Below are 72,089 nucleotides of genomic sequence, written 5' to 3'. Positions count from 1 at the left end.
AGGTTGTTAAAGTTGTTAGGATCTAAAGAAGGTTTTTTCAGTATAGGAATGACTAGAGCAGAATAAGAAGAGAACAATACCGGTGGTGAGAGAAGAGTGAATGATAGCACAGATGAGTGGGAGTAAGGAACAGAGGCAGGATTTCACAAGCCCTGTGGGCATGGGGTCAAGATGACATGTGGCAGGCTTTGATTTACATATGAACTCGGAAATATCGGATAAATTGGGAAGATGAAAAGTGGAAAACGGCTCAAAAAGGAGAAAAGGTTCTGGAGAGGGCGTAGACACAACATTTGATCTGAGTTGCTGGTGGATGTTATTCATTTTTGTAGTCCAGAACAGCATCAAGGAGTTGCAGGTTTCAGAGGAATAGAAGTGTGGTGGTAAAGCATTGGGGGGTTGAATTAGTTTGTTGGGAACTGAAAACAGAGTCCTTGCATTACCCTAATAAGACCTGATAATACCAGAGTAGAAACTTTGTTTGGCCTTGCTGATGGAGTCTTTTAAGTACATGGTATTTATAGATTTCTGCGTCAACAGTTAAAGCAGATTTCTTATATTTACGCTCTAGCTGCCGAGCTTTGGCCTTCAAAACTCGGAGGTCAGAGGTAAACTAGGCAGCAGAGCAAGCAAAGGAAACAGAGTGGGTTTTTACAGGAGCCAGAGAATCAAGGACAATGCGTAGACAATTATTATAATATAACAACAAATCATCAGGAGTAGATTAGAAGTCCGGAATCTGAACATTGTCCAAACTGGTAGTGAGAATGTCCATATCAATGTTCTTGATGTTGCGGAACGAGATGAGACGGGTTGGCTTGGTAGTAGCGCAACAGAGAGTGAGGTTAAATGAAAGGAGGAAGTGGTCAGTTATGGGGATTTCAGCAGCAGAAAGATTCGAGGGAGTAAGACCAGAACAGCAGACCAAGTCCAGGGTGTGTCCTTTAGAGTGAGTGGCAAAGTCAGTAAATTGTTTAAATTCAGAGCCTTCGAGACAAGAGGAAAGGTCTCTGGTGAGCAGACGGTCATTATTATCCATATGAATGTTGAAATTTCCCACCAAGATCACATTTGGGGAGAGAGATAAAAGATGGGTTAGTAGATTAGCAAAGTCACTGAGGAAGACAGGGTTAGGTTTGGGGGGGGGCAGTATACAGTAGCTATGATGGTGGGAATGGGTCCAGTCAGCTCACATGCAAGGCACTCAAGGGAACTAAAGGTATCAACATTAACTGGCAGGACTTTCAAGTGCTGGCGAAAGAAGATCGTGAGACCACCCCCACGACCTATGCAGCGAGGTTTAGAAAGGTAAACAAACCCCAGAGGAGTAGATTCATTTAGCTGAGAAAAGTGATCAGGTTGTTGCCAGGCTTCAGTTTAGCAGAAAAAGTCAAATTTACGGTCAGATAGGAGCTCTTGGATGAGAGGCCCCTTTATTTGTCAGTGAGCGAATGTTTAGAAGATCGAAACTGAGTGGAGTATTTTCTTTTTTGCTAATCGCGGTCGGCGCCCTGGGCAGGTGGGCTAGAGATCGGTGGTTGACAACCCGATCAGGGTTCCTGCGAGGGCGGCAAGTAACAGACCAAAACGATTTAGTTCCATTGGAGTTATGGAAAATCCTGCAGGACCCGCGATAGATGTATCTCCGGCGAGGCTGGAAAGTGATGTCTGGGTGGTAGTGGAGCTCCGCTGGCGACGGGAGCGACAGCTGCCCACGAAGGTGCAGGAGCTCAGCGGCTGTATAGCGGAGCAGTCCAGCCATAGGATGGTAGACGAGCGTCAGGAGAATCCAAAATAGTGCCGACCAGCTCAGGAACATCTTGGGCCACATCTTCGATTATGTGGAGGAAAAGGAGACGAGCCAGCCGGAGCGACGAACAGGTAGGCTAGTGCAGCTCACTGAGAAGAAGACGTAAGAGCACATTCAGCTGAAACAGCAGATGTTGAGGACAAGCGTTGCAAATCAATCCCTGGCAGAGATCGATCTGGTCCTGAGTGTGAATGTCCCTGTTCATTCAAATCTGAATCCAAATAATCTAAATAATCAAAAATGTACCAGTGAGTAGCTCAGCCAGGCGCACCAGCGTTCACTCAAGCCGGAACCCAATTGATATTGATATGATATGAAGGGAAAATGTTGAAATTAAGTGAATGTCGCTATTTAGAAAATTTCCTGATGTGATATTATAGTATATATTATATCAGAAATCTGTTGACTATTTTTATTACAGATTATATCAGTAAGGAAGCTGACTAAATGTTGACGGATAATTTATGGCAAAGGGGTGCAATTAAATAAGTGTGTACTTCTTCCCTCTCCCTTTCGACATGTAAATGAATCAGAACAGAAGCAATATTGAAATGTATTAACTTTATTTTGTATAGTATTTTTTTCTCTAATTTTCTTTGCTAAATGTACCTGTATATTGTTTACATGATTGAAATAAATTAACAAACAGACCCAAATACAGGAGAAGGACGGCTGAGAGTGGAAAAAAAATCACAAAAATAAATACTGCCAGATTTTCAACTTCGGTCTACAAGAAAATAAGAAGATCATGGGATTAGCCTCGATTGCACTTTGGACCTATTGACGGGATGCGCTCCGTCCCTTGATGCATGTACACTTTCAATTTCTGGTTGGGCTGCTTGGGTGCAAAGTAAGTTTCATCATCAGATGATGAGCGTTATGTAAACGTCTGTATGGAAACTGGATGCCTGGACTTCTCTGCTTACTTAGACCAAACCAAACCCTGAATTATGTTTCAAAATATGTGATGTTTTATGAAGGATCACATAGGAAACAACATTTTTTTTAGTTGTTTTTGAAACTAAAAAACGATTCAAAAAGTTTAAAATAGTTTAGAAAGGATTTTCATAAATATTCATGGCTGTGTGGTAAAGCTGACTTTATCTCACTTGTAACTGTTCAGATTGGACACTGTGACTGGCCGGTTCTGTGCTCCAGACCACATGTTTGATACCCCTGGACCCATGCAACGAAGTGTAAAAAAAACGTGTCCACACTTTGGCCTGTGAAGAGTGAAAGCAGATATACGGCGTGATATCGAGCCAAATGCTTCAAAGTGTTCCTTGATGATGTGATAAAGAACCACAAACAGGAAGCTCATGAAGCGAGCAGTGTCAGTGCTTGTACGACACTCACCACGAGACCTCTGAGCAGGATGGCTGCAGTCGCACAGCTCTGCTTCTCCCTGCTGTTCACTCTCATCAGCAACATTCATGCAGAAGAATTTATTGCCATAAGAAAAGAAGGAGGCTCTTTACAGTTCAAGCTCCCAGATCAAAACAGCTCCTGCATCACCTCCAGACGTGTTGGTGAAGATACTCTGGTCCTGTGGAACATCTCTGACCCCTGGAACAGAACCTTCACAGTACATGAAGACCTGACAGGACGACTCTCATTTCCTGAGACATTTCATGGTTCTCCTTCATTTACTCTCAACAACCTGACCCACTCAGACTCTGGACTGTACCAAGATGTGTGCTGGACTCAGGGCAGCGTGACATATGAGAGAAACATCAGCCTGACTGTGTGCAAGACAGTATTGGGGGAAGAATATATCACAAGTCTTGAAGACACTGAAGACGTACAATGTAAAGGAGCAGGTGAGAATCTGACGGTGCGTTGGATCAGACATTACGGGGAGTGGCAACTATCCTTGATGAATATCAACCTCAGCATTTTGAAGGTGAATAAAGTCCAAGAAAGTTTCCTGCAGGTGACAAACACATCACTTCTTCATGTCAACACACGACCAACGTCTTACATCTGCCTGGTGATGAACCAACAGCAGTGTGTGAGCACTTACTCTGTACATTTGACCAAACAAACAAAGCTACGTTATGCTTCAGAGGGAGACACAGCTGTGCTGGAGTGTCCCTTCATGGACCCCATTCATGACCAGCCCCCGGTTTGGATGAAGGAAGCAGCTTCCTACAGTTTTAATCAAGAAATTGGTCGAAACTTCTCGCTGGTACTTCCATCACTAATGTTAAATGATTCAGGTATCTACAGCTGTGTAGGTGAAAAAGTAATACATCAGTACTGGCTTTTCGTGTGCCCTAAATTTGGTCCACCTGCAGTAAAGGTTTTCTCAGAGGGAGATGAAGTCACTATGAGATGCTCTGATGATTTGGAAAAAAGTACTTGGGGCTTTTGGCTCATGAAGTCGATCCAAACAGAAGGCAAAATTGTGTACAGTGCTGAGTTCTGCAGTGACAATAGAATCACTTGTTCCCGTGACAGCCTGATAATCTCTAATGTCTCACTGGAAGATGCAGGAGAGTATGTGTGTGCAGGTTTTAAGTCACGGTATGAGTGTGTGTCAAGAGAAACATTTGTTCTGATCTACAGAGAGCCTTTTGGGGTTTACTCGACCTTCTACAGAGTCAGGTGGATACTGCTCAGCGGTCTGCAGGTGATGCTTTGTGTTGTTGTGGTCTGTGTGATACAGAAAACCAGGAGAGGAGAGCAGCTTTCAGCTCAGACACACACTTAATATGCTGATGATGATGATAATAATAATACATAGAAGTGATTAAATCAAAACAAAAACAAAGAAAAATATTATTGTAGATATGAATCTGTGACCTGACTGGACGGTTCAGTCTCTTATGTGATTATATATTTTAAACATTTTGCCTTTTTCTATCTTTTTACTTAATTCTTCTATATTTCTGCTCATATTTTATTTCAGTTATAGTGATTTTGTGCTTTTTTGTTTTATGTAATTTGATGTTTATCCATATCTCATTCATGTATCTCTCAGAGTATCATTTTGAATATTCTTCTGTTTCTATCAGTGATCAGTTCGATCTATAATAAATGTTAGAAACCAGTTGTAAATGTATTCGTTCTTCACGCTGATGTGAATCATTATCATCTCTCTTGGAAAATGTATTTTGTTATTGTGTTTAAGAGCAGATTCATTACAGCACCATGTTTATCTGCACTATATTGTTTTCATTGTTGTGAATAAACATGATTGTCTGATACAGCAAACACTTCATAATATGGACTTTACTGCTTTGATTGTGATTTTATATTCTCCATTTTTGTTAGGAATCATTTCTGAAATAAAAATATCTAAATCTAATTTAACAGGCTGAATGTTGATGCTCTTCTGTCAATGACTGCACGATGATTTTAAATTTTAATAAACACACAATCCTCATATTTCAGTGCAGGATGTAGAGCAGAGTATATCAGTCAACTGGATCAGAGCTCATCAGCATTTTGACCTTAATATGCAGCCAACACACTTTAACACATGTCTGATGTTGAGTGAAACACATCAGGGAAAAATGGAAGACGAGAGAAGCTGCACATGGTTATCATCATTTATTTATTTATTTATTTGCCTGTCCCATTTGGATCTTTAGCTATCAGAATTGTTGTTTGAAGGCCGAGAAAGATGCCATGTTGGTCCATTTGATTGACCTTTATTATAATTGTGTATTTATTTTATTTTATTATCAGTTGTTACAGACGGGACAGACATGACTGGGGGAAAAGACAGGGAGAAGGAAAGAATGAAAGAAAGAGGGAGAGAAAGAAAAACAGAGGGGAGAAGAGATGATGAGAAAGGGGGGAAGGAACAAAAAGAAAAACAAACAAAACACCTGGATCACCTGTATGGAGAAAAAAAACAGAAGAGAAAGCAAACAAAGAACAACATAATAAATACATGTTATCATCATTTATTATTATTTTTTAGTATTCGGTTTTTGGTGGTAGAGTTAAAAAAATTTTTTTAAATATTTTATTTTAATTAATTAAAATTTTAAAAGTCACAATTTTAACAGCATGATGACAACAAAAACAATAACTGCTATTACGACTATTAGAAGTAATATTATTACTATTATTGCGTAGCACGTAGTATTCAATAATGTAATTTTATTTACTGAACATTAAAACTAAAATTTACTATTTTACAAATAAATATTAATATGATGAAAAATGTTACGTGACAATGTGTGGTCCCGCTGCTCTGCACAGCCTTCAAACAGATTCCTTTTATTCACAGCAGCGGTCCCCAACCCCCGGGCCACGGACCGGCACCGGTCGTTTGGTACCAGGCCGCGAGAGTTGAGGTTTGGGTGTGAAACTGATGCTCTTCAGGGGTTTTAGCGTTATTTTTTAAAATCTTTTTAATCATTAACTCTGTTTCCCTGGGTCTTTTCCCATGTGTTTTGAATAACTCTTCTTGTTTTGGCAGCAGTACTGGTTTTATTTTGTTGTATTTATCCTCAACACCTTAAAGGCCGGTCCTTGAGAATATTGTCGGTCATAAACCGGTCCGTGGCACAAAAAAGGTTGGGGACGCTGGTTTACAGGACTGACGGGACTCCAGGAAACACAAACAACGTCAGTGTTTAAGTGGAGACTCATCAACAGACCCGGGCTATCTTTCCATCATCTGGATTCAAGTTGGATTGGACTAATATGATGAAAGCAAGCCCAAGCCTGAAATCGACTCCTGATCTTTGATCCGTCCTCACCTGGTCGTGAACGTGATGGTCAGCCAGGTATCCAGTTTACCTTTGAGTGTCAGATTTAGGCAGATTTGATTGCTTCCGTTTCATAATGACAGATTTAAGTGAACTCCTCTGTCTCCATTCCCAGACTTCTACTTTTGAATAAACTTTCCTTTAACTTGCTCCGAGTGCTCTTTTGTCTGCATGGTGTAACTGCAGCCTGGCATGCTGAATAACCAGTGAGTGGACCTTCCAGAAATATGTGATTTTGGCTGTTGAAGTAGGTCAGTCACCTTTGAAGGGCTGAATATTTATGGAGTCATCAGTTGACGTTCGTTTGTGGAAGTCTGTTTTCACTCTGATAATAAAAAGGATTTATTTATTTCATTGACCAATAATAAAAAGACTGTTATTATATTTTTAACATTATATGATTATATTCACAGTGATGCTTTGAGGAAGACTGCACTGTTTGTCCCAGAATAATCAAGCTGCAATGAAATACATTCACTAATTTACTATTTGCAACTAACACACTATTAGTACATCTCAGAGACACCTTCTTTCTCACATGAAGAGTAAGATTACATCTCTTACTGTGTCCGACCAAACAACTGCTGTGGAAAGTCAGTTATTAGCAGTTTTTTAACTACACCCGTAAATGAACGTTTGACTGAATGCTGATAAGTGAATACTGAGAAGTTAGGAGGAAATGTTTGCAAATTTTCCTGCAGAGAATCTGATTAAAATGTTTTTTGTGAGCAAGAATCAGTTTGATCAGTGACCTTTTTTCAGCCAGAAACCTTTAAGGTCACACATCCGCTGTAATATTATAATTTGCTGTTCTTTTTTTAATACACCTTTGTAGAGAAGAAAAACATCTGGATGTCCTGATGCAAGATGCTTTTCTTTCCAAGTTCTTTACAGTGGCTTGCAAAAGTGTTCGGCCCCCTTAAACTCTTCCACATTTTGTCACATTACAGCCGCAAACATGAATCAATTTTATTGGAATTCCACGTGAAAGACCAACACAAAGTGGTAAACATGTGAGAAGTGGAACAAAAATCATACATGATTCCAAACATTTTTTACAAATAAATAACTGTAAAGTGCGGTGTAAGTAATATTAGATTAGTATATTATTAGATAATTAATAATTAATATTACTAATAATTATTATTAATAATATTAGAGTAAGTAATATTATAGAGTAATAACCCGCAGTTCAAAAAAGCTCCCCTCCGACAGCCAAACTCATCTGTTCTCTGATTGGATTGTTACATTTGTGATTGACATGACATTGACCAATCAGATGAAAGGAAGAAAAATAGGGTCAAAATTCGTACTTGTAACTTGCAGAGATTCACACGGGGTTTTTTTTTTTGGCTAAGTCCACATACAAATCTTTTTTACACACACACACAAATTCTTTTTACACATACAAAAGTACAAGTACAAAATATTTGTAACCACATTTTGAGCCCACAAAGCTGTACGTGAGCTCCACTGCAGTGGCTCGTGCACCGCTGCGTTCACGGCGTTTGCTGTAAATTATACAGCAGTGACATATGTATGTAAAATGTTTACTGAAGTTAGTGAAACAGTGTTTGTAAGGACTATAAGGTCCATAATTACTGAGGCAGTTGGGCTGTTTTGCAATCTTGGCTCAGTACACACACACACACACACACACACACACACACACACACACACACACACACACACCATTTTTATCTGTATCTAACATTTCCGAGCAGCATGTCTTCATTATCTGTGTGTCTGCACTCTGCAAACACTCTGATTTCTGTGGTTTCAGATCCATTTCTCTCTCAAGGGAAATAAAGGGATTACACGGCCGTCTTTTCCTGTTTCATATGTTAGGCTATGGCTGTTTCCCAATTCAGGGTCTGCAGCCTTAAAGGCCGCATTTTAAGGCCGATTACGTCACAGCGACGCGACGAAGGCTGTCCCACTTCGAAGGCTGCTCGAAATCCGGCCCTCAAATGCGTCCTTCATTTTCCTGAATTTTAAGGATGTGGCGGTGTAGACTTCGTGGCCCAACATATCCCAGAATGCATAGCGCGGCAGTGGGTGTGGATAATTTTGGCGGAAAAAAACGGGGGATGAGGGGCGCCCGAAGAGTAAACTTTAAGGCTTTGTGAACTAGGGGGGTTAAGAAAGATATAGATTCACTAAAAATGTCGCTTTTAGTTATTATAATGTTAAATTATTATATTTTTAATTTATTTACGTTATTTTACTTTATTCAGAATTAACCTAGCAGTTAACTTTCTTTTCTAGATTTTGGGGGGTTAAAATTAAGCACACCAGTGATTAAACAGCTCATGTACTCTTTATTAAGCAGCACCTTAATAACAACAAAGTGGTCATGTCTCCATGTTACACTCTCACATAGCATTAAAACATCACATTTTCAAACACATTTATTTAAAGTTGAAAAATATACACAGGAATGTGTAACAAGATTTGGTAGAACAACGTAACAGTGCTTCTGAGCGAACTTGCATAACTTTGATGATTTTATTGCAATGAACCTACTCCTCACCTTCCTCATCTCCCTCCCCATCAACAGAGTCAACTCCAACCTCTTCATAATCCTTCTCTAGAGCTGCCATGTCCTCTCTAGCCTCAGAAAACTCACCCTCCTCCATTCCCTCACCCACATACCAGTGAACAAATGCACGCTTGGCGTACATCAAGTCAAACTTGTGGTCAAGTCGTGCCCAGGCCTCAGCAATGGCGGTGGTGTTGCTCAGCATACACACAGCCCTCTGGACCTTGGCCAGGTCTCCACCAGGAACCACAGTGGGTGGCTGGTAGTTGATGCCGACCTTGAAACCGGTGGGGCACCAGTCCAAGAACTGGATGGTGCGCTTGGTTTTGATGGTAGCAATGGCAGCGTTGACATCTTTGGGCACCACTTCGCCACGGTACAAAAGGCAGCAGGCCGGTACTTGCCGTGGCGAGGGTCACATTTCACCATCTGATTGGCTGGCTCGAAGCAAGCGTTTGTGATTTCTGATACAGTTAACTGCTCGTGATAAGCTTTCTCTGCAGAGATGACGGGGGCATAGGTGGCCAGGGGGAAATGGATACGAGGGTAGGGCACCAAGTTGGTCTGGAACTCTGTCAGATCAACATTGAGGGCGCCATCGAAGCGGAGCGAAGCAGTGATGGAGGACACAATCTGGCTGATCAACCTGTTCAGGTTGGTGTAGGAAGGACGCTCGATATCGAGGTTCCTACGGCAGATGTCATAGATTGCCTCGTTATCTACCATGAAGGCACAGTCAGAGTGCTCTAGGGTGGTGTGGGTGGTCAGGATGGAGTTGTATGGCTCAACCACAGCAGTGGACACTTGGGGAGCTGGGTAGATGGAAAACTCCACCTCCTGTGCAAATCTCCCATCCAGACGTTTATGCCTAAAGGGTTGTATGGTATAAAGAGATTGTTGATTGAGCATTAAACACCAAGTGTCGTTCTTCTTTCAGCCCAAAGATCAAAGAATTGGGGTATTTAACAGGATCCAACCATCGCCCTGATCAGACATATTCTAACAGGATTGCACACAGGATGCTGCAGAAGCAAAATCAGTTTCCAAAACGTCAATCTGGATATCAGCCTGTTTTCTTTTCCTCATTACATCATGAGCTTTAGAGTATCTGCTGAGCTACTGGGCACAACTTAATATAAGCTGTTTATATTTATTTCTGATCTACAACAAGCAGCACAACTGTTAGAACTGTCACAGCTGACATTAACTTAGATGGAAACCTACTTCCACGACAGAGTTTACCTCCTATGGTGTCAATATAAGCTCAGACGCATGTTGAATAACAAATATCCACTTTCCCTGCTGCCACCTGCATGAACATTACAGCCAACAGGTGGATTTTCCCGTTTCACAGCTAGCCAAACAACGAGGAAACACTGACTGTTTAGGAGACACAGAGTGAAAGTGGACAGTACATCTTTGGTTTCTTAACATGAAACTCTTTGCTGTAACCAGGGGGAGCACCAAAGTGACCCCCCTTAGACTTGTTAGTTTTAATCTTGTTTTCCACTGAGGTTCACTGGTTTTCTAATATAATGTAAGTCTATGAGCTGCAGCCAACCCACCAACCTGATGACGTCACGTTCTGTTGTAAAAACTTCAAGGACTTCTCTCTTAAATCTAACTTCACAGACAATGTTACATCTATGCAAGTTTGTGACAGCAGGGCTTCATGGTGCAAATTAATCTTTATACACGTGGTGTTTAATGTCCACTTTAACTCCAAGTGGAAATTTTTTTAATGACTTTATTTTAGGGCAAATTCAAAACACGTTTGGCAGTTTATTTAAATAATATTAAAATGCCCCATAAGTAGGATGGCAAAGGGTCCAATTTGTCCCAGTGGATGGAAATGCAAGGTGTGAAACTGCAGCGTGGATCATTGTTTTCTATTTTTACATAACTGGGAATGCCCAGCAGGCAGACCCAGGACACGCTGGAGAGATTATATCTCTCGGCTGGCCTGGGAACGCTTTGGTGTTCCCCCGGATAAGCTGGAGGAGGTGGCTGGGGAGAGGGAGGTCTGGGCCTTTCTGCTTAGGCTGCTGCCCCCGCGACCCGGCCTCGGATAAAGCGGATGAAGATGGATGGATGGATGGTGTTGATATTGAAAGAGTCAGTGAAAATAAATTTCTGGGGGTAATAATAGATGAAAAACTGGAGTGCTCACGTAAGATATATTCATTCCAAAGTATCACGAAGCATTGCAATACTAAACAAGGCAAAGCAGGTATCACACGGGACATCACTTCATATTCTCTACTGTTCACTGGTTTCACCATACTTAAGCTTTTGTGCAGAGGTCTGGGGCAACAACTATTAAACCACATTACTTTCACTTTTTACTCTTCAACAAAAAAGCAGTTCGAATCATCCACAATGCAGGTTATAGGAAACATACAAACTCACTATTTTTGCAGTCTGAAATATTGAAATTTGCTGATCTAGTGAAATTCCAAACAGCACAAATTATATTCAAAGCAAAAAATAAGGAACTGCCAGATTATATTCAGAGTATGTTTTTTTTAAAGGAGTAAGTTATAATTTAAGGGTTTTTGTAACTCAAAACAGGGAAGGTACGTGCAACAGGAAAAAGCGTTTGTGTTTCAGTGCATGGAGTGAAGCTGTGGAACAGTTTGAATATGGAATTGAAGCAATATCCAAACATAAAACAGTTCAACAAGAGTTATAAAGATATGATCTTCTTGAGCTATGAAGAAAAGGGAAAATGTTGAAATTAAGTGAATGTCGCTATTTAGAAAATTTCCTGATGTGATATTATAGTATATATTATATCAGAAATCTGTTCACTATTTTTATTACAGATTATATGGTAAATGGCCTGTATTTATATAGCGCTTTACTAGTCCCTAAGGACCCCAAAGCGCTTTACATATCCAGTCATCCACCCATTCACACACTCGTGATGGCAGCTACATTGTAGCCACAGCCACCCTGGGGCGCACTGACAGAGGCGAGGCTGCCGGACACTGGTGCCACCGGGCCCTCTGACCACCACCAGTAGGCAACGGGTGAAGTGTCTCGCCCAAGGACACAACGACCGAGACTGTCCAAGCCGGGGCTCGAACCGGCAACCTTCTGATTACAAGGCGAACTCCCAACTCTTGAGCCACGATCGTCCTTCCTTATCAGTAAGGAAGCTGACTAAATATTGACGGATAACTTATGGCAAAGGGGTGCGATTAAATAAGTGTGTACTTCTTCCCTCTCCCTTTCGACATGTAACTGAATCAGAACAGAAGCAATATTGAAATGTATTAACTTTATTTTGTATAGTATTTTTTTCTCTAATTTTCTTTGCTAAATGCACCTATATATTGTTTACATGATTGAAATAAATTAACAAACAGGCCCAAATACAGGAGAAGGACGGCTGAGAGTGGAAAAAAAATCACAAAAATAAATACTGCCAGATTTTCAACTTCGGTCTACAAGAAAATAAGAAGATCATGGGATTAGCCTCGATTGCACTTTGGACCTATTGACGGGATGCGCTCCGTCCCTTGATGCATGTACACTTTCAATTTCTGGTTGGGCTGCTTGGGTGCAAAGTAAGTTTCATCATCAGATGATGAGCGTTATGTAAACATCTGCATGGAAACTGGATGGCTGGACTTCTCTGCTTACTTAGACCAAACCAAACCCTGAATTATGTTGGAAAATATGTGATGTTTTATGAAGGATCACATAGGAAACAACATTTTTTTAGTTGTTTTTGAAATTAAAAAACTATTCAAAAAGTTTTAAATAGTTTAGAAAGGATTTTCATAAATATTCATGGCTGTGTGGTAAAGCTGACTTTATCTCACTTGTAACTGTTCAGATTGGACACTGTGACTGGCCGGTTCTGTGCTCCAGACCACATGTTTGATACCCCTGGACCCATGCAACGAAGTATAAAAAAAACCGTGTCCACACTTTGACCTGTGAAGAGTGAAAGCAGATATACGGCGTGATATCGAGCCAAATGCTTCAAAGTGTTCCTTGATGATGTGATAAAGAAGTGACGTTCCTCCTCCAACCACAAACAGGAAGCTCATGAAGCGAGCAGAGTCAGTGCTTGTACGACACTCACCAGGAGACCTCTGAGCAGGATGGCTGCAGTCGCACAGCTCTGCTTCTCCCTGCTGTTCACTCTCATCAGCAACATTCATGCAGAAGAATTTATCGCCATAATTGAAGAAGGCGGCTTTTTACAGTTCAAGCTCCCAGATCAAAACAGCTCCTGCATCACCTCCAGACGTGTTGGTGAAGATACTCTGGTCCTGTGGAACATCTCTGACCCCTGGAACAGAACCTTCACAGTACATGAAGACCTGACAGGACGACTCTCATTTCCTGAGACACTTCATGGTTCTCCTTCATTTACTCTCAACAACCTGACCCACTCAGACTCTGGACTGTACCAAGATGTGTGCTGGACTCAGGGCAGCGTGACATATGAGAGAAACATCAGCCTGACTGTGTGTAAGACAGTAAAGGGGGAAGAATCTATCATAGCTTCTGATGCTACTGTAGACGTACAATGTAAAGGAGCAGGTGAGAATCTGACGGTGCGTTGGATCAGACATTACGGGGAGTGGCAACAACAAGCCGGGCTGAGTAGTTTCGAAGACAGAATTTTGAAGGTGAATAAAGTCCAAGAAAGTTTCCTGCAGGTGACAAACACATCACTTCTTCATGTCAACACACAACCAACGTCTTACATCTGCCTGGTGATGAACCAACAGCAGTGTGTGAGCACTTACTCTGTACGTTTGACCAAACATACAAAGCTACGTTATGCTTCAGAGGGAGACACAGCTGTGCTGGAGTGTCCCTTCATGGACCCCATTCATGACCAGCCCCCAGTTTGGATGAAGGAAGTACGTTACGATACTGATCAAGAAATTGGTCGAAACTTCTCACTGGTACTTCCATCACTAATGTTAAATGATTCAGGTATCTACTACTGTGAAGGTGAAAAAGTAATGCATATGTACTGGCTTTTGGTGTGCCCTAAATTTGGTCCACCTGCAGTAAAGGTTTTCTCAGAGGGAGATGAAGTCACTATGAGATGCTCTGATGATTGGGAAAATAGTACTTCGGGCTTTATGTTCATTAAGTTGATCCAAACAGAAGGCAAAATTGTGTACGACGATGACTTCTGCAGTGACAATAGAATCACTTGTTCCGATGGCAGCCTGATAATCTCTAATGTCTCACTGGAAGATGCAGGAGAGTATGTGTGTACACATTCAAAGTTACTGAATGAGTGTGCAGGTTCTGAGTCACAGGATGAGTGTGTGTCAGCAGAAAAATTTGTTCTGATCTACAGAGAGCCCTTTGGGGTTTACTCGACCTTCTACAGAGTCAGGTGGATACTGCTCAGCGGTCTGCAGGTGATGCTTTGTGTTGTTGTGGTCTGTGTGATACAGAAAACCAGGAGAGGAGAGCAGCTTTCAGCTCAGACACACACTTAATATGCTTATAATAATAATAATAATAATAATAATAATACATAGAAGTGATGAAATCAAAATAAAAACAAAGAAAAATATTATTGTAGATATGAATCTGTGACCTGACTGGACGGTTCAGTCTCTTATGTGATTATATATTTTAAACATTTTGCCTTTTTTATCTTTTGACTTAATTCTTCTATATTTCTGCTCACATTTTATTTCAGTTATAGTGATTTTGTGCTTTTTTGTTTTATGTGATTTGATGTTTATCCATATCTCATTCATGTATCTCTCAGAGTATCATTTTGAATATTCTTCTGTTTCTATCAGTGATCAGTTCGATCTATAATAAATGTTAGAAACCAGTAAATGTATTCGTTCTTCACTCTGATGTGAATCATTATCATCTCTCTTGGAAAATGTATTTTGTTATTGTGTTTAAGAGCAGATTCATTACAGCACCATGTTTATCTGCACTATATTGTTTTCATTGTTGTGAATAAACATGATTGTCTGATACAGCAAACACTTCATAATATGGACTTGACTGCTTTGATTGTGTTTTTATATTCTCCATTTTTGTTAGGAATCATTTCTGAAATAAAAATATCTAAATCTAATTTAACAGGCTGAACGTTGATGCTCTTCTGTCAATGACTCCATGATGAGTTTTAATTTTAATAAACACACAATCCTCATATTTCAGTGCAGGATGTAGAGCAGAGTATATCAGTCAACTGGATTAGAGCTCATCAGCATTTTGAACTTAATATGCAGCCAACACACTTTAACACGTGTCTGATGTTGAGTGAAACATATCAGGGAAAAATGGAAGACAAGAGAAGCTGCACATGGTTATCATCATTTATTTTTTTATTTTTTTGCCTGTCCCATTTGGATCTTTAGCCATCAGAATTGTTGTTTGAAGGCCAAGAAAGATGCCATGTTGGTCCATTTGATTGATGTTAAGTCTAATTGTTGAATGTTGCCATTGTGTTTCTTAAATTTGTATAGTCTTAGTTTAAGCAGTAGGATCAAAGCCATTCCTTTGATTCTGACCACCTCTCCAGCCACTCTGTGCTGGGGGAGGTTTTATTGTAGATACATCCTATCTGAAAGATCTGTTTCTTTTGATGTAAGCTTCCTGGGTTTATGACCCTTTGGTCAGCAGGAGGTCACACATTCTCACATAACACACACACACACACACACACACACACATTCTCACATAACACACACACACACACACTTACATACAGTACCTTGTCTATGTAACCAAAGGGGGGTTGCAAGGGGAGGTGCTTTGTAAACTATTGTTTGAAGATTGTCAATAAAAGGCAGCGAGAGGAGGCCACCATTTGGTGCTGGACACAGACGAGGCCTCCCTTGTGCAAGTAATGGATCGATCGACTGTCTTGTTTTCTTCATGATGAATAAGTCTCTAGAATTAGCGGGGTTTGTGGAAACACAGACCCAACATTTATTTGGTCCTTCGGAGCCGGAGCCTAACACATTGCATCCACCGAGGAGAGGGAGAGGACGCCACCGCAACGTCTGGGATGATTGACGTAAAGCCCTGGTGTTTTTGGCTTGCCACCAGGCCGGGAAGTTTGCGCCTGACCTCCCCTCGGGATGGATGACGATTGACGGGATCCAGAGATTCCCATGAACGTAAACAAACAGTGAGTACAGAAGGCCTTAGAGAGCGGCTACGTGACCCTGCGTTGACCGCAGGTACGGGAGCGCGCTAGCCGCGTGAGAGAGACGCAGGCTCCTCCGCCGTTTGGGGCGTGGAGATAACCTAGGTTCAGAGTCCGGAATCTCCGCCATTTGGGGCGTTGGAGAGTGTCCGAAGGTTGAATTCTCCGCCATATGCCCCATATGGCGGAGAATTCAACCTTGAGAGTTTTCAACAGAGAGCGCTAGCTGTGCGTGCAGACGCAAGCGATAGGCCTATGTTGTGTGTGTGTGCGGGCCAGACGTGGTCTGCGTGAGTGTGGCTGATTGTTGTCTTGTAATGGAGAATAAAATGTGTAAGTCTGCCTTAGAAGAAGATGTAAAATTTATGCAGAAATTTTTACCAGGCAGCACGCAGTATGTAGGTTGTTGGTGTAAGAAATGTGGATTTGAAGGGACATTAGTGGAAGTTCAGTGTAAAATGCTGGTAGAAAGAATAGCTGTAAGTGTAGCAGGTAAAACAGGTAAAGCGAAGCAGAGGAAGGAATTGCAGTTAGCAGTTGCTAAGTTGTGGCTGGAGCAGGCTCAGAAGAGGAGAGAAGAGCAGAATGTTAGCAGAAAGTAGAGCCAGAGAAGAGCGTGAGAGAGCAGAGGCAGAGGTGGAGGAGAGACTATAGGCTGAGTCAGCATTGAGTCCAAGACAGACTAGGCAGGGTAGGAAACAGAAAGTAAAGTTAGTGAACACAAACGTTACAACTACATATCCATCCCTGACACAACACAAAAAAAAAAACATATGGTTTTTCTGTAACAGAGTGTGAAGGGCTCTGCTGGGCACACTGGGCTGTCCGCTGGTTAGCAATGTTAATCCAGGTTTTCTCATGCACCTTCACAAGGAAAGGGAGGCGTTGGCAGCATCTGACCAATCAAAAAAAGGGAAATTCACAGATAATATGACTTGTCTTGATGCCTAATAGTGATGGGATTTCCGGCTCTTTTTAGAGATCCGGCTCTTTCGGTTCGGCTCACTAAAAAGAGCTGGCTCTTTCGGCTCCGAACCGGCTCTTCAGGTTGTTTTGTTGCTTTAATTAATTTATTATTAACAATAATATAAAATTATGCACAAAAGGAATTACTAACGTAAAAACAAGTGGTTTTATTTATATATGTTTATATATAAATATATGCGGTGGCCCCTAGAGACAAAACACGTACAAACTCCAAAACACATTTCTAGCATGAACTGAACTTCCAAAGCAGAGCTACTAGATCACTTAAATTACACAATTGAAAGCATGTGTGTATTGTTTGTATATTTATACACAGGCACTCATATATATATTCAAATAATTTAAAAAAAAGTTCATTTACCTGTTATTACCACACACCAAATCCGGTCGTTGGTACTTGCTGGCTTGTGTAGCCACAAGATAACAAAGGCTCAACACTGCGCCCAGCATCCTGGAGCACTTCTGTTGTCTTTTGTACGTGTTTTGAGTTTTTATGTGCTTCTGAGTTTTTATATGCTTCTGAGTTTTTACGTGCTTCGGAGTTTGTACGTGTTTTTACGTGTTTTTGGAGTTTTTACGTGTTTTGGAGTTTGTACGTGTTTTTACGTGTTTTGGAGTTTGTACATGCTTCAGAGTTCATACGTGATTTGAAGTTTGTATGTGCTTTGTCTCTAGGGGCCACCGTAAATATACTTTTATTTATTCACTCCACATAAAATGTAATAAATAAATCATATAATACAAAAATCAACTATTCACATTTCAAGTTTTAACTATTTAAATTTTCAGCTTTTTCCTTTCACAAATTTAAAGTGAAAAGAACACAAAACACTGCAAACCACAACACAATTAAATATAAATTATAATATGAAAACTAAAAGAACATGCATATTCTCTGTCATATGGACCTGCATGAATAAACTTTCTCAATCCTTTATCATCTGCAACCGAAAATAGTTGTGGATGATTACTATACCTTTCTAATGTTGTTGTCCCTGCCTCTCTTTCTCTCTCTCTGGCTCTGTTCCTGTGCTACTGAGTGTAACTACCGCCCCTCCCCCCTCTGCCCAGCGTAAAGCACAAGGCTCGCGTGCAGAGTGAAGCGGGAAAAAAGTGCGAGAGAGAGGCTGAGAGAAAGAAAAAAAAAAAAAAACCCACGTGACGGCTCGCGATAAAGAGCCGGCTCGCGTCGTTCACGTCAAAGAGCCGGCTCTAAGAGCCATTTCGTTCGCGAACGACCCATCACTAATGCCTAAAATGTTTTTATGCTTGATTCAATTTAGCTGTTAAGTGTCTTTTACTCTGCTGGTGCCGGTTAGGTTCCAGATTAGAGATCAGCAGGTATGAAATCACAACGTACTGACCAATCAATCGTCCAGAAAATAGTGTCACTATTCCTGGAAGATCCCTTTGACTTCTGTTGGGGGAGGAGAGGGTCTAAAGTTTCATTTTTGTCTAATGTCTTTGTGTTTCACTAATGAGCATCAGTAAGAAAAAAACGTGTTCTTAGATGCAACTTTTCTCCTTTGATGTTTTTTTTCTGTTGTCAGCAAACAACCACACGATCTGCGTTAATGTCATGGTCCTGGGCCATGTTGGCCCAGTGTTCTTAGTTTTCTTGTATGTTTGTATTTTGTTCCCTGTTTAGGTTCTGTTTCCTGAGTTGCCCTGTTGTGTTGTTCCCTGAGTGCTTTTCCTTTGTGACTCTCACCCCCTGTGCTCCCCTCTGTGTATTTATGAGCCCTCGTCTCCCTTTGTGGTTGTTCCATGTTTCCCCAGTCCGTTATGTCTGTGTTTTCCCCGTGCTCTCGCTCCTCCTGTCTGAACCTCTGTACTTCCTGTTTTACTTTGCCCGTCTCCCGCCAGTGTGGTGTTCACGCCTGCCGTGTCTTGTTATGATTATCAGTGTCACCTGTGTTCCCCGTGTGCTCCCACTTCCCTCGTTAACCCTCTGTGTATTTATGTCTGCGTCTTCCTCGGTTCTGTCGCGTTCTCCCTCATTGCTGTGTGGATTCCCTGTGTCTCCCTACGAGTGTTAGTTTATTGATTCCCAGTTTAGTTAAGTTCTGTATTTCCTATGTTCTGCCTGTCAGCAATAAAGCTGCTTTTGAGTTCATCCCCGTGTTTGTGAATCTTGCGATTGGGTCCTCCTCCCGCCTGCCACACAGCCGAATCATGACAGTTAATTCACTAACGGAGATTTGCCGCGTGGCGTTAACGTCATTTTAATGAGATTAACACTGACAGCACTAGTTTTAATATTTAATATATTTAAGGATTTAATTTTGAAATCTTTTTTTCATTTATGTATTTATTTTATTGTTATTTCACTTTCTTTGTCTGTTTATGTTTTTTTTAACTTTTATCTCAGTTTTTGTGATGGAAAGCACTTTATTCAACCATGTTGGTTTTAACGTACTCTATAAATAAAGTTGGATTGGATTGGACTAATATGATGAAAGCAAGCCCAAGCCTGAAATCGACTCCTGATCTTTGATCCGTCCTCACCTGGTCGTGAACGTGATGGTCAGCCAGGTATCCAGTTTACCTTTGAGTGTCAGATTTAGGCAGATTTGATTGCTTCCGTTTCATGATGACAGATTTAAGTGAACTCCTCTGTCTCCATTCCCAGACTGCTACTTTTGAATAAACTTTCCTTTAACTTGCTCCGAGTGCTCTTTTGTCTGCATGGTGTAACTGCAGCCTGGCATGCTGAATAACCAGTGAGTGGACCTTCCAGAAATATGTGATTTTGGCTGTTGAAGTAGGTCAGTCACCTTTGAAGGGCTGAATAATTATGGAGTCATCAGTTGACGTTCGTTTGTGGAAGTCTGTTTTCACTCTGATAATAAAGAGGATTTATTTATTTCATTGACCAATAATAAAAAGACTGTTATTATATTTTTAACATTATATGATTACATTCACAGTGATGCTTTGAGGAAGACTGCACTGTTTGTCCCAGAATAATCAAACTGCCATGAAATACATTCACTAATTTACTATTTGGAACTAACACACTATTAGTACATTTCAGAGACACCTTCTTTCTCAAGAAGTCATATGAAGAGTAACAGATTACATCTCTCACTGTGTCCGACCAAACAACTGCTGTGGAAAGTCAGTTATTAGCAGTTTTTTTTAGCTACACCCGTAAACGAACGTTTGACTGAATGCTGATAAGTGAATACTGAGAAGTTATGAGGAAATGTTTTCAAATTTTCCTGCAGAGAATCTGATTAAAATGTTTTTTGCACTCAGCCAGCAAGAATCAGTTTGATCAGTGACCTTTTTTCAGCCAGAAACCTTTAAGGTCACACATCTGCTGTAATATTATAATTTGCTGTGCTTTTTTTAAATACACCTTTATGGAGAAGAAAAACATCTGGATGCCTGGTGCTTTTCTTTCCAAGTTCTTTACAGTGGCTTGCAAAAGTGTTCGGCCCCCTTAAACTTTTCCACATTTTGTCACATTACAGCCGCAAACATGAATCAATTTTATTGGAATTCCACGTGAAAGACCAACACAAAGTGGTGAACATGTGAGAAGTGGAACAAAAATCATACGATTCCAAACATTTTTTACAAATAAATAACTGTAAAGTGCGGTGTAAGTAATATTAGATTAGTATATTATTAGATAATTAATAATTAATATTACTAATAATTATTATTAGTAATATTAGAGTAAGTAATATTATAGAGTAATAACCCGCAGTTCAAAAAAGCTCCCCTCCGACAGCCAAACCCATCTGTTCTCTGATTGGATTGTTACATTTGTGATTGACATGACATTGACCAATCAGATGAAAGGAAGAAAAATAGGGTCAAAATTCGTACTTGTAACTTGCAGAGATTCACACGGGTTTTTTTTGGCTAAGTCCACATACAAATCTTTTTTACACACACACAAATTCTTTTTACACATACAAAAGTACAAGTACAAAATATTTATAACCACATTTTGAGCCCACAAAGCTGTACGTGAGCTCCACTGCAGTGGCTCGTGCACCGCTGCGTTCACGGCGTTTGCTGTAAATTATACAGCATTGACATATGTATGTAAAATGTTTAATGAAGTTAGTGAAACAGTGTTTGTAAGGACTATAAGGTCCATAATTACTGAGGCAGTTGGGCTGTTTTGCAATCTTGGCTCAGTACACACACACACACACACACACACACACACACACACACACACACACACACACAGATACACACACACTCCATTTTTATCTGTATCTAACATTTCCGAGCAGCATGTCTTCATTATCTGTGTGTCTGCACTCTGCAAACACTCTGATTTCTGTGGTTTCAGATCCATTTCTCTCTCAAGGGAAATAAAGGGATTACACGGCCGTCTTTTCCTGTTTCATATGTTAGGCTATGGCTGTTTCCCAATTCAGGGTCTGCAGCCTTAAAGGCCGCATTTTAAGGCCGATTACGTCACAGCGACGCGACGAAGGCTGTCCCACTTCGAAGGCTGCTCGAAATCCGGCCCTCAAATGCGTCCTTCATTTCCCTGAATTTTAAGGATGTGGCGGTGTAGACTTCGTGGCCCAATATATCCCAGAATGCATAGCGCGGCAGTGGGTGTGGATAATTTTGGCGGAAAAAAACGGGGGATGAGGGGCGCCCGAAGAGTAAAGGCTTTGTGAACTAGGGGGGTTAAGAAAGATATAGATTCACTAAAAATGTCGCTTTTAGTTATTATAATGTTAAATTATTATATTTTAATTTATTTACGTTATTTTACTTTATTCAGAATTAACCTGGCGGTTAACTTTCTTTTCTAGATTTTGGGGGGTGAAAATTAAGCAGTGATTAAACAGCTCATGTACTCTTTATTAAGCAGCACCTTAATAAAAGAAAGTGCTGATACTGAAAGAACAGAACTACAAAACAAAGTGGTCATGTCTCCATGTTACACTCTCACATAGCATTAAAACACATTTTCAAACACATTTATTTAAAGTTGAAAAATATACACAGGAATGTGTAACAAGATTTGGTAGAACAACGTAACAGTGCTTCTGAGCGAACTTGCATAACTTTGATGATTTTATTGCAATGAACCTACTCCTCACCTTCCTCATCTCCTCATTTAAAAGGAAAAAAAAAAAAAAAAAAAGACAGCACAAATTACCACAATGAAACACATGGGCTTAATTTTAGAAAGAGCCATACAGAGCAAAGCAGCAGCAGCTCCCTCTCTAAATGATGTGCCATAAGGTGGGCTGATATAGTGGCAACTAAAATCTCCATCCATTCACCTCTATTTATCCAATTCAGGGTTGAAGGGGTGCTGGAGCCTATTCGAGCTACCATAGGGTGACAGGCAGGATATACCTTGGACAGGTCGCTAGTATGTCACAGGGCTGCCACTAAAATTCATTTTGAGCAATCACTTGTATCGACAGAAGTTTCAAATGAAACCTTAGCAACCCTAATATCAAGCAGAATGTAACATTATTGTATATTGGACTAAATCAGCCATAAGGTTAGAGAGGCTTTTTTGTGGAAGCAAGTGTGTTTCAGGCAGATGAAAAACAGCCCCAAATGAAAAGCTCTTGAACTCATAAACAATTCACAAAAAAACATAGAAAACATACCAAGTGTTTAAACTGAGAAAATGTACCTTTTAAAGACAAATATTAGCCCATTTTAAATTTGATGGCAGCAACTGATCTAAAAAAAAGACTCTTCTACTATGAAGCCACACTGCTGTAATAGAGCCAGTATGTTATTTATCAGTCTTATGCAACAAATTCTCTGAAAAAATGTCATCAACATTTAGAGCATTGCTCTAAAATCTGTATATAACTATCAGCATTGATGGTGCCTTTCCAGATGTGCAAGTTGCCAATTTCATGGTCAGTAATGCACACCCATACCATCAGAAGTGTAACCTTTAGAAGGCCCATCTCTTCTTTAGTCCAGAGAATTGATCTGACCATAGAAAAGTTTTTCAATTTGTGCATTTTAAATGCATTTTGCCCAGAGAAGATGGTGGTGTTCCTGGACCATGTTCTTCTTTTTCTTTAACTTGGATTTGTCGTTGGCACAGTAAATTATGATTATGATTCACATACAGCAATTTCTGCAAGTGTTCCCATGCAGTGATTTCCATGACACAGGCATACTTTTTTGTAATGCAGTGCTATATTAAGGCCTGAAAATCACAGGACTGCAATGTTGATTTTGGGCTTTGTCCCTTGCGCACAGAGATTCCTCCACATTCTCATAATGCATTGATGATGTTATGTATTGTAGATTATGAGATATTCAAGCCTTTACAATTTTACATTGAGGGATGTTATTCTGATTTTTTTTCACAATTTAAAGACGCAGTTTTTATAGGTTGATGAAACTCTTCCTTTCTAAGATGCTCTTTTTATACCACATTACTGACCTGTCTTTCATGCAACTGAAAAATGTACAAGGAGACAACTTCTCACAAAAACAAAGCAGCTAGTCTGACTAAAAAGACGAAAAAACACGATTTTTCTTCTGTTTTTCTTATCTGTTTGTTAAAAGGTGGTTTGTTTCATGTCCTGACAGTATTTAGTTCAACAAGCGGTGACTTCCGGAAGCTTTTTTTTAAAAAAAAAAAAAGGAAAAAAACGGGGGATGAGGGGCGCCCGAAGAGTAAAGGCTTTGTGAACTAGGGGGGTTAAGAAAGATATAGATTCACTAAAAATGTCGCTTTTAGTTATTATAATGTTAAATTATTATATTTTAATTTATTTACGTTATTTTACTTTATTCAGAATTAACCTGGCGGTTAACTTTCTTTTCTAGATTTTGGGGGGTGAAAATTAAGCACACCAGTGATTAAACAGCTCATGTACTCTTTATTAAGCAGCACCTTAATAAAAGAAAGTGCTGATATTGAAAGAACAGAACTACAAAACAAAGTGGTCATGTCTCCATGTTACACTCTCACATAGCATTAAAACACATTTTCAAACACATTTATTTAAAGTTGAAAAATATACACAGGAATGTGTAACAAGATTTGGTAGAACAACGTAACAGTGCTTCTGAGCGAACTTGCATAACTTTGATGATTTTATTGCAATGAACCTACTCCTCACCTTCCTCATCTCCCTCCCCATCAACAGAGTCAACTCCAACCTCTTCATAATCCTTCTCTAGAGCTGCCATGTCCTCTCTAGCCTCAGAAAACTCACCCTCCTCCATTCCCTCACCCACATACCAGTGAACAAATGCACGCTTGGCGTACATCAAGTCAAACTTGTGGTCAAGTCATGCCCAGGCCTCAGCAATAGCGGTGGTGTTGCTCAGCATACACACAGCCCTCTGGACCTTGGCCAGGTCTCCACCAGGAACCACAGTGGGTGGCTGGTAGTTGATGCCAACCTTGAAACCGGTGGGGCACCAGTCCACGAACTGGATGGTGCGCTTGGTTTTGATGGTAGCAATGGCAGCGTTGACATCTTTGGGCACCACTTCGCCACGGTACAAAAGGCAGCAGGCCGGTACTTGCCGTGGCGAGGGTCACATTTCACCATCTGATTGGCTGGCTCGAAGTAAGCGTTTGTGATTTCTGATACAGTTAGCTGCTCGTGATAAGCTTTCTCTGCAGAGATGACGGGGGCGTAGGTGGCCAGGGGGAAATGGATACGAGGGTAGGGCACCAAGTTGGTCTGGAACTCTGTCAGATCAACATTGAGGGCGCCATCGAAGCAAAGCAGTGATGGAGGACACAATCTGGCTGATCAACCTGTTCAGGTTGGTGTAGGTAGGACGCGCGATATCGAGGTTCCTACGGCAGATGTCATCTCGTTATCTACCATGAAGGCACAGTCAGAGTGCTCTAGGGTGGAGTGGGTGGTCAGGATGGAGTTGTATGGCTCAACCACAGCGGTGGACACTTGGGGAGCTGGGTAGATGGAAAACTCCACCTCCTGTGCAAATCTCCCATCCAGACGTTTATGCCTAAAGGGTTGTATGGTCTAAAGAGATTGTTGATTGAGCATTAAACACCAAGTGTTGTTCTTCTTTCAGCCCAAAGATCAAAGAATTGGGGTATTTAACAGGATCCAACCATCGCCCTGATCAGACATATTCTAACAGGATTGCACACAGGATGCTGCAGAAGCAAAATCAGTTTCCAAAACGTCAATCTGGATATCAGCCTGTTTTCTTTTCCTCATTACATCGTGAGCTTTAGAGTATCTGCTGAGCTACTGGGCACAACTTAATATAAGCTGTTTATATTTATTTCTGATCTACAACAAGCAGCACAACTGTTAGAACTGTCACAGCTGGCATTAACTTAGATGGAAACCTACTTCCACGACAGAGTTTACCTCCTATGATGTCAATATAAGCTCAGACGCATGTTGAATAACAAATATCCACTTTCCCTGCTGCCACCTGCATGAACATTACAGCCAACAGGTGGATTTTCCCGTTTCACAGCTAGCCAAACAACGAGGAAACACTGACTGTTTAGGAGACACAGAGTGAAAGTGGACAGTACATCTTTGGTTTCTTAACATGAAACTCTTTGCTGTAACCAGGGGGAGCACCAAAGTGACCCCCTTAGACTTGTTAGTTTTAATCTTGTTTTCCACTGAGGTTCACTGGTTTTCTAATATAATGTAAGTCTATGAGCTGCAGCCAACCCACCAACCTGATGACGTCACGTTCTGTTGTAAAAACGTCAAGGACTTCTCTCTTAAATCTAACTTCACAGACAATGTTACATCTATGCAAATTTGTGAGAGCAGGGCTTCATGGTGCAAATTAATGGCCTGTATTTATATAGCGCTTTACTAGTCCCTAAGGACCCCAAAGCGCTTTACATATCCAGTCATCCACCCATTCACACACTGGTGATGGCATTGTAGCCACAGCCACCCTGGGGCGCACAGCCAGTAATCCTCCCCCTTTACTAAATTATAAGTTTGGTGTATTTTGCTTTACTAAGTATTACTTCTTAGGGCTAAATGCCCGCAATGTGCTGATGAAGGGATGCAGGGATCAAGAGTATGGAGGGTCAGGAGTGACAAAATTAATTAATTAATACACCATTAATAATTAATTAAATGTGGCAATAATTAATAGATACCCATTAATTTCATTTATGTATTCAATTTTTAATTCCATCCATCCATTCGCTTCCACTTATCCTTTTCAGGGTCGCGGGGGGCAGGGTCGCGGGGGGGGGGGGGGGGCAGCTGGGATAGGCTCCAGCCTATCCCAGCTGTCATAGGGCGAGAGGCGGGGTACACCCTGGACAGGTCGCCAGTCTGTCGCAGGGCCAACACACAGGGACAGACGACCATTCACACTCACATTCACACCTAGTGGCAATTTGGATTATCCAATTAACCTATCCCCACAAGCTCAATTTTTAATTAATTATACAAAACATTTAATTCATTATTTAATTATGTTTTTTTTTTTTGTTCATTTTGGCACTCCTGACCCTGCAGCTGTGTTCTTGATTTATTTTTATCCATCAGCTTCACCCATCAAACTCAGAGGGCGGGGTTAACGCTGTTTGAGTCAAAACCATTGCTTCAGGCTGGTGGCCATTCCTTCAGCGGGTGTGATAAGTTTGTAGCATAAACCTATTCACTGGAACGTTAAGGACAATTCAACTACACAGAAAAAAGCATTAAACACCAAGTAGGCAAAGTTCTTCACGTTACTCATGCATGAGGGAGAGAACCACGACAAGCGCCGTTCCTTCGCTTGACCCCAGTCGCTCTCGTCCACTCCCCCGTAACACTGCTCTTTTATTGAGGTTACATGAATTTACATAGGTTCATTAACATATGACGTCTACATACACACAAAGAGTACCTTGCCTGTGTGTGTGTGTGTGTGTGTGTGTGTGTGTGTGTGTGTGTGTGTGTTGTCAGAGTGTGACCCCATAAACGACTTCCCTAACCCTGCTGGTCTGGAAGTCCAACAGTTCATCTAAACAAAAGGCACTTAGCCTAAAACAGATATAGACACGTTTATCCGACCATAAAACAATAAGAGAAGGTACGACCTCTCCCATGCTCCCAGAATGTAGGTGTGAAAGCCAGAGCACTCTGGAATGCACACAAAGCCTTTGCAGACTATTAAGGATCACACATCCTATCACTACACAATCGATTATACACCTCTAAGCATATATGGTTAAATATTTCTAAGCATAAATGACAATAAATAATACAAATTTAACAGGGCGTTTCTCAGCAACAATTATGAACATGTAGAAAATAATAATAATGGATACTTTATTGATCCCCATGGGGAAATTACTTGTTTTTCTCTGCATTTGACCCATTCACTCAGTGAAGCAGTGGGCAGCCCACTAAGCAGGCGCCCGGGGAGCAGTGTGTAGGGACGGTACCTTGCTCAGGGGTACCTCAGGGTAATCGTTAAGTGGATTCGAACCGCCGACCTTCCGATCATGGGGTGACCACTTTACCTACTGAGCTATCCCTGCCCCCTAACTGAACTGTGCTTTGAAGTACTCTGTTTGTGTGTCACCAAATATACTTTTAATATTTTTTTAGCCGAGGATGTAGCGTTTTTTAAGATAGAGCCTCTTTGCAGAAGTGCTGATTTTGTGGATTTCCTGGATGTCTGCCCAGCCCAGCTCTCATGACCCCAGCTGACGGTACACCGGCTTCATTTCCTAGGGTTATATCTACTTGTTTCAGTCGCCATTTCTGAATTATAACGAATATTAAAAAGGAGGAGAGAGCAAATAAATCAGATTAAACACCTGATCTTTGTGCTTTCTGTTCAATAATCAGCGTGACCTGTGTATACACGTGTAAACTTTATTAAAAGAGATAATATTGGTGTTTCTGTCATGTAGCAACTCTTAGGTTTAACTTCATCAGACTTGTTCGACACTGTGAAACCCATCAGTATTAGTTTTCTTCTAACATCCAGAAGTCTGCACGATGTGTTTTGTCTTTCATAGTTTCTAAGAAGCCTTTGAGAGTTAAAAGGAACATGAACATCATTTAAAAAAAAGAGAGAGAAAAAGAAAACACCCCACACAAATCAGATGTTACTCTGATTTTATTTTTATTTTAGTAAACTCAGAAAATTCTACAGTTGAATAAATATTAAACAGTGGATATTTCTGGACAGACTGGAGTCTTCATGATCAGCATGCTGGTTCAGATGCTGCTCCTCTCGGTGGAAAATGTGCTTTCTTGTTCCTCCTCTGTCAAGAGATTTATTCTAAGAGACACTTCTTCAGCTGAGAGTCAGAGAGTGGAGACACACACGCTGCAGTTTTTACTTGCAAGCAGAGGCGGAGCCAGACATTTGAAACACCCGGGGCTTAGCCCAAAAGGGTAGTATGCATGTGGGATTTTTTTTTTTTTTTTTTTGGGGGGGGGGGGTTAGAAATGAGTGAAAGATTAATAGGCTCTGTTTTGAGTTTTGTTCAAAAAAGAATGTCTTCTTATAGGGAAAAATATATATCACATGTGCAGGACACCTTAAACTAGTTTTTTAATTAAGCAGCAAGGCAGAACAAGGTCAGGGCTGTATCAAGACACGAGGACTAAACCCCAATTCAACCAGACCCAGAACTGATCCAGAATTAAAACAGGACTACAACAGTTCAAAATCAGGAGTACTTGGGATTTAACCAAGACAGAACCACAATCAGAACTAGATGATAGTAGCACTAAAAATCATCATAGACCTGCACTACACTTGTTTAATTCTACCAAAGTACACTATTTAGATTGAGAAAAGTTTATATAATTATTTAGCCTTGTTGTGCAAACAAGCCTGCAAAACTTAATAAATATAGAATTTGAAAAATAACAAACCTAAAAAGAAACACTAGGTACGAGATACATGAGTACCTATGATACGGTGATACTTTTGGCAAACGACCATTTGACTAACATGTGTGTCTCACCTGCTCTTGTTCCATCTCTGTTCTGTCCTCATTCTCCATCTCCCTCTCTGTTCCTCTCTCTCCCTCTGTGTGCTGACAATCATCAAATATACAGGTGAAACCAGATATTTACAAACTCTTCAGGTCAAAACACAAACACTTTTTTAATTGCAACATCAAATCAGACTAAATGTTTATTTTTTTAGATTGATAAATATAAAAAACATATTTGTTAACTTTAAGAGTAAAGAGAGAAACTATCTGTATTTCTTAATTGTAAATGGCACCAAATTGTATTCAAAATTGAGCCACACTTATGGAGCTCCACAGTTCTTTTTCTGGTGTTTTGGTTGATATCGCTTGGTTTTCCCATTTCAAAGAAACAGGCTCTGTGTTTTGCCTTATATGCATCCACAGCTGTGCCACCACTTTACTCACATGGACTCTACTAACCTATCAGAAGCTTCTTCAGCTCAGAATGGAATCGTCTGGAGTTTTCTTATTAATTAACAATAAACTTAGTGTATATGTACTCCTACATTTGATGAAAGTGATAAAAATAGATCTCTCTCTCTCTTTATTCTGACATTTAACTAATTCAAAAGATATTTCAATATTTATCTAAAACAAAAGTTTACTCTAAATTGATGTTGTACAGTAAAAATATTTTATGTTTTCTCCCTAAAGTGTATGTAAATATCTGGTTACAAATGTGAATATCCTGCTGTGTACTGAAACCCCTCTTGTTTTGCATAGAAATATACTGAACAACATACAAAGCATAATATATAAAATAACATTTACCTGAGTTTTTTCTTTGAAAGAACCCTCTAATGTCCATTCTTATATTTCAGTACATAACTGAAACCGATTTAGTCGGGGAGGGTAAGAACTGAAAATATGAAATAAACACACGTAAGCTAAGACTCTCTTAAAAAAATAGCATTTGTTCGGCTTTTCATTTCGCCATTTGTTGATTCACTTGAAGAGCGAGTAACGTAATATTGGTCAAGTGATCAGTTTGATATCAATCTTTCATGATGCACCGTCATATTTACATTATTTGTACAGTAGGAATGATTTGCTTTGGTACCTGGTCAAACTTAAGCTCTCCTTAGTATGGCTGGCTCCGTTTCTCCAACAGCGCACTCACTGCTGGCAGCAGCTGCCCCACCCCCTCTCTCAGTCGCTTAGTGACTGAGCTCGGATCATACCAATATCAGGGGGGATTCACGCACAGTCGTAAATTCCCACAGTGTGCACTATGTGCTTCGAATATTGTGTGTACTTTTTGTTTTATACAGTTGTCAGCCAGGCATCTAACTATGAAAAAATTACACTCCAAAAGACCCCGGGCTTCTGACAAAACAACCCGGGCTTAAGCCCAGTAAGCCACCCCCACGCTCCGCCCCTGCTTGCAAGGGCGATCACAGAACGCTCACACCAGAGTGGGGGCCCTGCGATGTGCGCTCTGCCACTGCCCTGGTTTTTATTTATATACAAAAGTAATACAATAGTGAATAGACAGAGGAATGTTGGTGCGTATGTATGTGCGTATGTTAGGTGTATTTTGTGTGTGTGTGTGATTCTGAAGGACGCGGCCCCTCTTCTTGTGAGGGAGCGCTGATAAAAGTGTCCAGCTCTCCTCTTCCTGGTAGGAGATAAACTGCTTGTTCAGCTATTATCGCTGTGGGAAAGAATTTATAAAACAGAAACAAATCTTATAGTGGACAACAGTCTAAGTCATACAAAGGTCATCATGCAGTGTTCTATCACATGTAAACTTATATCATTAAAAGCTTATACTGACTACTAAGTACAATTTTCCATTGACATCCTCGTATAAAAAAGATTTTTAATGTTAGTTTTAATTCAAAATTCACGATTAAAAAGAAAAAAACGTAACACATACGAACACCAGATAAAGAAAACCGAATGTTTCAGTCTAACATGTGTGCCAGTGAGACAATAAACTTCAGTAAAACTACGCAGTCATGAAACTTAACTTTAATCTGTGCCAAACCGATTTGCTCAGCTGTAAATAAAACAGCGAAGTAAGCGAAACCTGACAGACAGAACCTGAGTGAATTGAGTCCAATGTTTAACCACTGAGAGCTAAAACTCAGTGGTTTTAAAGCTGTGTGCCAGTGATTGGATAATCAGCCACTGATAAAGTGCTCTGTAGTTTTCTAACTGCCTTTTAAATCCTGTTTGTCATCTTTAACCCAGGTCAGTCACTTTATGTTAATCTTCCCAGTTATTGTCAAAATCAGCTAAGCTAGAACACCGGGGCTGTGAGCTCAGTACACTCTGTCAGCTGACTGTTAGCAGAGCTAGCGACATCACCGAAAACATCGCCTGTGCTGAATTTTCACAACCTGAACAAACGTGAAGATTACATTACTACAATTGTGGCTAAAAAATTATTAAAAATGTAGTTGGTGACAGAAAAACGCGGTATTTTAAAACTTTACTTACATTTTAGGGCGCCAGCACGATTGCTCCAATGACTGTAGAAAACATTGTGTTTTGAAATGCATTCTGGGATACCTGGCTGCCCCAAGTCCACACACCAGTTCATAGCAATTGATTATTTAGGCCCTGTCTTCACTTACTTTGCAGGGTAACCAATCAGATGTTAGACAAGCTGCAGTGGCAGCATTAACCCCGCCCCCTGAGCTTGATGGATAAGGCTGACAGATAAAATGAATTCATGAACACAGATGTATGACAAATTCATCATTAAATAATTAATCAAACGTGTCAATAATTAATTAAAAATTGAAATAAATAATTTAGTAAATGTTGTAAATGAAACGAATGGGCATTTAATTAATTATTTAATGGTGTATTTAATTAATTCATTTTGTCACTCCTCACCCTCCACAGCAGAGAGGCCTGCTGCTGCATTTTGTCTTTTAGGTACGTGTAAATGTTAGAGATTTTGTGTTATGTTTATAATGAGTTCGTCACCTAAGGCGGCACGTTAAATAGTGTTTTCAGCTATCCTGGGAAAAGTTACTTTTTTATGAATATGTGTTTTGTAATTGACCCATCTTAGTGAAGATTTAAATATTTTGAGTAATTATCAGTAGTTTATTTTTACTATACTTTGCTTCATACTTTCAGTTTTACCCCACTATTACGTATGATTTTGAAGTGGCTGTTGAGGGAAACTGTTTGTCATTTTTATGTTTTTCATTTATTGTGGGCCAGAGTTGCATGGACTCCACACTGGGATGAACAGATCGTTCAGCATCGCCTCAGTCGAAACACGCGATGGGTGCTTTGACTTACGAAAATTTTCGACTTACGAAAGACCCTCGGGAATGAATTAATTTCCTAAGTCGGGGGTTCCACTATAGTTTTTAATGTTATTTTTGCACAAACTGGCTGGAAAATCCTCAGTACTATAAATTTAGGTCTTTGACATTTAATGAGAAAAGGGATTTCATTCAAACACTTGATTGTTTTTAGGAAACAGCAACTAATACACAAAGCCTGTGAATGCTCCGCCAGGGCTGGGTATCGTCACTGATTTCTAGAATCGATTCGATTCTAATTCACAAGGTCCTGATTCGATTCGATCCACGATTTGATTTGGATTGGGGAAATTGTGCCTCAGACAGTCAGAAATTATTATAATTCTGATCATTTATCAATACATATCCATATTTTTACATCTATAAAAAGAAAGCTGACACTTGTGACACTTCATCAGAGATGTAAGCATCACAGCAGATGCCTTTGCGTCAAAGTAACTGAACATAAAACACAGACAAAGATGAAGGAGATTTGCCTGGCCTGGCTTTTTAAAGCAGATAACCTAAAAACTATTCTGCAGTAGAAGAAGACGGTTAAATAAAAATTAAAAAAACAGCGGCCAACAGTGCTGTACACAAAGCTAGACTGGTGTGGAATAAGCAAGCGAATAATGCAGAAAAGAGAGATGTTTAGATGGGAAACTGTTCTTGAAGTACACTGAGAGAGAGAGAGCTCAGCAGGAAGTGGGATTTTATTGTGGTGGTTCAGTAAAAGGACTAGATGTTACAATCCCTGATAATGCACTGCTTCGAATAGAGAAAGTCTTGAGGGATGGCTGTTATGAGGAAAGGCAGCCCATAAACTTTACCAGCAGGACACATCGTTGTATGCCTGAACTTAACAGGGTTTTTTGGTCTTTTACCCAGGCTAATCTGCCATTTTTTAACCTTCCTTGGTTATGTGTAGGGATTAGAGATCTGATCTAGATTATCATATTCAATTTTGGGACACATCGTCAGTAGTGGACCTTGGAATCATCAGGTGTTTCGGCCTTTATCACTAGACACCCTCATCCAAGGAGGCTCTGCCAGGGTTGATCAGGCCCTGGAGTGTGTCACTGGTTTATGTTAAATTGTTTTTTCTCTTCTTTCTTCTGTTTAGTTTTCTACAATTTATTTTCTTCTATCAATTCCCTGCTACTGACAAGTAATACTTACCTCTTTAACATTTATGGAGGCTCACTTCTTTAAAGGGATAGAAAAGGTGATGGAGAGAAGTAAAACAAAAGAGACAAGATAGGAGAGAGCAGAGAGGAGAGCCGGAAGGGGGGCGCCCAATCTGGCTTCCCATACCTCTCCGCCAGATCAGGCTGTACGCTCTACCTCCCCACTGCCTCCCAGGAAAGAGAAGAAGAGCCCTCTACTTAGGCATGCCCTCCACGGGATGATCCATCCTGGGCATGTGTGCCGCGGTTAGCTGACTGCCTTAGCTGCCAAAGTGATGTCAGCCCTTTTTAACCATAGCCAGTGACTGGTCCTTTCAGCAGTGTTAGCTAATTCTCTTATAGCCTGCCATTGCGCTGTCCTCTGATCCCAATCTCTCTAAGCAGTTTTGCTGTTGTACTGGCAACAAAGCCCCTGCACCCCACTTCCACTTGGCGCACCTTGATCTTCCAGCCTCTGTCCTCTGCCTCAGCTGCCAAGTTGGCATACCGCAGCTTCTTACGCTCAATTGCTTCCTCCCATGGTACCGTCAGCTCAATGACGTACGCAAGTTTTCGGGAGTTGGACCAAAGGATGAGGTCTGGTCTCAGAGTAGTTGTTACGATGTTTGAGGGAAACATTAGCCTCTGATCCAAGTCCACTTGCATCTACCAATCCCTGGCAACCTTCAGCGGGCCCAGGTCCGGGGTTGAGGGGCTTGTCCTCGGCTTGTCTCCCTCCCGGACAAATGTTGATGAAGGCCGACGATCCTCTTGGTTTGTGAAAGGTTGAGTGTTGATGGATTTTCTCTTGCACTCAACTTTCTTGGCTAGACACCTGAGGACCTGGTTGTGTCTCCATGTGTCTCTGCCCTGAGTAAGGCTAGTCCTACAACCAACCAAGATGTGCTTGAGTATTGCTGGGACTGTACACAGGGGGCAGGATGGGTCCTTTCCAAACCACAGCTGCAGATTTATTGGGGAAGGTAGCACATCGTATGTCGCTCAGATGATGAAACTTAGTCTATTAGACTCCATTCCTCAGATTTCACTCCATGAGAGTTCCTCTTTTCAACACTCTCCCAATTCATCCAGTGACCCTGCTTGGCCAGCGCTACGGCTCTGGCATGTCTGGCTGTTTCCTCCTGTTGACGCACCTCCACCATCACCATTTTCCGACGTTTGGTTACGGATGCCTGTTGCCACAGAGGTGTTACTGTTCCAAGACCAAATCCTCCTCTGCCCTGTTGGATGTGACCCACCACGTCACGATGGCGAAGAGCAGATTTGGCCTGTAGCACAGATGTGGCTGGAGTCCACTTCCTCCCCTTTCCAAGGTGGGAGCAGTGCCTCTCACTATGGGGTCCCGGGAGTCCATGAGTGACATCTCAAGCCTCACTTTTGCACATTTAAACTCCTCTACCAGACTAGCAATGGGCAATGACAGTATCCCGTCGCTGTAGAGTCTAGCGCTGGGAATTTTGGAAGGCCGAGCCACTTCTTAACGTAGGGAATTCATGACGGTGTTTATGTGACGCGAATTGTGAAATGTAGTTGGGATCTTCTTTTGCTGCTGGTTCAGTTAATTTTGGTTGGAGAGTGATAAGACCTGCAGCTTCAGAATCTAGCGCAAAAAAAGACGTAAACACAAAGTGTAGACCCGTCATCAGAATCTGTGAGCTGTCAGCTTTCCATCCCGACGGCATGTCCATGTACGCGCCGTTGGGTGAGAAAGCCGACATCTGTTTCATCACTTCTTTCTCCCAACAGTTGCCATAAGAAGTCTGTGTTAGCTGCTTGTGTTTTGTCCTGTGTTTTAAGAATTTCTGCAGGTTGTTCCTCTACTGAAGTGCAGTGGGCTGCTGATTGGACCATGGATCACGTACCTGGGTTGAAAAAGCCCCTCCGACAGCTGCCGAGAAAGAGAGAGAAGCGAGTGCTTCTATAACATCGTCTATGACATTAATATCATATCTATAAAATGCAAACAAGATACTTACTCAAGGGTATAAACTACACCTTGGACATGCATTCAAAAACACAATCACGACTGTTATAACTGCTGCTGTTACACATTTACATGTGACAGTTATATACTACTGATTTAAGAAGTGTGGATGCTCCGCAGCCTGTTTTTTATGGTAAAGTTGTTTTCTCTTTGACTTTATAATCTGATACTTTAGAAAATGACCCTCTCACACACACACACACACACACACACACACGTGGCTTTTATCTGTTTCGTACACTTTCCCACATGCAGTTCTTCATTATCTCTGAAAACATGTTTACTTCAGTGGTTTGACGTCCGTTTCCTCCCACATATCCTCCACATTGTCCATCAATCCTTTCTCTGCAACAAATGACCTTAATTTTTTCCACTTGTGTAGATTTGGTATAAATCCCTACAGATACAGGAACAGGATGTATTCAGTATGTGCCACATCTGATCCTGGGCCTCATAGTGAGAACAACAGGAAACACCTGGAGTGAAAGGCAGTTGAGATCCTAAGTGTTATAGAAGAGTGCCAAAAAAGGAATTCTATCTAGCCGCCACGAACTGTAACTGACGCATGTTATGTTATCTGCTTACTCATGAAGGGGCGTGCGCCCTGAAAAATAAAACAGTAGATTTCATGTGTTTTTCTTTGAGAGCGACACAGAGACTGGTATTTTGTACTTCTCCCATACATGTATGATAATAAATAATTGTTGATTGACTGAACCTGCTCTGAGTATTGGTTGTTTGTTCTCAGCCCAACATCACAGAATTCGGGACAGCCTAAAACATATTAACTATGTATTTCTTCTAAATGCTGCCAAGATAATATAATTGTCACATGTGTAATGCCATAGTTCCGCAGCGACCTAGCGCCCCGCCATCTTTCTGTCTTTTTTGTGAAAAAAACGATTCAAAAAGTTTTAAATAGTTTAGAAAGGACTTTTACATTTTCATAAATATTCATGGCTGTGTGGTAAAGCTGACATTATCTCACTTGTAATGGTTCAGATTGGACACTGTGACTGGCCGGTTCTGTGCTCCAGACCACATGTTTGATACCCCTGGACCCATGCAACGAAGTATAAAAAAACGTGTCCACACTTTGGCCTGTGAAGAGTGAAAGCAGATATACGGCGTGATATCGAGCCAAATGCTTCAAAGTGTTCCTTGATGATGTGATAAAGAAGTGGCGTTCCTCCTCCAACCACAAACAGGAAGCTCATGAAGCGAGCAGTGTCAGTGCTTGTACGACACTCACCAGGAGACCTCTGAGCAGGATGGCTGCAGTCGCACAGCTCTGCTTCTCCCTGCTGTTCGCTCTCATCAGCAACATTCATGCAGAAGAATTTATCGCCATAAGAAAAGAAGGAGGCTCTTTACAGTTCAAGCTCCCAGATCAAAACAGCTTCTGCATCACCTCCAGACGTGTTGGTGAAGATACTCTGGTCCTGTGGAACATCTCTGACCCCCGGAACAGAAAATTCACAGTACATGAAGACCTGACAGGACGACTCTCATTTCCTGAGACATTTCATGGTTCTCCTTCATTTACTCTCAACAACCTGGCCCACTCAGACTCTGGACTGTACCAAGATGTGTGCTGGACTCAGGGCAGCGTGACATATGAGAGAAACATCAGCCTGACTGTGTGCAAGACAGTAAGGTGGGAAGAATCTATCATAAGTCCTGATGCCACTGAAGACGTACAATGTAAAGGAGCAGGTGAGAATCTGACGGTGCGTTGGATCAGACATTACGGGGAGTGGCAACAAGCCGGGCTGAGTAGTTTCGAAGACAGAACAATTTTGAAGGTGAATAAAGTCCAAGAAAGTTTCCTGCAGGTGACAAACGCATCACTTCTTCATGTCAACACACGACCAACGTCTTACATCTGCCTGGTGATGAACCAACAGCAGTGTGTGAGCACTTACTCTGTACGTTTGACCAAACAAACAAAGCTACGTTATGCTTCAGAGGGAGACACAGCTGTGCTGGAGTGTCCCTTCATGGACCCCATTCATGACCAGCCCCCAGTTTGGATGAAGGAAATTTCCTACGATACTGATCAAGAAATTGGTCGAAACTTCTCGCTGGTACTTCCATCACTAATGTTAAATGATTCAGGTATCTACTACTGTGAAGGTGAAAAAGTAATACATCAGTACTGGCTTTTCGTGTGCCCTAAATTTGGTCCACCTGCAGTAAAGGTTTTCTCAGAGGGAGATGAAGTCACTATGAGATGCTCTGATGATTGGAAAACTAGTACTTCGGGCTTTATGTTCATGAAGTCGATCCAAACAGAAGGCAAAATTGTGTACGATGATGAGTTCTGCAGTGACAATAGAATCACTTGTTCCCGTGACAGCCTGATAATCTCTAATGTCTCACTGGAAGATGCAGGAGAGTATGTGTGTGCAGGTTTTAAGTCACAGGATGAGTGTGTGTCAGCAGAAGCATTTGTTCTGATCCACAGAGAGCCCTTTGGGGTTTAATCGACCTTCTACAGAGTCAGGTGGATACTGCTCAGCGGTCTGCAGGTGATGCTTTGTGTTGTTGTGGTCTGTGTGATACAGAAAACCAGGAGAGGAGAGCAGCTTTCAGCTCAGACACACACTTAATTCTTCTATATTTCTGCTCATATTTTATTTCATAATGGATTGGATTTATATAGCGCTTTACAATGCCACAATTCATTCACTCTCGCATTCACACACTGGTGGAATGCGCCATCGGCCCCCTCTGGCTAACAGCAGTAGGCGGTAGGGTAAAGTGTCTTGCCCAGACAAGATACGCTTCCCAACCCCCTGAGCCACGGTGGCCCCAGTTATAATGATTATGTGCTTTTTTGTTTTATGTGATTTGATGTTTATCCATATCTCATTCATGTATCTCTCAGAGTATCATTTTGAATATTCTTCTGTTTCTATCAGTGATCAGTTCGATCTATAAGAAATGTTAGAAACCAGTTGTAAATGTATTCGTTCTTCACTCTGATGTGAATCATTATCATCTCTCTTGGAAAATGTATTTTGTTATTGTGTTTAAGAGCAGATTCATTACAGCACCATGTTTATCTGCACTATATTGTTTTCATTGTTGTGAATCATTTATATTTGCATTTCAATTGTTGTGATGCAGCAGACTGGAAACATGATTGTCTGATACAGCAAACACTTCATAATATGGACTTGACTGCTTTGATTGTGTTTTTATATTCTCCATTTTTATTAGGAATCATTTCTGAAATAAAAATATCTAAACAACAGGCTGAATGTTGATGTTCTTTTGTCAATGACTCCATGATGATTTTTAATTTTAATAAACACACAATCCTCATATTACAGTGCAGGATGTAGAACAGAGTATATCAGTAAACTGGATCAGAGCTCATCAGCATTTTGACCTTAACATGCAGCCAAAAACAGAATGCCGGCCAACACCTTATTGATTTAAATAATTTAAGGGATGGTTTATGGTGTCTGCTTTATTTCTTCACTAATTTAGATTTCACTGCAGAATATGAAGTAGGTTAATTGAAATAATCTACTGCAACAAAATAGTGAAGAATACTTTAATGAACCAGTACTCATGATCATACTTCATGATTCTGCACAATATAAAAGTATTATTGACATTAAATATAATTTGATAGTAACTCTTTTGTACTGTAAATATGATTATTGCTTCTGTTTGAGTAAATTTTAAAATGTTTGTGTGTGATGTCACAGGGCCGCGAGTGGGAGAAAAAACATGGAAGAAAGCGGAAGAAGGAGAAGAAACGCAGTGAATCAGCCCTCCTTTCCCTACATCGTTATACTGATTTGAGTCCGTACTAGTGATGGGATTCCCGGCTCTTTTTAGAGAACCGGGTCTTTCGGCTCAGCTCACTAAAAAGAGCCGGCTCTTCAGGTTGTTTTGTTGCTTTAATTTATTGTTAACAATAATATAACATTATGCACAAAAGGAATTACTAATGTAAAAAAAATGGTTTTATTTATATATGTTTATATATAAATATGCGGTGGCCCCTAGAGACAAAACACTTAGTACAAACTCCAAAACACATTTCTAGCATTAACTGAACTTCCAAAACAGAGCTACTAGATCACTTAAATTACACAATTGAAAGCATTTGTGTATTTTCTGTGTATTTATACACAAGCACTCATATATGTTCAAATAATTTAAAAAAAAAGTTCATTTACCTGTTACTACCACACACCAAATCCGGTCGTTGGTACTTGCTGGCTTGTGTAGCCACAAGATAACAAAAGCTCAACACTGCGCCCAGCATCCTGGAGCACTTCTGTTGTCTTTTGTATGTGGTTTGAGTTTTTGTGTGTTTCTGAGTTTTTATGTGTTTTGGAGTTTGCACATGCTTTGTCTGTAGGGGCCACCGTAAATATACTTTTATTTATTCACTCTACATAAAATGTAAGAAATAAATCATATAATACAAAAACCAACTATTCACATTTCAACTCTTAACTATTTAAATTTTCAGCCTTTTCCTTTTACATTTCGTTCGCGACCGACACATCACTAGTCCGTACTGTGAGCAGACAACCAGCAGGAGGAGGACTGCGGAGCTCAGTCACTTCCGCACCATGTGAGCCACCGGGACTGGAGCTCATTTGCTCCCGCTTGAACTCCACATCCTCCGGTATAGAGAAACAGCACCCCGGCACAGCAAAGACTTCCGCACCCCATCATCAGGGCGCTCTAGTGGGAGAAAGGAGGCCCGCAGCTCAGTGCACGCAGCGGCCACGCACAGGGATTGTCCCCGGCTGGGAGCACGGACCGGCCGGCAGCATGTCTGCGGACGTGGCGGTGTCTTTGGCGGTGCTCGCGGGGATCGTCGTGCTGAGCGACGTGACCCGCAGGTTGCTGGCTCGGGCCCTAGCAGACACCGGGCTCTCCGAGTACGTGGTGGAGCTCGTGTCCACCTTCCAGCTGTGCTGCTGCACCCACGAGCTCAAGCTGCTGTCCGAGGTGGGCGGCATCGAGCCTGGTCTCGCGCTCACCTTCACGTATTTGGCGTCGGTGGTCCACGGGCTCACCTTCAGCGGGGCGATCGGGAACCCCTCCGGTGCGCTCGAGCGCGCCTACCACGCCAAGTTGTCGGGCTCCCGCGCCCTGCGGAGGATCGCGTGCCAGTTCGCGGCGGCCGCCGCTGCACGCGCTGCGGTGCCGAGGCTGTGGGGGGTCGGGCTGTCGAGACTGCACGCGCGACACAAGCTGTTCGGGTTCCGATGCACCAGCCCCATCCACGCGCCCCTGCACGAGGCCGCTGCGGTTGAGCTCGCGTGCGCCTTTGCGGTTCAGACTGTTATCACGCACACGCAATCGGTGCAGGAGAAATTCCGCGTGCACGCCGTGGCTGCGGTCATCACCACAGCGGTTTATGCAGGTATGATAACTCTATATGACTGCTGCAGGGAATCAAATCCGGCTCCACCGCTAATTAATCACGTGATCGGAAATCACGAGCACATCAGAGTATTTACATGGTGCCGGGGTCTGTTGGGGGAGACACGAACCGGGCACCAATCATACACTTCAGCCACGAATACATAAAAATCACCTAAATGTGGCTGAACAGTGGCTCAGACCTCCTGCTCTCATAAACACGCATTAGCGGTGTGAGGGTCGGAGCCGCATTGGTTGTGTAGTTTTCATCATATTACACACAAAAGTGTGCAGCTTATAGTTATGTGGCAACGTGTCCCACCTCAGGGTAGTGCAGGTATCAAAAGGCAGTGACACGTTACCCTGCGGGAGAGCCATCATAACGGTCTCTCATCACAAACACTGGGGGCTTGGAAAAGCCTCAGTCCTAAAGTGTTAAGAATGGGAGCCAATCAGGTGGCAGCGTGACCGTAGAACCTTTACTCTGAGTGTGTGTAGAGGGACACATGTTCACTGTGTGTTTATATAGAACAAGCAGACAGGGACAATTATGATCAAGCCAAACTCAACGCTTAAAATCGACTCCTGATCTTTGTGTAAAGTCAGTTATTAGCAGTTTTTTAACTACACCCGTAAATGAACGTTTGACTGAATGCTGATGAGTAAATACTGAGAATTTAGGAGGAAATATTTTCAAATTTTCCTGCAGAGAATCGAATTAAAATCTAAGCAAGAATCTGTTTGATCAATGACCTTTTTTCAGCCAGTAACCTTTAAAGTCACACATCCGCTGGAATATTATCATTTTCTGCTCTCTTTTTATACCTTTATGGAGAAGAAAAGCGTCTGGAGTCCAGATGCAAATATGACCTGGATGACTGAGAAGCTTCACAGACTTTAACTTTCTAAGGCAGATTCAGGAATGCATTCAGCTGCTTTGTGCTGTATAGCAGATTTAAATGATGAGCAAATGTGAGTTCACTGATAAAACTGTGCATGTGTGTCCAGGTGGCAGCGTGACTGGAGCTGTCTTTAACCCAGCGCTGGCCTTCTCCACACAGTTCCCCTGCAGTGGACACTCTTTCCTCGAGTACTGCGTGGTCTACTGGCTGGGCCCGCTGCTCGGTGAGACTAACACACCTGACAGAGACGCTAGAAAAATCTCAACTTAAAGAGATCACAAGTATTTTTCCTGCTGCCGACTGAAGCCAGTAACATCAGTTTGAAAATAGTTTTTAATGGGATTTTTGCACAAACTGGCTGGAAAATCCTCAGTGCTATAAATTCAGGTCTTTGACTTTTAATAAGGATAAGTGAAATTTCTTCTGGCTTTTCATTTTGTTTATAAACACAACAGCTCAAAAAGTCCTGAATGAATTCTGATAAAACTTTGAGGGGATGTAGCGTGGAGTCATGTTAACAATCCAGTAACATTTGCCTTACATGCTATTTGAAAACAGACAAAAAGCCTTTTAACTAAGAAACTATGATTCTTACAAGTGTGGTGTATATTGTCAACATATAGAAAATACCATATAAAGGTTTAAAATATCATATCACATTTGACCTCCGACCTTTCCTTCAAGGTCAGTTGATTGCTCTGAATGTCAAAGGGATAATAATAGAGCTATGTAAAACTATGTTTCTTACTGTCATTGTATTTTCATCGTGTCGGCGTATAGGGAATGATAAATGGGGTTCCTGAATATCACTTTATTTTGGACCTTCTTTCTGACCTTCTCAGTCTTTCCATGTTCTGTGCAATATTTTGGTCTCAGTGAAATTACCATCCCCACCCTAAATGACCATAGCCCCTCCCTTATTTATTTATTTATTTATTATATTGTATAACTGTCCTTGTATACCGCCCCACAATGTTTCTGTTTCAATTTTTGTATGCACACACCATGCAGTTTACATATATATTTACATATACATATATACATACATATACATTTGACCTCTGACCTCACTTTTACCCTTCACATCTGCCTTTCTTTCAAGTTGAGTCCAAAACGTGGTGCAGCCTTAAAGACAGTTTCGTCTTTATATTTCCAGGACAGATTCAAGATAGAAAATATTTTTACGCGACGGTACACAGAAATAAAGAGCTGTGGTCATAAATGACCCCTCTTTGCCACGTGGATCACCAGTAAAGGTTTTAGTTGAACTGTTAGACAGAAGAAACCACATTAGCGATGAGCACTGCTACGTTTTAGTGCCTGTGTCTCTGGCAGCCAGCGAGCCAGTTGTGTTCAAAGTGTTGACACAAATCTGATAAGCTGCTTAAATATTAAAATCTCATGACTCATTTGTTTGAAGCAAAGATGTGTGTAATTTACCTTCGCTGGCAGAGCGACGAGCGTCTAAAAATATCTCTCGGTGCTTCAGGAATGACATCGTTTGTTTAATGGAATAAATCCCATGATTGCCGTTTCAGGATTCAGGCACATTTAATTTGATGCAACAGCAAAACTCAAAAACGTGAGAGAGCACACATCAGATTTTGGTCGATGAAATATTCCAGTTTTTGACTGACATTTGTTGTGTAGTTAAAAAATAAGACAGCTTTGGATACAAAGCACCTCGAGGTGACTGTTGTTTGGGAGTTGTTTCATTTATCTGAGCGGTGTGCATCGCTTCACAGTAACACCTTAAATGTTTTATTCAGAAGTTTCATGGTTGACATACAGAAAACAACTTTTGTCTTAAAAGTTTAATTTTTTTCCTCTTCTTCTGCATCGTGGTTCTTTCAGGGATGATGAGCTCGGTGCTGCTGTTCGACAAACTCGTCCCTGCGCTCTCAACAAAACCGTCACCTCGCCATCTTCCCACGGAGAGCAAGAAGAAGGCGTGAGCGTTACTGGACGGCGATTTTCAGGTGAAGCTGTTTGTGACGGACTGTCAACCTGCTGCTGAGAAAGAAGGAAGAAGAAGAACCGCACGAATGCACTTCTTTTTAAGGGATACCAGAAGCACATCTGAGAAGTTCAACACAAAATTAGCTTTTAAATTTGTGAACAGGGCAACGCCAACATTTTACTTTCAATCAAACCTGTAGAACTTTTTGTATTTTTAATCCTGAGTCAACACACTGACCTTTTTTAGGGTTACTAAAATAATGTTTGCATGAGTTTTTTTTTGTTTTTTTTAAAAGACTGGAACCACAGAGCTGATATAAAGGACACAGATGTGTTGTAACCCTGCAAACAAATGTTATACAGTAACATACACTTAGCCCCTATTTTATGTTTCAATCACTTTTTAAGCTACTAAACTAATCTGACAACTGCAAACTGAAAATGTGATGTAGCATAATATTGCAACAACCTCATTAGTCTGTCTTTGAGTGAATGATCTGTGTATTTTAGTCATATTTTTACCTAATGCAACATTCCTGAGCCATGCACAGTGTAGGAGTGTACATGCACATGTCTGTTAGTTTTTGCACAAATGCAATTAGTGCCTTTGAGCTCTTTGTAAATACTGTACATGCAAACATAAATAAACAGTGGTCAGTGATGATTGGTTGTTTCTTTGATCCTGGGAAAGGTTCAGCAAAAACATTAGTGTTTCCAAAGAAGCCACGAAAAGTTATTAGCTTCATACTATGAAAGCTGTCCTGAAATTTTGCACATTTCAGGGCTGAAAAACACATTTCAGCCAAATCCAAGTGTCAGTCTGAACACATCTGTTGCTGTTAAATATGCATCAGTTTTATGTTGATACCATAAAGCAGGGGTCTCAACCTTAAATGAGCTGTGGGCCACTTTAGTGTTCAAGTAGTACCAGGAAAACAAGAAAACATTGCATAATTGTGTTTGTATTTAACAAAATAAAAACGCAGACATAAGTGTGCACATCAGTTTTTGACTCTCACTGGACTAACAGCCAATCCCTCAGCATGTTTGTGCTCTCCGCTCTTGTTGCCTTCATATTAAAAAACTTTTTGCTTTTTAAAGAACTCACTTTAACAAGGACCAAATTCCACTGTATTTCTTCACGTCAATATATGGGCCGCAAATAGGTGTGACGTGGGCCGCGAGTTTGAGACGCCTGCCGTAAAGTTTGATCCGTTTTCTGAAGATTAACTGAAGGAAACTTCAAAAATGGTGTTTTCATTTCACCGTGTGGGATACATGGCTGCTCAAATAAGTTAAATAAAGATATTTTTGATTTCTTCTGTGCAGATAATCTGCAAGATGGAAAACTTTTACAAGCTGATGCAATAATTGGCTCATTCACTATTTTGTGATTACCGTTTTTTGATAAAGTCCATTAAACATTTGCAAAATTCAAGACTCAATCCAGTGTCAAGATGCCATCAAGAAAATATAATTTTGTGAGATTACACTTCCTCTTTTGACTGACCTTAGTGAGACCATGCAAAGCTGAAAATTACTCAGAAGCTTCTATCATATATAAAATCCTTAAAAAATTATCACCAGAGGCTCCTGGCGCTGCTCCTCGCATATCCAAATGAGTAGGCATTCACTGCCTGTTCAATGATGGCTGAGGAGGAAGTGCAGGCTGTTTACCATTATTGGAAGGCTGGTGGTTTAATGGTCAGCTTCTCCAGATCCACCAGTATGGTCTATAGAATATAATGCTATGGAACTGTTCCATTTACAAACCATGTAAAAAATGATGCAATCCAGCGGTCCCCAACCTTTTTTGCGCCACGGACCGGTTTATGCCCGACAATATTTTCACGGACCGGCCTTTAAGGTGTCGCGGATAAATACAACAAAATGAAACTAGTACCGGTACCAAAACAAAGAAGATTTATTCATAACACACGTGAAAAGACCCAGGAAAACCGAGTAAACGATAAAACCGATAAAAACCCTGAAAACTATACATTTCACACCTGAGCCTCAACTCTCGCAGCCCGGTACCAAACGACTCACGGACCGGTACCGGTCCGAGGCCCGGGGGTTGGGGACCGCTGATGTAATCAACACTTGGAGGACGATGGTTCAGCTTTTTTAGTTTGTAGGAAATAAATCACATCTATAACTCACACAGCTGACACCGACTTTAACCAGGACCGCTAGAGCTGCTGGCCTGAGAACAGCGCCTTACAAATGAACTGTTGATGCTCAAAAACAGGACTGAAGACAAACACCTCAAACTGTTGTGGTGTTTGAAATTCTGTGATATACGAATTAATGAGCAGCTCCAGACAGACAAACTTTGGTGCTCCCATCCACATTGAGTTTCACTGTTATCTGCACTAACACTGAAATAAACAAGCTGATACAAAAACTACTTGTTTATTGACAATCACATACAAAGATCCACTGTCCTCAGCAAAAACATCAAATATTCAATTGGTCATTAGGTACAAAACAAACAAAAACTCAGCGTTAGTTGGTTTTACAAACACGTTCAGGACTGCATCTCAAAAGTCCAGAGTAGCTTTGTTACAGAAGTGCCTGACAGTATGTCGATGTGACCGTTATCGAATTAACAGAAACCACACGATGCGGCAGAGCAGATGTCGGAAGCTCAGCGGTAAAAGGTTTCACAGAAAAGAGAGTAAGAGCTTTAAAGAAGTGCTGTTGTCCTTGTCTTCAATCCCACGATGCAACACTGATGCTTTGACCGGCTGCAGACACGATTTCCATCTACAGAAAGAGTCAGAACGCACACGAATGAACCAAACTGCAAACGGGCAACTTTTCTGTGGTCGCAAGTTCACGACACGGTTAATCAATGCAAACACTGATTGATGATTAGCTCAGTGGGCCGTGTGCAGTATGTTTCTCATCTCAGCACACATTTTACATTTTATTCTGCATATGATATTCTGTATATATTATCACTGCCTTTTTTAAATGGTAAATGGCCCCTAAGGACCCCAAAGCGCTTTACACATCCAGTCATCCACCCATTCACACATTTTTAGTTAAACAAGTGGTAGTGTAGTGTGAGTGTAGTTACATTTCACCGGCATGGTGAGATTCAGACGGTGGATCTGGACCCAAAAGATCATCACATGATCTTTTGCAGCCATTATAAATGTAATTGTACTTATTTTTGAAGCATGACGTAAATGAATTCTTATTTCAGTGCTAATTAAAATCAGCACTTATAGCATCACCTGTTAAATCAGATTAAAATGCTTAAAAGTGTGCCGCCTTTGCCCCAAAATGAAGTTTTAAAAAGATTTCCACCCTCAAGCTACTGTTTTACCACCACATTTTTCACAGAGCTTTCTCTTTCTCTTCATAACGTCTGCTCTTTGGCCAGACTGCCTGTTCCTGCTTCTAAAGGCCAATTCCTGCAAATGCTGACCGACACACTGAGACCTACCAGTGCTCTACGTCAGCATCCTCGAACTGACCCGCCTCCATCGCTGCTGTGTCCACCTCCATCCCATCTGTCAACATAAATGTACACACCAGAAATAAATCTTAAAATAATTGATCCTCATCTTGCAAATCATCCAGAAATACTTTAATTTTCACTGCACAGAAAAGATTTTTGAGGAAATGCAAGTAATTTATATTTGCTCTACATTATAAACTGAACAGTATATTTATTAGTCTCTCATTGACTGGTTAAAGCAAGAAAAACATAGGATAGTTTCATTTTTAGTAACAACTGTACAGGTGATGATAACTCATACCAGAGCTTAAAGTTAGGGACTGGCTGCTTTGATTCACAGGTGTGTCACCACAGGTGTAGCTGCTAGCTGCCTGCTAAGCTTCACCTCCACTCTGTCTATGCTGCTGGTGCCTCCTGAAGCATTTTAATGAACTTATCTGACAAATACAGTTCGTTGAATAAACCAACATGGTGGCAACCAAAACACTAATGCTGCAAAGTTCAGATAGCAATGGATGACAGCCAGGCTGCATGCTGATCAACCATCCGCCTTCCCGATACGCATCAGAGCAACGTCGAACATGAGTTGACCTTTTTTGTATCTACGGTGCCATTTTGTTTAGTTTTAGTTTAACTTTGTGTTATTGTGTCCCTCACATCTGTCTCATCGTGCTCCGTGTGTCATGCCATTACTTATTAAGACTAAAACACAAAGAGCGACAGGTCGAGGTTTGTGCGACTCTGACCTTCAAACTCGGCTTTTGTTTCTTCCGTCCGGACTCCAGCCATGTGGTACTGCTGAGCGACTGACTCAGCCAGCATCCCCTCTAGCCTCTCCAGCGTGGCCTGACCCTCCTGCGTTAGCGCCGACAGGCCCTCGTCGCAGGTGTAGAAGGTTGGGATGTCAGCGTGACCGTGCTCTAAGCAGGTGGAGGAGAGAGATGGTGATTCAGCAGCAACAATTTAAAGACAAATTGGACCTGGATGCAGGGTTCACACATCATCACTTAACAACAGGATAGCACAATCCCCTCACTCTTATTTTGAAAGTTCAGCTGCTGATAACCATCTATTCTCAGTCCTGCTGCTTCTTCAGTGATTTAAAGACAGATTTACAAAGAGTACTGTTTAATCCACCTGTCCACACTGCACTGCCATAAACATCAGTTACTCTGTGCTCATCTCATTTAAACTTACCAGCCTCTGCAAGCAAGCAGTCCGAGTCACCAGTCCGTGAAGTGGAAAGAGAAAAGACAGAAGGAGAAAAATGAAAAGACTTTTACATTCAGACAAAAGAACTATTTTATCAAATGTTCTTTACAGTAAACTATTTAAACTGGAGCTATTTGGTAATCCTTATTTTCTGTCATATATGCAGCTACAATGGTGCGTGCTCAGAGTAAAACAGCCACCATAACAAATCATGAGATCACCATACTAACAAGTAATCATTATGAGCTTTTAAGCGCTTATTAATGAGGATTAGTTTATAACCTGGATCTGTCTAATCTCAAACACGGGGACATCCATAATGTGGCTAATCAGACCTTCTCTTTGCTAGACAAAGCTAATCAGCAACAATTTCCCTTGTGGGATTAATAAAGTATCCATCCATCCATCCATCCATCCATCAGAAGGAAGCTTACTTAAATGGGAGGAGCTAAAGGAGATAAATGGGAGGGGTTTGTGTCAGACAAAGGAGGATCGAGGATGAACTGTGGTGCTGTCGGAAGGAGGAATAAAGTAAATATGAAATGTGTTTAAAGATAATTTAGTGTCCAAGAATAAAACTTTAGGTTGGAAATGAGCAGAACAGATCAACTTTACAAGAACAGCCATTGGTGATGTAAGAAATTCACTTCAATAGAAATACAATTAGGCACAAAGCCATTTCTACTCTGTATTCTCAAATACAATAAAATGCTTAAAAAGAAAACTTTTTTTTCTGGAAAGATTTTCTGCTTGTTTTGTGTTTCTGAATTAATTTGAGGATTTATATCACTGTTTGTTGGAATGCGAGGAGCTGTTGTCTTCTTTGTGTCTGCTAAAGAGACAAAGAAGTGCATGAAAAGAGGATCCTAAATCATCCAGACTGAAATCAGACCCATTTTTACAGGCCACTCCATTGTAACGTTGAGCCAGGTGCATTCTGCATCTATGCGTTTGAGTTTTGCCTCACCGGCTTCCTCCACGTCGTACTCCTCTCCTTCAAAGTCGTTGTCCGAGTCGTCATCCTCGGGATCGGGGTGGAGCGCCTGGCACTCGCACATGGCTGAGAACATGGACTCCACTGCAAGTAAGGCACACAAAGGTATAAGTGTGATGCTGCGCCATCTCCAACTGTCGTTTATACAGGATGTGCAGCCTGCTGCTCATCCTCAGCGAGGTCACTCACATGCCGCTTTGTCGCTGGGAACAAATCGAATCTCTGTGATCGCCCCTTCGTCTTCATCATCGTCACCACCATCACTGCTGCCGTCATCATCATCATCAGCTGCTTTCTCTGCCATTTCTGCCTCGTTCTCTTCTGTAAGGAAACAGGAGAAGTCAGCAGTGACCCAAAAACTCCTTCAGAAACTGTAAAGAAACTATTTGTACACAACAGGTCAAACACGCTTTAACAACCCTGAAGACTGGACTCCCCTCACCCCCCAAAAACTACATATTTTTGGGGGCCTAAACAAGTAAAAAGAGATATAAAGTTCAGATGTAAACTTCGCCTCACTGTTGAGTTTGCCGTTGACCATGACGTAGAGGTGTTCCTGTGGGTAAGCGCTGACGTCTCTGGAGATGGCGTGCAGACCGATGGAGGGATACTCCAGAGAGAAACCCAGGCCTGAGCTGTCAAACCACGACAGGCGCCTGATAAAAAGAAAACAAACTGCTTTAAACAACAGCACTAAACAACTTTTAGATGCTTTTAAATGTCTGCCAAGCTTATTATCTGACTTTTCTGGCAACGACTAATTACGGTCTCAACTGACTATTAATTTATCATATGATATTTTAAAAAAATGTTACAAAATGCCAACTAAATTACTTTAACATTGTTTGCTTCTACTTCCTAAAAGTAAAAAAGTGCTTTGTAAAAAAATATGTAATAAGAAAATATGTAATTGTAATGCAACAGCGAGGGTCTGTGAGAAACATAACACAGCTGTAAAATCTGAATTTACACACACACACACACACACACACAATGTTTCCTTCCCAGTTTATTGCTGTTTTGTGCTTTTCCAAAATTTTTTACTAGCTTAAGAAAAATAAATATGAAATTAAATTAAGAATTGAATAACTGAAATAATATAACAACACGAAGACAACAAGAAGAAAAAGAACGCAAAGACAATGTAAAAAAGGAAAGAAATAAAATGATAGCACAGAAACAAATTCCAAAAAAATTAAAATAAAAAATACATTAAAAAAAAAAAAACATGAAAAAAAGGAAAAAGAAACCCGCCTTTTAACATTACCGAGAGTCCAAGTAATACCAAAACACACACAAAATATATCATGTTTACGGAGAGGTACCAGAAAAAAAATGTAATATAAATAATAAGTAGACATATTTCTAATACTGGATTTAAAAGAAGACATCCACATTTTGTTCTGCAATGTATTATTTTGAAAGAGTGCGCTCCGGAAGTGATTTCAGCGCGCGGAGCAGACCTTTATTTTATGTCTATAATGTAAACTGGTGTGATTTCCAATGAAGTGCGCGTGAAATCCCGATAAGAACCTCAATAAACACGAGCCTGAACCCCAGACCCACGAGCCAAAGAGCAAAACACGCGCCACGTGCACCACTTACGTTTCTGCGACGTAGAGGGTGCCGCAGCCGAGCCGCTGGCCGTCCAGAACCGCCGTGGTCTCGGCTTGTTCGTGTCTCACTCCCTCGGTGGGAGGGTGGAGGTTTTTCAGTAATACCATAGTCCTCGGTCCGCTCGGACGGAAAAGAACAGAAACCGGTGAAAACGCGCAGCTGCGTGACAAATTTTGTGCTGGCTAAAGCTGGCTAATTTTACCCGGGGTAACTTCTCAGTGCTAAATCAAAGTCCGACAGCTGGAGGCGAGTAAACGTCAGCCGTGCTATAACGCCTCTTCCCTTGGATTAGCAGATCCGGGACAGAAAGCTTTGAGTGCGAGAACAGGCGTGACAAAAACTGAAAACACAGGTTACAAAGTGCTTGTTCAGGGTGACGTCACGCTAAAGTATCGCGACAACACAGAACTCCCAACGAGAATTCACATACTCCAGATTGGCAGTTTAAAAAGCTGTCGCGAGATGGAGCTGTTTCGTAATCTTTTATTCCTAAAGATGTAGAAACATAAATTCTTACATTATTTACCCCCCCCCCCCCCCCCCAAAAAGTAAAAAAAAATAACATTCTAACAAAGACTGAGCATATAGACAAAACAAACACGATTTTTTAAATAAACAAGCACAAATCAACAAGGTAAAAAAGGGAAAGGACACACTGAGTAAACACCACTGATTTTATAAGATTTTTTTTCTTTCTTTTTTTCACTTGTTGGTAAAGACATTAACTTAAGGGCTTTATAAACTGATTTAAACACTGACTTAATAAAAAAGAATCATTAATATTCAAAATAGTAACTCATTACGTTTGGATAATTGATCCTCGTTATATCAGTTTCTTGAAAAATAGTTTGGAAACAGAATAAAGACAGAGTTTGTTTGTTTTTGTTGTTTTTTTTGTTTGTTTGTTTTTTTGCCAGTCCCATTTGGTTCTTTAGCCGTCAGAATTGTTGTCTGAAGACCAACAAGGATACCCAATGGATTTACTTTGCCAAATGGATCATCGTGGCATTGCCGTATTGGTCCATTTGATCGACCTTTGTTTTTATTGTTTATTATATTTTATTTTCAGATGTTACAGACGGGACAGACATGAGTGAGGGATAGGAAAGGGAGAAAGAAAGAGGAAGGAAAAGAAAAACAGAAGGGGAGAGGGACAGTGAGAAAGGGGGGGAGAAAAAAATCTCCTGGGTCACCTGTTGAGAGAAGAAGAATAGAAAACAAGCAAAAAAACAAACAAAACCAAAGCAACATACTAAACACAACACCATCGCATTAATCTAGCTAAGTGTAAACAGCAGTAAATACTGAATATTCAATGTTGTTGTGCAGCACGCAGGACAGACAGCGCACAATGTGCTTTGAAGTAGCAGCCAAGAAAGGTGTAATTTAAGTCTACGAGCAGTGAACACCCGTGTGCATACCTGTGTGGATCAGCGCGCTTGTATTCAAATGGTTTCCACATGTAATGGTCTGCAAGAGGATGTAGCAAGCCATAGCCCCGTCCCCCAGGGCATGAAGCAGGCATGGAGGAGATCCAGGCCCTAGACATCCAGAGGCTCCCAAAGCACGAGAGCCCAAAGAGGACCACCGGAGGGCATCCGTGCCACCCTCATGGGAAGGGCTGAGGATCCCCAGACGAGGCGTCACCCAGTAGCCACCGAGCAGAAGCTAGAGGGGGCTGCACCGGCGTGCCCGCCGGCTCTGCCGGCAGCCACCTGTGCCAGAGTGAACCGAGCGGCAGGCCCAGAGGCCCAAGGGCCCCCCGCACCCCGGAGGAGGCCCGACCGAGCAACAGGCGCCAGGCCCCGCCAGGTAGCCACCGGGAGTGAGCCGGTACATACCTGAGTGCCCAGCCCCGGACACCAAGAACCACCAATGCACCGACCCCTAAAGGCATCAGTCACCGGCAGGGAGTGTGGTGAGGGGAGATAGGCCTTGGAGGGCCTGGGAGTTCCCAGAGAGGTGGAGTGTAAGACCCGACCTGACATAGACACAGAAAAACAGGCACACACAGACACAAACATGCATTCCCACCCTCATGCACACATATACAAACACTCAGCACTCACCCAACGTAAGGATTGACATAAATGGACATGTACACACAATCACACTCCCCAAACATATTCTATACCCCGGGTCCAGGTACCCTCGCCCCCAGAGGGGGAAACAGAACCCAGACCCAAGAGATGTTACCCTTCCCCCCGGGGTGGAGGCAAGCAGACCGTCCCAGGCTCCGCAGCAGCAGGGAGGCCAATCGGACAGCTAACATCTCCTCCCAGCCCCCCCGCCCCAATGGCTAGCAGAGAACGGGGGTGTGTGAAGACCCCATACCTCCCTCCTCCCGCTCATGTGTAGTGTTGCTGCGTGTTGTTCTAAAGTCTAAAGTGCATTTAAAACAAGGGAGAGCATGGTGCTGCTGCCAGAGAGCAGCAGGTGTTAGCACGGCCCCTCCCGAGAACCCTCAGTGTCTACATGGATTTAAAATTGGGAGGTGGGCACCAGCGCCAGAGGTAGGTTTGAGTACACAGACCGTCCACTGGACGCCGTTAACGTGCCCACCCTCAAGGCCCTATATATATGTGTGTGTTATGAGAGTGTAAGTAATGTGGATGTCTAAGTTGTGAGATAAAATTGAGGCACAGGTGGCCAGAAGGGGACAGGGGGGGGGGGATGTCTCCCATGCACCCTTGTGACACACCCGCACCCCAAGGCCCTACCTGTGTGGGTGAGTGTGGTGGAGCGGGAAGAGGGAGGTAGCCGGGGATGGGGAGGAAAAGGAGGGAGTGGAGGATGCCCCTCCCTAGGGCCAGCTCCCCCGCTGACCCCAGTAGGCACCCCCGTCCTCTGGTACCCACCAAGGCAAGGGAGCCCAGGTCCATCCAGACCGGGGCCTACAGTAGCAAAAGACAGAGTTTGTAAGGACTATAAGGTCCACAAGCACTGAGGCAGTTATGCAATTTTCTAATCTTGCCTCAGAACACACACGCACACACACTGATTACTCATTTTACATCAAAGTTTGGGAGCTCTGATCCGGTTAATTAAATCCTGCACTGAAATATGAGGATTGTGTGTTTATTAAAATTAAAAATCATCATGGAGTCATTGACAGAAGAACATCAACATTCAGCCTGTTAAATTAGATTTAGATATTTTTATTTCAGAAATGATTCCTAACAAAAATGGAGAATATAAAAACACAATCAAAGCAGTAAAGTCCATATTATGAAGTGTTTGCTGTATCAGACAATCATGTTTCCAGTCTGATGCATCACAACAATTGAAATGCAAATATAAATTATTCACAACAATGAAAACAATATAGTGCAGATAAACATGGTGCTGTAATGAATCTGCTCTTAAACACAATAACAAAATACATTTTCCAAGAGAGATGATAATGATTCACATCAGAGTGAAGAACGAATACATTTACAACTGGTTTCTAACATTTCTTATAGATCGAACTGATCACTGATAGAAACAGAAGAATATTCAAAATGATACTCTGAGAGATACATGAATGAGATATGAATAAACATCAAATTACATAAAAGAAAAAAGCACATAATCACTTTAGCTGACATTAAATGAGAATATATGAAAAGAGATCATCAAGATGTACATCAAAGAATTTAAAAAAAAAGGCAAAATATAATAATAATAATAATTTATAACTTATATAAGAGAGTGAGCCATCCAGTCAGCTCAGAGCACAGATTCATATCTACAATAATATTTTTGTTTGTTATTATTATCATTATTATTATTATCATTATTATTATCATTATAAATGCTGATGAGCACATTAAGTGTGTGTCTGAGCTGAAAGCTGCTCTCCTCTCCTGGTTTTCTGTATCACACAGACCACAACAACACAAAGCATCACCTGCAGACCGCTGAGCAGTATCCACCTGACTCTGTAGAAGGTCGAGTAAACCCCAAAGGCCTCTCTGTGGATCAGAACTGTTTTTTCTGTGAACTTGCACTCTTCAAAAAAGTCTAAACCTGCACACCAGTACTCTCCTGCATCTTTCTGTGAGATATTAGAGATTATCAGTTTGTCATCAGAAAGAAGGATTCTGCTTTGATTTTCAATAATCTCAGTAAACTCAGTGATTTTTCCTTGTGCCTGGATTGACTTCATGAACCACCTTGTGAGCCATTCACTTTTTTGTGAACATCTCACAGTGACTTCATCTCCCTCTGAGAAGACGTCCACTGCAGGTGGACCAAATCTGTGGCACACTACAAGCCGGCACAATTGTTTTATGGTTTGACCTCCACAGATGTACCAACCTGAATAATTTAACATCGTGATGGAAACACATGCGAGTAGTTTTGCCCGGCTTTCTTTGATCCAAAGTAAAGGTCCACCTTCTCCCAAACCGGTGGTTGGCCATGACTGAAGGGACACTGCAGCACAGCTGTCTCTCCCACTGTGTGATAGATGAACATTATTGCTTTGGTCACATCTATAAAGTGAGTGGTCACACACTGCTGTTGGTTCATCTCCAGACAGATGTAAGATGTTTGTGATGTGTTGAATACATGCAGAAGTGGTGTTTTTTTCACCTCCAAGAAACTTTCTTTTAAACTTTTCACCTTCACAATTGTTGTCGTTGTAAAAGAATTTCTTTGCCGTGTATCCCCCTCGTATTTGATCCACTGGACCAGCAGATTCTTATTTGCTCCCTCACATCGTACCTCCACTGTTGCTGTTAATAGAAACCACAATCGCCTTCCACCTCTCATTCATGTGCGTGCTAAGGCTCCGCAAGAGCCAATGAGAAACTGGAGGTGCTCAGCATAGAAATTATGCTGTGTGCAATGTATGTGAGAAGACAGTTAAATACTGTGGCAACACAACAAAGCCTTGAAGAGAGGATGTAATGTGTGTCAGTATGTAATAAATTTCCCAAAGAACTTCCAAGCATGCCTCCGTCGTCAGTTTCGAGTTGATCGCTGTTGATGATGCACTGCTCAACACTTCTCCAAAAAAGTAATCCAGTTACTAAAAGTTAAAAGTAGTTAGTTGTATTGTGAGGTTAGGACTTTGGCACTGGAGAGGGTGGCTGAGACTTTCATCCTGATTTGCTCTGCTTCTGTTTGTGATAATTCATTAATCCGTATGGCGGTTTCTGTGGCTGTGATGAGGGCCACTATGGGCAAATGTTGAGGAGAAATGGCAAAAATGAGTCCTTTGGCCAACACTTTCTTTTCAGGTTCAGTGAGATTCCGGTCAGAAAGGTTCTTCACCCATTTTTCCTGACTGTCCTCAGGTGTGTGTTCTTCTCTGAGTTGTGTAGATTCAGACTGAGGAGTGAGTGTTTTTGAAAGCAAGCTGTGGATTTTCCTGCATTGTCTTTCTTTTCCTTTAAAGTGTTGGCCCGCTGAGCCTTGTCCACAAACTTATAAACCTCTTCTAGGATAGGAGAGGGTAGAAGGGTTTGTCTAATCTTGCTCTGGAGGGCATCTATAGTGACATGGACCTGTCTTATCCACCATGTGACCCTAGAACTGAAGAAGCTTCTCGGAAGCTTCTCGGATGAGAGGTGAAACGTCTTCAAGCAACCTAAAGAAGTCCAGACGACTTTCTTATCTCTAGTTCATGTTTTTGTTTCTCATGCTGCTGCTCAAAATCACGTTCTTGTACCTCTTGTCATAGTTGTTTCATCGTTCCTCATTGTGGTCACGGTTTGTCAAATTATTTAGTTCTCCCAGTTTAGGTTTTAGTTTAGGCCCAAGTTTGATCTCGCCTTGATTTTTGGTTTCTTGTGTATCAGCCCCCAAAAAGGTTCGCTCTTTGTTTAACTTCAGTTCAGTTCTCCCGTGTCCGCATTTGGGTCTGTACCTTTAACACACTGGCTGCTCAGCAGTGACAACTGCATCTTTAATGATTTTTTTAACAGTCTAATTATTTACGTAGCACTTAAAAGTGGGAGAAATACATTTTAGTTATGAAGATAGCTGTTAGTTTCTTGAGTTTTTCTGAATTTGAAAAGAGTATAAAGATTAGTTTGAGAATTTTAATCAGCTTATCTGGAAGAAGTTTAAAACATCAATCTCTGTGTCTAAAAAAAGACTAAAAAGACTAATAACTGACTTTCCACAGCAGCTGTTTGGTCAGATACAGTGAGAGATGTAATCTATTACTCTTCATGTGACTTCCTGAGAAAGAAAGTATCTCTGAGATGTACTAATAGTGTGCTGATGCTTTCTTTGTGGGTAAAAGATGAGGCGCATGAAACCGGTCCAAGTAGTTTCTGGTCCTGTTTCTCTTTTCATGTCACAAACTGGACGGTAGATTAGTGAATGTACTCTAGGACAGTTTGGTTCATGTGTTAATGTCAGACATCCCGATCCCTCGCAGCACAGAGTCACAGACTGTGACTCTGAAAATCAAATGGATTAGAAAGAAGATGGATGTTTTTTTTCCTCAGTTGATTATTTTCCATCAAGTCAAACCAACAAAAATATTTTTGTGTTTTCAGATTTTTTTTTGTTTGTCCTGTTGGTATTTTTGTCAAGTGAGAGAGACAAAAATTTTACAAATCAGTTTGATCCTCACTATACCAGCTTCTTGAAAAATAGTTTGGAAACAGAATAAAGACAGAGTTTGTAAGGACTGTAAGGTCCATAAATACTGAGGCACTTGTCACATAGGAGGAAATCACAGCTGATCCTAATTCACAATATGAAAGGGAAATACAAGCTGAACACAGTTAAGTCACACACAGATCTCCAAAGTAAAACAGGAAGTTCCCAGACAGAATACAAAATCAGAATAAAACTAAACATGAGAAAATAATCAAAACAACAGCACTGAGTCCACAGACTCAGGACCATGACAATTATATAAGTTTACATGTATACATTATATACATCAAATGCATTAAATATACAAAGGTTTCATATAAATAGTCTATAACTTAAATATTTTCTTTAGCTTAGATAATTAAAGATTTCAGTTACATAAAAAATTAGAATTTTGATTTTATGTTTTCTATTCTCTATATAATGTGGACTTCAGGAAGCACACAGCTCCACTCCCCCCATCATCCTGTCTGACACCCCCATCACCTCTGTGGACTCATTCCGCTTCCTGGGTACCACCATCACCCAGGACCTGAAGTGGGAGCCCACCATCATCTCCGTCATTAAGAAAGCCCAGCAGAGGATGTACTTCCTGAGGCAGCTGAAGAAATTCAACCTGCCAACACGGACGATGATGCAGTTCTACACTGCAATCATCGAGTCCATCCTCACCTCCTCCATCACCGTGTGGTACGCTGGAGCCACTATCAGGGACAAACAGAGACTGCAGCGTGTTGTGCGCTCTGCTGAGAAGGTGATTGGCTGCAGACTCCCATCTCTGCAGGACCTGTACACCTCCAGGACACTGCGGCGTGCAGCTCGGATCACAGCTGACCCTTCTCACCCTGGACACAGTCTGTTTGACCTGCTCCCCTCAGGCAGGAGGCTCCGGTCCATTCGCACCAGAACCTCTCGCCATAAGAACAGTTTCTTCCCCTCTGCTGTTGGACACATGAACAATAACCATATGACTGTACCCGCCACTAACACATGACCCTACGCTGTGTCACTGCATCATTCCATGTTTGGCACTGATCACCATCTGCACTCATGTATATATCATGTATATATCTATCTACTTAGCACTTTTAATTCTTATTCTCATTTTTATTTTCATGTCTATTTAAGCGTAATTTATGACAGTATGTTTGCACTGAAGCACCGCAGCAATTTCCTAATGTTGTAAACCTGCTCAACATTTGGCAATAAAACCCTTTCTGATTCTGATTCTGATTCTGAATAAATCCGTATGTAGCTCAATAAGTATAAAATCAAGAAAGCTACACAACATGGGGTGGTTCATTTACAAACACTAGTCTAACTTAACTTTCACTCTGTTTTTGTTAGTAATAATCAAATTGTTACCTGCTTTAATTTACACAAAATGCCAGAAATCATTGTCATGAATACATTTTTACCAAAAATTTAAACCTAGCTTCTCATGATTTATTGGATTAAGCCTCTGGGGTCCAGGGTATAATTGGCCATTTTTGGCTACTTTTGATTTTACCTTTCTATTTCATCACCTTTAAATTGTTTTTACATTTTTTATTCTTGCCTTGTTTGGTATCAACCTTTTCAGCACAATCTCACATGTCTGAATTTAAAGTTATTTATTTATTGACATACCGTACTAACACAACTGATCTGAAATCACACAAAAACATAAATGAGTAAGAAAAGGCTGTCGTTGGTTTTTTTTGTAATGTAAAAACCACAAACATATCTATAGAATTATTTTCACAGCTTGAAATACAAAAATGAATTGTAAATTTAAAAAAAAAACCTAGGCACAAATGTTATAAACAATAAAGTTCATACAACTATTTACCTAAAAATGTTGTCAATGCCTCAGGTGTTTTTTGAACAACCACTTGAAACTACTAAAATTAAAATGAACGAACAAAGGAGCTGTAATCTGATGGAAAAATATAAATCATATTTAGAGAGTTCGTCCGCTAGTCGAACCTCGGATACAGGAGGAACAATGCGGTTTTCGTCCTGGTCGCGGAACACTGGACCAGCTCTTTATCCTCTCCAGGATACTTGAGGGTGCATGGGAGTTTGCCCAACCAGTCTACATGTGTTTTGTGGACTTGGAGAAGGCATTCGACCGTGTCTCTCGGGGTGTCCTGTGGGAGGTGTTGCGGGAGTATGGGGTGTCTGGCCCATTGCTACGGGCCATTCGATCCCTATACAACCGTTGCAAGAGCTTGGTTCGCATTGCCGGCAATAAGTCGGACTCGTTCCCGGTGCGTGATGGGCTCCGCCAGGGCTGCCCTTTGTCTCCGGTTCTGTTCATAATTTTTATGGACAGGATTTCTAGGCGCAGCCAAGTGGCGGAGGGCTTTCGCTTTGGTGGCCTCAGAATCTCATCTCTGATTTTTGCAGATGATGTGGTTCTGTTGGCTCCATCGGGTGATGGCCTCCAGCTCGCACTGGAACGGTTCGCAGTCGAGTGTGAAGCAGCGGGAATGAGGATCAGCACCTCCAAATCTGAGGCCATGGTTCTCAGCCGGAAAAGGGTGGAGTGCCCACTCCCGGTCGGGGATGAGTTCCTGCCCCAAGTGGAGGAGTTCAAGTATCTCTGGGTCTTGTTCGCGAGTGATGGGAGAAGGGAGCCGGAGATCGACAGACGGATTGGGGCTGCAGCTGCAGTAATGCGGACGCTGCACCGGTCCGTCGTGGTGAAGAGGGAGCTGAGTGTAAAAGCGAAGCTCTCAATTTACCGGTCGATCTACGTCCCTACCCTCGCCTATGGCCACGAGCTGTGGGTAGTGACCGAAAGAACGAGATCGCAGATACAAGCGGCAGAAATGAGCTCCCTCCGAAGGGTGGCTGGCCTCTCCCTTAGAGATAGGGTGAGAAGTTCGGCCATCCGGGAGGGGCTCAGAGTAGAGCAGCTGCTGCTCCACATCGAAAAGAGCCAGCTGAGGTGGTTCGGGCATCTGACAAGGATGCCTCCTGGGCGCCTCCTGGGTGAGGTGTTCCAGGCATGTCCCACCGGGAGGAGGCCCCGGGGCAGACCCAGGACACGCTGGAGAGATTATATCTCTCGGCTGGCCTGGGAACGCCTTGGTGTTCCCCCGGATAAGCTGGAGGAGGTGGCTGGGGAGAGGGAGGTCTGGGCCTCTTTGCTTAGGCTGCTGCCCCCGCGACCCGGCCTCGGATAAAGCGGATGAAGATGGATGGATGGATATTTAGAGATGAAACAGAAGTCTGAACAAGTAACAATGAAGCAAACAGTAAACGAAACATGAAAGTTGTACAAATATCAGCTTTTACATTCACATCTGCTTGTGGGCTTAGAGTATGACGTTTTTATCAACGGTTTCCTTTTTCCATTTATTTATTTAATTAATTAATAATTTACTTTAAATTGGTTTAAATTAAAATGAAGGAATGTTTTCAGAAATACTTTTAGTGCAGTGAAAAATGTCTGAAAAGTCAAGCTGTCTGTAAAGTTTGGTCTATTTGACATTTTCAGTTTTTGTGAAGAAAGCGCCACCTCTTGGTGCCACTCTGTGACTGAATGAAAGGGGAGTGTAGAAAGCCCAAACACCCCAGGAGGAGGAGGAACGGCCAACAGGTAACTGGCTGGCAGTTCGCTGGTAGCTATCTGGGGGTGGTCATTCTATGTGGGTGTATCTGTACACTGAGACGCACAACCAGACGACTGGGGTAGTGCACAGGAACATCTGTGTCACATGTGGATTACAAGTCCTCAACTCCAGCTGTGCTTCACTGTTGGAGGTGGTGGAGAACAACTGGAATTAGATCCTGTGGGACACACATCAGCCCCCCAGGTGTGTGAGGGGAAGATAAATGTGACCGCAGCAACATCCAGTTTGCTGTTTCTCATCTCTCTCCTCAAACCAGGAGAGAACTATTCAGATTAACAATCGCTTTAGAGTAACAAGTTATTTAGGGTCCTGAACCCAGATCGGTGACATTGTGGAGCCATGATCCTCGCTGTTCTTGCTCTGGCGAGGATAAGAAAGCACAAAAGTGATGTTAAATCCATTGGCACAAGCCACACTTTAGTCTTATTTCGGTATTATCAGTGAACCTCTGAATTTTTTGCTGTTTCCCACTGTGTCAAAAACACCTTAGCAGTGTATATAAATGCACGTGGCTGTTATGATGTTATTGTTGGTGTGTGAAGCGACCAGTGCAGTGGGTGTAATGGTTCTCTTAGCCTGAACTGTTTTTGATGACTGGAGAAATTGGAGCTCCTTAAGAAAACATGCAAACCCCTCACAGAGTTCTGACCAGGTTTGATCCCAGGACCCTCTTAGTGTGAGACCACAGAGCTAAGGACAATAACACCTGATTTACATAGCACTTACAAATTGGAGAAAATGTTTAAATTATGAAAAAAAAATAGATTTCTTGAGTTTTTCTGAGTTTGAGAGAGTACAAAGATTAGTGTGACAGTTTTAATGAGACTATCTGGAACAAGTTTAAAACATTTCCTTCTAAATTCTCAGTATTCACTTATCAGCATTCAGTGTGCGCGATGCAATCTATTACTGTTCATGTGACTTTCTGAGAATGTATGAAAAGTGATCGGCTCTACCGCAATGCTCTTGTTTTGAACACCCACAGCAGGACTGAGGCCACGATTACAGTTTCACCTCAACTTTTATCCTAAAATCAGTCAGGCTCGTGCTTCAGTGTAAATGATTTTCACTGATTGATGTTGGTGATATCATGTGATCTACAGTGCATTTTATTTTCATGTCCTTCATCATTCTTTTATCTGCCATTGTGAGCTAAGTGCATGATTTACACTAAACTATCAGTGCACATTAAAGAAAAGCAGGACGACATTCCTTAAAACCTTTTGTTTGATCATTTCTCAAAAATAAGGTGAAATGAACAGTCAGACAGACATTTCTCTCTCAAACAATCACCACGTTAATAAATGATGTAACAGCTCTGTTTCACTCTACATCAGAGACATGTTAAAGTGTGTTGGCTGCATATTCACTCAAAATCCTGAAAACAAAGTTTGGGAGCTCTGATCCGGTTAATTAAATCCTGCACTGAAATATGAGGATTGTGTGTTTATTAAAATTTAAAATCATCATGGAGTCATTGACAGAAGAACATCAACATTCAGCCTGTTAAATTAGATTTAGATATTTTTATTTCAGAAATGATTCCTAACAAAAATGGAGAATATAAAAACACAATCAAAGCAGTAAAGTCCATATTATGAAGTGTTTGCTGTATCAGACAATCATGTTTCCAGTCTGCTGCATCACAACAATTGAAATGCAAATATAAATGATTCACAACAATGAAAACAATATAGTGCAGATAAACATGGTGCTGTAATGAATCTGCTCTTAAACACAATAACAAAATACATTTTCCAAGAGAGATGATAATGATTGACATCAGAGTGAAGAACGAATACATTTACAACTGGTTTCTAACATTTCTTATAGATCGAACTGATCACTGATAGAAACAGAAGAATGTTCAAAATGATACTCTGAGAGATACATGAATGAGATATGGATAAAATTAAATCACATAAAACAAAAAAGCACAAAATCATTAAAGCTGAAATAAAAAATGAGTACAAAAAAATAAGAATTAAGTCGAAAGATAAAAAAGGCAAAATGTTTAAAATATATAATCATATAAGAGAGCGAGCCGTACAGTCAGGTCACAGATTCATATCTACAATAATATTTTTGTTTGTTTTTGTTTTGATTCCATCAATCCTAGGTCCCTGTATTAATATTAACACTATTATTATTACTTATAATAATAATGTTGTTATTAAATGCTGATGAGCATATTAAGTGTGTGTCTGCGCTGAAAGCTGCTCTCCTCTCCTGGTTTTCTGTGTCACACAGACCACAACAACACAAAGCATCACCTGCAGACCGCTGAGCAGTATCCACCTGACTCTGTAGAAGGTCGAGTAAACCCCAAAGGCCTCTCTGTGGATCAGAACAAATTTTTCTGCTGACCAACACTCATCCTCTGACTCTAAAACTGTACACCAATACTCTCCTGCATCTTCTAGTGAGACATTAGACATTATCAGGCTTTCATTGGAAAAAAGGATTCTGCTTTGATTTTCAATAATCTCAGTAAATTCAATGATTTTGCCTTCTCTTTTGATCGAATTCATAAACCACCAGGGCTTCATACCCAGTTTTCTCTCAGTAGTACATGTGAGATTGACTTCATCTCCCTCTGAGAAGACCTCTACTGCAGGTGGACCAAATTTGGGGCACACCAAAAGTTTGTACCATTGTTTTATGGTTTGACCTCCACAGGTGTACCAACCGGAATCATTTAACATTAGCAATGGAAGCACCAGCGAGTAGTTTTGACCGACTTCTTCATAAGTCTTCGAGCCCATTTCCCACTTCCTCCAAACCGGGTGTTGGTCATGAATGAAGGGACACTGCAGCACAGCTGTCTCTCCCACTGAGCCATGGACTATCTTTGCTGCTTTGGTCAAACGTACTGAGTGAGTGCTCACACACTGCTGTTGGTTCATCACCAGGCAGATGTACAATGTTTGTAATGTGTTGAAGACGTGAAGAAGTGACGTTTTCTTTACCTCCAGGAAACTTTCTCTTAAACTGTTCACCTTCAAAGCTGTGCCATCATCTAAAACTGTTAGCTTTAAGTCTTTGTTATACGTAAAGTCATGTTTGATCCACTTCACCATCAGATCCTCACCTGCGCCTTCACATCGTACGTCCACTATGGCTTTGTGTGTTACATTACGGGTTGTTTCCTTACTTACTGTCTTACACACAGTCAGGCTGATGTTTCTCTCATATGTCACGTTGCCCTGAGTCCAGCACACATCTTGGTACAGTCCAGAGTCTGAGTGGGTCAGGTTGTTGAGAGTAAATGAAGGAGAACCATGAAATGTCTCAGGAAATGAGAGTCGTCCTGTCAGGTCTTCATGTACTGTGAAGTTTCTGTTCCAGGGGTCAGAGATGTTCCACAGGACCAGAGTATCTTCACCAACACGTCTGGAGGTGATGCAGGAGCTGTTTTGATCTGGGAGCTTGAATTCAAGAGAGCCTCCTTCTTCAATAGTGAGAATAAATTCTTCTGCATGAATGTTGCTGATGAGAGTGAACAGCAGGGAGAAGCAGAGCTGTGCGACTGCAGCCATCCTGCTCAGAGGTCTCCTGGTCAGTGTAACATAAACACTGACACTGCTCGCTTCATGAGCTTCCTGTTTGTGGTTGGAGGAGGAACGCCACTTCTTTATCACATCATCAGATTTATGCATGAAACATTTGACTGGTTATCCAGTGGTCTGTCTGCTTAATGTTCACTTCACTATATGTCTATTTTTTCATCATCTCTTTCTCATTATTTCTCTCCCCTCCTTCGTCACTGCTCCCGCTCCTTCCTCATTTCCACCTCAACCAAAATACAAAAACATGCATAAACACTCTTATTTACTCCTAATATCATCAAGTTATTTATTAGATTAGATAAACAAAACTCTCACCTCCCAACAACTGACAGGAGCAGACTAAACAACAACAGCTGGTTAAATGCTAATATTAAGCTAACCTTTTGCCAGATACTTTTAGGTCCGAGTGTCTTAAAAATCAAACTTTCCATCCGACTGAGAATCAGTTTCCCTCATTTTGACAGATTCAAGTGGAAATTCTAAGTGATTCTAAGTGTTGAACTCATATTATTATTTGTATTAGAGGATCAGAGATGTAAATCAACACATTTTGAAGTTTGAAAAATGGACTCAGATGTCTCGGTGTGGTGTGATCCACTGCCTTCCATTACCTCCCTTGTTTATGTTACTCAGAATGTAACGAAGAAGTATCTTATCAGCCAATCACATGGAAGCACCAAATTTTTTGCAATGGTCTGAAAAAAGTTGAGTGCCGACAAACTACGCTTCACATTTGATAAACATCATCATGAATCTTACCGTTGCTGCTTTGCTTCCACCACGATAAAAATCACACTTCATGCACAGCTCTCTCTCTCTGTACTTCCAGAACAGTTTTCCATCACAAATCTGTTTTCTGCATTATTCATTCGATTATTACCCAACAGTCTGCCGTTGTTTACAGCGCTGTCGGCCGCTGGCTTTTGTTTTTTACTTAAATGACCTCGGACAAGAAAGCCTAATTTCTGCTGTTCAATACTGAAGAAATTTAGACTTGCAAATTATGTAAAATTGCAGAATATTGCAGAATGTTTTTAAGGTTATCTGCTATAAAAACTCGGGCCAGGAAAATCTCCTTCATGTTTTGTGTTTTGTTCTCAGTTACTTTCACACAAAGGCATCTGCTGTGATGTTCACAATTCTGATGAAGTCTCACATGTATCAGTACTGATAAATGTTCAGAATTATAATATTTCTGGCTGTCTGAGGCTAAATTGAATCGAATCAAATCGGGACCTTGGAAATGAGAATCGAATGGATAATAGAAACCAGTGATGGTACCCAGCCCTAGTCAGCAGCCTAGGCCCGACAGAAGTGGATGTAGCTGTGAATAAGAAAATATGAAAAGAACTACTGATAACTTTTTTGTTAAGTTAAGGCCTGTTCCATCTGAAATTCATAGCCAGTGCTCTGACACGGAGCCATCAATCTCTGAATGCTGAAAAAGCACAGTGTATCCAGAAAACACATTATATGCTGCGATAAATGCACTGCCCAAGTGTCCCCTCTCCCCACTGCTTTTCAGCGGCAGGCAGCAGCAGACAGGTCGTCAGAGGAGGCCGAGATGATGGTTAAGTTTAACATTGTCTACAATACTACCAAAGAGTGCCAAAGCACTTTAAGCACAAGCACAAGATTTTTAGTTAATCATTTACAAATCGATATGGACTGTATGGACGGCAATTTTCCTCCCAAAAAAGTGCACATGTAAAATTGCGGTGCTAAGCGAAATGGTGAAAAACTTGGGTGCGCCTAACTTTACATTTTTGTATTTTTTATTTTTTTACATTTAGGCGCACCACACACACACACACACACACACACACACACACACACACACACACACACACACACACACATATATATATACCGATATACAAAAGAGATGTGCCTGAACATCACTCTTGTTAATTTGGGACAACTCAAGAGGAGCATGGAGTCTCCTCTTCAATTTGCCAGTTTACTCACAATACAGTACTGTGCTTAGGTTTGGAGTCACCCTTTATTTCTTAATACTTTGGTACAAATACTTTGGAAATAGGAAATATGTACATATGTATAAGGTTGAAATTCAGTATTTGGTGTTAACACCTTTAGCCTGCAACACAGACCAAACTCTCACTGAACTCTACTTAAGGAAATTAGAAGAAAGATGTCTTCAGGAACAGTTCTCTGGACTTTGGGGAGGCCAATCCCTGACTGTTTTTATATCTAGGTATGCTTTTACTGCATTGGCAGTATGTCATACTGAAAAATGAAGCCATGTCAAATCAGATGTCTTATTTAGTATCAATGGCTGTGTGATTATGTCGTTTTTGGTGCATGAAGCATTCCCTTAGCCTGAAATGTATTTTTTGGCTGGAGAAATTTAAGCTCCTGAAGAAAACATGTTACTGTGAGGTCACAGAGCTAACCACTGAGGAAAATAACACTTTGCTGTGAATTATTTACACATAGCAAAAAAATAAGAGCAAAAAATGCAAATGATGAAAAAGAGTTGTTAGTTTCTTGTTTGCAGGGTTTCAAAAAAGTATAAGGATTAGTGTGACAGTTTTAATCAGATTCTAAATTCTCAGTATTCACCGATCAGCATTTAACCAAACATTTTTTATTTCTGTGCCTAAAAAGACTCAAAGCTGACTTTCCACGGCAGCTGGTTAACCAGATACTGTAGAGATGTAATCTATTACTCTTCCGAGAAAGAAGGTGTCTCTGAGAGATCGTGTACAGTGATCGTGTATCTAGCAATGATTTCTTTTAAAACAACTAGAATGAGACCATGATTATAGCTCCTCCCAAATCATATTCAAAAACAGCCAGGTGTTTAATTTTTATTTTTTAAACGAAGCAGAAGCGAGCTTGCAGAGTTGGAGACAGCCTCACAAACCACCAACCTCCCAGCCTTTTCCTCACTAATACCAGATCCCTCCTCAACTAAATGCAGTCATGGAGAAGCTGAAGTTCACATCTAACTAGCGGAGAAGTTGAACTGCTTTTTTGCTTGTTGTCACTATAAAGGCATCAGCCTCCTGCTTCAGTACAAACTGCTCTCCCTCCTGGCTGCAGCACAGTTCCTCCTCCTCCTCTTTACTCTGTGGAGGCTCTGGCTCCTCCTGGTCATCCAGACCCTCCTCTTGCATTAATGCACCAGAGAAATGGGCAGTGGTTTCTCAGAGTGACCCAAAAAAATTATGTTGTTTGAATAAAAATTGAACAATATTTTGTTCTAACCAGTTTCCAAATCCATGCTGCACTTTTTCAGAGAGCAACTTAAAGTCTCCAGAGCTCAGAAATCAAATTAAAGGTGCAGTCGCAATTTAATTACGCCATATTCTTCCTTTTTTTTACTTCTCACAACATAAACAGCAAATTTATAAAGAAAAAATAAATGCCTGTTTTTATTCCCTTATTTGGACTCTCAGTCCTCAAGAAGCGACTCATTCTCACCACTAGGAGGCGCCATCTCCCCATTCTCCTCCTTTAGTGGCTGAACGCGGCAGTGACGTGGATTATTTAACTCAGTGTGTTATTTTGCAAAAAGTAAAACCATAAAAATTGTTTATTTCTGTATTTTGATTTCAGTTTTTTCTGTTTATATTTTTCTACAGTGTGAACAACAAGAGAGGAATAATGATATTAAGAAAGTTTGATCCCAAAAAGTTGATTCTGCTCATCTGGGCGTAGCGTGTTCAGTGGGAGAAACGGTTCGTCACTCATCCAGGTGACTTCTTCAGTCTCAGCTGACTGCAGGTTTCCCCAAATCTTATAAACAGTACATTTGCACAATGACTGAAACCAGCACCACTGAAGGAACAATGGGCTCATCAACTGGAGTACAAACTGGGTGTCATCAGGACGCAACACAGACCGAATAACATCCCCACAGACACAGCGGCCAGGGAAGCAGAAGAACATCGTATCAAGAAGGCCCTGAATAAATGTGGTTATCACAGCAGCAACATCCAGTTTGTTTTTTCTCATCTTACTTTAGACGTTTTTCTTGAACCAGGAGCGAAATAACCAGATTAACAATCACTTTAGAGTAACAATTTCTTTGGGGCCTTGGAAAGTTAGTTATTAGTCTATTTTTAGACACAGCCGTTCACCTGAATCCTGATAAGTGAATACTGAGAGTGTTGCAGGAAATGTTTTTAGTTTTCCTCCATTAGTGCTGTCACACTTATCTTTATTCTTATTTTCACAGGTGTGCAGAGACATTCTTTGGGGCATGTGGTCAAGCCAAAAAAGGGCAAATTATTTTTTATAAATATTTCTAATAATATTTGGGTGGCATTCAGAGGCACTCTCCATCCTCTTATCCTTGTGAGGATCACAGCTGGGCTGGAGTCTATCCCGGCTGTCATAGGGCCAGAAGCAGGATACACTCTGGATAGGTTCCTAGCCTGTTACAGGGCTAACACATAGAGACAGACAACAATTCAAACTCACATTTACATCTATCGGCAATTTAGACTCATCAATTACCCTAACCCCACTAACTGCATGTCTCAGACTGTGGGAGGAAGCCGAAGTACCCAGAGAGAACCCATGCAAACACGGGGAAAACATGCAAACTCCACACAGAAAGATCCCGGCTGAGTGGTGGAGTTGAACTCAGGAACTTCACCTTAGAAAGAGGTTGAAGTCCCCCCAGCTGCGTTTACATCACAGCTAAGAGAGGATAAAAGGTCTTTATGTCCAACCTTATGTGATTAAAAATGATCAAAGTGCTAAAACAGAGCTTTTCTCTAATGCCTATTAAGAAATTAAGAAATTAGAATGACACTGATTCTAATAACAAGCATCACTGTAGCCTGTACAGGGTCTGATCTTGGTGTGTAAATGTGTGGTGCAGGATGGAGCTGGGCTACTCATCGTCAGTTCGTTCAGTCACCCACTGGGGTCACTAGGCCTTGTCTGTGCTCCACTCTTCATTCGTGTTAAGCCGTGTGATTAACTCTGTTTCTTTGTGCTCCGGTCCGCATTCACTGCTCACTTTCACCATTGCCATTCCTCATTAAGGAAATCCTCTATCAGTCGCTTCGCCTGCCTAAAGGAACCATACCCCCCCTCCCCAATTGATCATTAATCAGTGATCAATGGTTTTTGATAAATGGGATTTGATCTGTGGTTTTTGATTAATAGTCATGACAATTTGCATATTAATGATCAAGGAACTGACCTCACAGCCCATTGTTCCTTCAGTGGGATGTGAGGTCATTGTGCAAATGTACTACTGGTTGAGGAAACCTGCAGTTGGCTCAGAGTGAAGAAGTCACTTGGATGAGTGAAGAAACGTTTCTCCCGCTGAAAATGCTACATCCAGATGACCAGAATCAAGTTTTGGGGATATCAGATTTCAGTTTAAAAAGGGAAACTATATAATTAATTAACTAAAAATGCTAGTGTTGCAAGAAAACCTGATGAGATGGAATTTTTAAATGATTTTTCCCAGTTTCACTGAGTCAAAAGTATATAAGAAACAAAAATAAAAATCCTGTGCAGTTTTTTTGGTTACAGACCTATCTAATCCACATCAATGTTTTTTTCAGCCATTAAGTCTGGTTGTGCATGCACCCCCACCCCCTCACTTTAGTGTTCCAGTCACAATTGACCAGTCTGTTTTAGCAGCTCTTAAATGAACATAAGAAATTTTTTCCTCACCAAATTCAGTTCAGTGGGCCATTCAGGGGGTCTGACGCCAAAGGGTGGGTGCTGGGTGGATTCCCATTCATTTCCTATGGCGGTCACTCTTGACCAGGAACACCACACAATGTTTTAACAACATTGATTAAAACACTCAAAGTTTAAAGAAAAGGGTGCCCATCACTTTTATATGTTCAAGTGCATAGTGCAAATGATGTAAAACACAACATTTATTTATGAGTTTTTAATTTGTAAATCGGTCAGATTTGACCCGAAAGCAACAGAAAGAAGGCGAATGAGCAGATGGCGCCATCTAGTGGTGAGGGTGAGTGGGCTGGTGAAGACTGTGGGTAAAATAAACGTTATTATATTGCAACCATTAAAGGAGGAAAATGGGATGTCAAAGTTCCACCACAGCAGACCCTGTCATGAACTTTAGATTTAGAAACACAGAGCTGAAAGCAGACAGGAAAACAAGACCTTACCTTATATGATGTTGTAATCATCACTCTGTGTGCGTCTTATTTGTGTGATCAGTGTTTTCTGTTGTTGATACAGATACTAAACTGCAGCGAGGCAAAAAGAAATGAAACCAGAAACACACGTCTCATCTTTTACCCATAAAGAAAGCACTCCACTGTTGGTACATCTCTGAAACGCCTTCTTTCACATGAAGTCACAATGAGACTTTTTAATTAAAAAATAAATTCTGCAGAATTATCACCTCACACAGAGATTGTTTCTTTTGCATTCACTATTTTTCCATAGACTGTTTGAGGTCAGATATGAATAAACAGTGTTGAACATGAAAATCAAAACCAACCACAGTGGGATGCAAAAGCTTGGGTAACCTTGTTAATAGTCATTATTCTCCTGTGTAAATCGTTGGTTGTTACAATAACAAAAAGTCAGTTAAATATATGATATAGGAAACACACACAGTGATATTTGAGAAGTGAAATGAAGTTTATTGCATTTACAGAAAGTGTGCAATAATTGTTCAAACAAAATCAGGCAGGTGCATAAATTTGGGCACTACAAAAAATAAATGAAATCAATATTTAGTAGATCCACCTTTAGCAGAAATAACAGCCTCTAAACGCTTCCTGTAGGTTCCAATGAGAGTCTGGATTGTGGTTGAAGGCATTTTGGACCATTCCTCTTTACAAAACATCTCTCGTTCATTCAGGTTTAATGGCTTCCGAGCATGGACAGCTCTCTTTAACTCACACCACAGGTTTTCAATAATATTCAGGTCTGGGGACTGAGATGAACGTTCCAGTACGTTGTACTGGTTCCTCTGCATGAATGCCTTAGTGGATTTTGAGCAGTGTTTCGGGTCGTTGTCTTGTTGAAAGATCCAGTGCCGGCGCAGCTTCAGCTCTGTCACTGATTCCTGGACATTGGTCTCCAGAATCTGCTGATACTGAGTGGAATCTATGTGTCCCTCAGCTTTGACAAGATTCCCAGTCCCTGCACTGACCAC

General features: G+C 41.3%; 2 protein-coding genes and 1 pseudogene across 4 annotated transcripts; 1 reads left to right on the top strand and 2 right to left on the bottom strand.

Moving 5' to 3' along the window:
• Positions 1 to 9,059: 9,059 nt before the first annotated feature.
• On the bottom strand, positions 9,060 to 27,273 carry LOC146619381 (uncharacterized; annotated as a pseudogene).
• A 12,905-nt stretch (positions 27,274 to 40,178) lies between these two features.
• On the top strand, positions 40,179 to 43,866 carry aqp11 (aquaporin 11). 2 transcript variants are annotated; one of them, XM_085370809.1, is made up of 4 exons: positions 40,179 to 40,289; positions 40,362 to 41,010; positions 42,018 to 42,134; positions 43,766 to 43,866. In XM_085370809.1, exons 2-4 carry the CDS (start codon positions 40,413 to 40,415, stop codon positions 43,864 to 43,866), a joined length of 816 nt encoding a protein of 271 aa, XP_085226935.1. In that variant the 5' UTR covers positions 40,179 to 40,289; positions 40,362 to 40,412. The 2 variants fall into 2 exon arrangements, with proteins under 2 accessions (XP_085226935.1, XP_085226934.1); XM_085370808.1 differs by having other exon boundaries at positions 40,251 to 41,010.
• A 2,449-nt stretch (positions 43,867 to 46,315) lies between these two features.
• On the bottom strand, positions 46,316 to 51,532 carry clns1a (chloride channel, nucleotide-sensitive, 1A). 2 transcript variants are annotated; one of them, XM_085370791.1, is made up of 7 exons: positions 51,154 to 51,532; positions 50,068 to 50,204; positions 49,738 to 49,869; positions 49,511 to 49,632; positions 48,089 to 48,257; positions 47,328 to 47,394; positions 46,316 to 46,639 (listed from the first exon to the last, which is right to left on the bottom strand). In XM_085370791.1, coding segments are annotated over exons 1-7 (747 nt in total). In that variant the 5' UTR covers positions 51,273 to 51,532; the 3' UTR covers positions 46,316 to 46,638. The 2 variants fall into 2 exon arrangements, with proteins under 2 accessions (XP_085226917.1, XP_085226916.1); XM_085370790.1 differs by lacking the exon at positions 46,316 to 46,639 and having other exon boundaries at positions 47,324 to 47,394.
• Between the last annotated feature and the right edge of the window lie 20,557 nt (positions 51,533 to 72,089).

The sequence above is a fragment of the Diplotaxodon limnothrissa genome, linkage group LG14 (assembly GCF_057381915.1).
Source record: "Diplotaxodon limnothrissa isolate DT_005_m linkage group LG14, D_limnothrissa_male_GT1.1, whole genome shotgun sequence".
Taxonomy (NCBI): domain Eukaryota; kingdom Metazoa; phylum Chordata; class Actinopteri; order Cichliformes; family Cichlidae; genus Diplotaxodon; species Diplotaxodon limnothrissa.
This window is presented reverse-complemented; position numbering and strand designations above follow the sequence as displayed.

Bases quoted from the DNA above. Each gene is read 5' to 3' on its own strand.
- clns1a (XM_085370790.1), bottom strand. From the start codon at position 51,272: ATGGTATTACTGAAAAACCTCCACCCTCCCACCGAGGGAGTGAGACAC. The intron at 49,870-50,067 runs GTGAGGCGAAGT...GTTTCCTTACAG, and splicing joins GGTCAACGGCAAACTCAACA to AAGAGAACGAGGCAGAAATG. The intron at 47,395-48,088 runs GTCAGAGTCGCA...TTATGTTGACAG, and splicing joins AACAAAAGCCGAGTTTGAAG to ATGGGATGGAGGTGGACACA.
- aqp11 (XM_085370809.1), top strand. From the start codon at position 40,413: ATGTCTGCGGACGTGGCGGTGTCTTTGGCGGTGCTCGCGGGGATCGTC. The intron at 41,011-42,017 runs GTATGATAACTC...ATGTGTGTCCAG, and splicing joins CACCACAGCGGTTTATGCAG to GTGGCAGCGTGACTGGAGCT. The intron at 42,135-43,765 runs GTGAGACTAACA...TGGTTCTTTCAG, and splicing joins CTGGCTGGGCCCGCTGCTCG to GGATGATGAGCTCGGTGCTG.